Genomic DNA, 72,089 nt, shown 5'->3' with positions numbered 1-72,089 from the left:
AATTGGTTCATATGGCACTTAATGAGAAACCACGTTGCTGCACGCTAAGTGGGGCCCACACGTTGGAGTTTTATAAAGCACATATGAAGAGACATATGAGTAGTACATGAAAGGTTGAGCAAGTCCTAAGAAGGACCCATAAGCCAAATATAGGCATAAGCCTTCCAAAAGAGAGATTTAAGGAAACATTTTCAGATGATCTGACTTGGAGGGGCAGAAACGATATTATATGTTTGGAATTTTGAAAAACACAAAGAATGAAAGTTGTAGATAATTGAAAGATATTTCCAACCGTAGGTTGTGGGACCTCACACGATATCGGTATCAAGAGTTATGACCTTTTTACTGAACGAAGGTACAGTTAGAAAAATTAAGCACAGCGCGAACGCGCCAGCGGGGCGCGAACACGCGGGAAATAGGTCGGTCCAGGCAGAACACCGTTCTATAAAAGGGAGAGGCCCCTATTTTCGTCCCAAATCACCCCAACCACTCCCAAAAACTCCAGAAAAATTCCCCCGACCTTCCACCACCAACTTTTAGCCCAAAACCGAGGTATAATTCCCAAATTCCTATTCCACGTCAATAATAGTTGCAACTACAAAATTGTGTATTAATGCGTGGTGGCTTAAGTTTAAGGTAAAAGAGTGAAGATATAGCATTATTATCGCGGGAAAGGTATGAATCTCTTTCTATTTGTGTTAATATTGATTTATTTACGAAGAAGGAGCTGTAAAATTGTTATAAAATGGTTTTGTGATGGAATTATAGGGACAAACACCATATGGGGTGTTTATGAAGTATTTTAAAGTTGGAAAATATGATGTTTAATGTTGGCATTGTTGTGATTGCTGTTGGTTGTTGAATTGAGAATTCGGGCTAGGCATATAAACAGGGGAGATGCTGTCCGATTTTCGGCAGAATAAAGAATAGTATAATTTGAGACCTAGTACAAATGTGCGATGAAAAGGCTAACATTAAGTATAAATCCTCTTAAATGTAGACTTACGAGCTTGGACGCACGAGCGTAGCCAATAGGAGATTGAACAGGTATGTGAAGCTTACTCTTTCTTTCTTATGGCATGTCTTAGTCGTGAGTAGATTCTGATACGAGTCTCGGGGTGACTCCATTCTTAAGGTCCGAGCTTGTGTGCGACTTTTATTCATTTCTTAATGTTGGCTCTCTTAATGCAGTCGAACCATAATCCGTATGTTTTTATATGATTTGATTTCCAATATTTCATAAAGACTTTTATTTTAAAAAAATTCCGTAACTACGAACGATCGTAACTTTCAAAGACGAGCTCGGATCGCTTCGAAACGTTCGCGGGAGATTCTATAATGGATAAGGTCTCCAACTTTCATAAATGGACCCGGATTGGTTCGATACTCGTCCGTGGGCCTCGAGACTCTCCCTTGTGTAGTACTAATGACTTTCGAAAGGATTGAGTATAATTATTGTCTTAAACTTCGGACGTTGACTACTTACTTCTCTAACGACTTTTTAATGACGATTATGCCCATAATTTCCATAAGCTATTTCCTATGGTTTGATACGTGTCTACGAGTCCTAAAGTTCGATTTGGTATGTTCTCGAACGACGTAAGAAAGAAATTTGATTTGACTATCGTTTTGATTCTTAAATGATGACTCGTTTTGGATATTTTATTGAGTCGTTGAAAGTGTTTTAAACTGCATATAGTTGCTCACGACTCTCTGCTCGCATATGGTTGTTACATCATTCACCGAGTCCCGGGCCGATTATGTATCGTGCGCACTATGTTATTTTCCGGTGTGATGCTATGTTACGGTTCACCGAGCTCCTCGCTAGAGGGCCGGGTTCCGTTTATATTGGTGTTATGTTGTGTTATGGCGTTACGGTAGGCTATGATGTGTTATGGGGATATGTCGGGTTACGGAGATATGAAACCTTTAGGTGTGATGCCGCGTGGCGCCAACGACGTGAGGGCGACCACCGTTCTAAGAGTCCTATGCATGACTTGTATTTTTTATGAGTAAGCATTTTGATATTTTGAATATTGCATTTACTTTCCGTACTTCTGATTTGACTGTGATCTTGTTTACTATAATTCATGCTTTGCATACTCGGTACTATTCCGTCATCGACCCCTTTCTTCGGGGGTTTCATGTAGCGCGATACTTGTACTTATCTGGATGATCCACTAGCTTAGGATTCCTGTTCAGCTGACTTGGAGCGCTCCCTTGTTCTGGAGCCTACACTTGATTCAGATTCTGTTATTGCATATTTGTATATATGTTTGTTCACGGGTACGACGGGGCCCTGTCCCGTCATATGATTTTGTTATGACTCTGTGAGGTCCGTAGACATATACGTGTAGGTTATGGGTGCTCACTATTCGGTCGTGTCCGTGTGATTTGTGATTTGGACGTCCCCGTATGCTATGATGACCTTATCGGCTTATATGTGATACTATTTTAGTTATGACGGCGATATGTATATTTGTATATTTGTGACATTTCGGGCGACGTTCCACTTTTCTGTAAATATATGTTATTTGTACACGGTATAAGTTATTCGTATCCTATCTCTGATTTGGGATACTGGGTAGATACGGGTGCCCAGGTCGGGCACTAGTCGCGGCCTACGGGGTTGGGTCGTGATAGAATTCAGGGACGAATTCTTTCCAAGAGAGGGAGGATGATGTAGTCCACATAGCCAGCCGTGATGATAATGTTCCATCGAGCCATGTTGATGATGATCCATGTGTGCCATGATGCGGTCAAGGATGATGATGCATTGATTTCGAGGACGAAATCCTTCTAAGAAGGGGAGGATGATGCAAGCCAAACTGGCAATCATACATTCCAGCAGTCTAGCCAGGATGTTACATGACATCCGTCTATGCTTTGGAGATGGAGTCTTCATTTCAGGAGCCGTGGACACTTCCAAGCTCAGGAGAGGAGCCCACGATAAGTTTATGATAGCCATGGACCCACTTTGGAGTCCCATGCGTGTGGCTAATGATTTGGAGCCCTGTGAGGCCATATTTGAAAGGCCAACTTGTGGCTATTATTTTAAAGTCCAAGTGTAGACTTTACCTATATAAGCTACACTTAGAACTATTTCTCATTTGGAACCTATCTTGACATATATGAATATTGAACTTTTCTCTCTAGGTGAGACTTGTTGTGATTTGGTGGACTCCAAATTGTACAACCCCCATTTGATCATTCAATTTGCAAGAGATTGCTATTCTCTTAAGGATTGTTGCATAAGATAGGTGCCTTTGATCCTTTTGGAAGGTAACTAGGACTAGTTGTTCTAGTTATTGTCCAATTGTTTATCAATTGTGTCTTCTTTTCTATCTTGTCTTTATTTTCTTGCATCAACCGGGGGAGGTGCATTGGCTCCCCGTGAAGCCATCCAAACTGTATATACATGAACCACAATATCCCTCAATCTATAGGATGCTAACTCCACCGATTCAACGTCTGAAGCATGCATTAAACGAAGCGTCCTCAACATCCCATCAATAAAATTCTGAGGGTCCTCTTCCGGCTTTGACCCGAAAAATTCCGGAGGGTTCAAACTAATAAAATCACGGGCCCTTGCACTAACAGCCTTATCACCTTGGCCCGTACCTTGCCGCTGAGTCTGGGCGACAACCAACTGAGTAAGAAAATGAATGGCCTCTTTTACATCTCGGCCCGAAGCATCCGGTGGAGGAGCTAGAAGTGATGGAGGCGGGCTGAGGCTCCCCATGCTCCTCAGAAATAGGCACTGAATTGGAGGACTGAGATCGAGCCACATTCTGGGACTCTCCCTCCTCAATATCCGTTGGCGGTTCTCTTTCGGCCACAACGCATTCTTGCCCTTTTGGGCTACCGTAGCCTTTCTCTTTACGAGCATTTCGAAATACACAATGCACGATTAAGGAAAGAGAAATCCTTATATCATGGCTCTATCGCACGATCTTATGAAGAAAGAAAACATTCATCGCTAAAATGCCCGGTCCTCCCATTTATAAGCGTGGCGCGCAACACACCCATAAACAAGACTCTCTTGGACAAGGCTCGTAGACACACCCTAGACAGAATCCTATTCACTACCACTTTTGTCACGACCCGACCCGAGGGCCATGACGGGCACCCTGGTGCTAACCCACCCGGGTACCTCTTATCGTATATTCATATTCACACCTAGGTGGACCACATAGCTTATTCATGAATGCTATACATCAATAACGCTAAACTCATTGAGCAACAACACATTTATACCATCATTGACAACTATGCCCACATCAATATACATAAGCCGACGAGGGCATCAAAATGATATACAAAATATAAGCCGACAAGGCTTCAAGATATCTAACCATATACAACTGTCTATGAGCCTCTAAGAAGAATAGGTAACATCATATAGGTGGGACAGGACCCCGCCATGCCCATGTATGTACACAAAAGAATAATACCAAAAGTTGTAGCTCCGGATGAAATGGAGCTCCTCTAAGCAGTCCCTGAATAAGAAAGCAATGGATCAAGCCTGTCTCTCTGGCCACCTGCGGCCTTGACGCAGCGTCCATAAACAAAAGGACGTCAGTACGAATATCGTACTGAGTATGTAAAGCATAATCAACATCATAATAGGAGCATAAGAGACAACATAAGAAACAACATAAGATGGAAAAATCGGGAGATAGTAAAGCCATTATCATCATTACTTACTTACTTGTTTTTCATAGGGACCTTTCATTTCTAAAGCGTGCTCGTATACATACATACATATACATTCGTGTTCATATTCATATTCGTATCCATACCATACCCGACCATGAGGGTTTGGTGTTTCGCATACCCGGCCATGACAAGGCTCGGTGATTATACATACCTAGCCCTACTAAGGCTGAGTGGTATCCGTACCCAACTGCAGTGGTGTGCGCGCATTAGGTATCATACCCGACTATTTAAGCTCGGTGTCACGTAATAGTCATACATACTTAGACACGTATACATAAGGGTCTATAAGTATCATCAATATCATTACTATTATCGTTTTTTTTTACGTCTATCCTTGGAGGATCAACTATCGTATAAAGGATGCAATGGAATCATGAAAGTATCAAGGATCATGAGCTTTAGTAGCTTTGGAGATAGAATCATTTGGAGGACTTTATGGAACTCATAAAAGGATATATACATATAGCCAAGGAACCATCTCTTATTGAAAGAAGGGTTAGCCTTACATACCTCTTTGTCTTCTCAACTATCTAACGTTTACCGTTGAAGCTTGAATAATCTACATTTAGAAGGGTTTATACCATGGTTAAACCTTAATGATACTCTTAAATTCGAACTAGAATAATTCATAGTCTAATGAAAATTGGGCGGCGTTTGCCCTATTTCGTCAACTTCCACCATATCACAAAACAACTCCCAACAACCACAATAACATCCATAATACGCTCATAATATCCAATTCAAGTAATCACATTACACTAAGCCTCCAATATTCACCACCATGTTCAACTCATACTAGCGACTTCATACCCATTTTAGCACATTTTCATATAATGCTTCTTCATCACCATTATTACCTTCCATAACATGGTTATATTCATATCATACTAAGAATCATGACTACATATACATTACTACTCATAAACGTCATAAAAGCTACATTTAGACTTCATTTTCTACTTTCTTCTTCTACCCAAGTCTACCAACCTCTCCATAGTCCAAATAACATGAAATGATTATAAAACTTACCTTTTATTGAGTAGGAATAACCCTTGGATGGAAATACTTCACTTGAAGAAAAACCCTAGCTTCAATCCATAAAGTCTTCTTGACTCTTGACCCTAAGAGCTTCCTTATACTTGATTCCCGTAGATTAATGATATGAGCCTTGGATCTCCTTTGGATTCTTGTATGTGAAATGTATGAAATGTTCTAGAGACTTGGAGAGAAGTGGAGAAGTGTTAAAATGAAAATAATGAAGTGGGATCACATTTATAGACTTGAAAATAACTCAGCCCGTCGGGTGTTATACGGACACTTATACGGTCCGTATAACATTGAACGGTCCGTATAAGTGGTCGTGGTTCACCATCATGGAAATCATCTTCCTGCTGGGGGTTATACGGACCCCTTATACGGACCGTATAAAGTTATATGGACCGTATAAGTGGTCGTATAACTCCACTTCCCTGAAATGGTTTCCGTCGTTTCGTTCGATCTCCAATCCTTATGGAACCTTCTTGACACTTGTGTAACACTTCATTACCAATCTAAGGAGAGTTACAACTCTTTAAGAAATCATTAAGTCAACATTAGCTCGGTACTTTACAGAACTTTTCCAAAGCACCACATATACTTTGCCCTTCTTAAGGAACTTTCGCCTTTTTCTTCCAACATCTTGAAATCTTAGCTAGGATCGTTAAATAATCTTTCTTACTTATAGAAACGTCATATTCGTCTCACCCTGCATTAGTCTATCTATCATATGACGACACGAATTTTTTTTTAAGGGGTAACACTAATTCCGCATTCGAATATGGTAGACATTGATTATCTTGAGGCTCAAAGGAAAGGAAAGGCTAAGGTGTGATTGTTGGTGATATTGTTGTTCGACCTTCCAGGTAGGTTACAGTTTACCCGTGTGGTGAGACTTCGACTAGCGAAGCATATGTTTAGATGATATTGTCGGAGATTTCATGTAAAACCTTGGGGTATAAAGTTGGGTTGGATGTTGCCTTAGTGTTTGGTATTGCTTGTGACTTGTTTGATTGGGCTAGTGGCCTGTAGAGTCCATAGAACCCTATTTGGTACGTTGTGTATAATTGGTGGATTGTTTGTGAATTGGGAGTAAATCGGAAGGATGAAATTACTTGATATTAATACTGGTACTTGGTGTACACCTCATTATTAGTATAGCCATTTAGGGACATTGCACATATGAACTACACCGTTTTTTTTTTTTTTTTTTAACTAGCATTAACATAATTAGCACAATAATAAACATAGGCTAATAAGCTTTGCGATCATGCTATACAGCGACGGGGACCATCAGGAGTACCAAATAGCTACTGTACATATCGGTCTACGAGCCTCTAAACATAGTACACATATACATAGAAAGGGGCCGAGTACTGCCGTGCCCGAATATATACACAGAAGTAGTACCACGGAACTGGGGCTCCGAAACAACTGGAGCGCTGCAAAAATACTGCTGAGGGAAACTCCTAATGATCAGCTCCGGCTATCTGCTAACCTGCGCGGCATGAAACGCAGCGCCCACATGAAGGGGCGTCAGTACAAATAGTGTACCGAGTATGTAAGGCATGAATAATAACATAGTAAATGAATATAGAGTACAAGTCACAACAGAATAGATGTACGGAGCTTATCCCGGTACGAAGTAACTCCGTACATGTATGCCCCGTAGGCGATACCACGCCCCCTTAGCCCATTTTTTTTCGAACACGGGTGTCCCGTATCCCCGTATACGATAAACAAGACATTTCGGTAAACGGTTCATTTCGGTAAGAACAAGACATTTTAGTAGACAAGACATTTCGGGAACAAGACATTTTAGTAGTAAACAAGACATTTTTCTTACCTTTACGTACGCTGAGTACATCAGCTCTCCCACCCCCTCCCCAACAGTGTCCCAACACAACATATCATATATATCATATATCGCATATACAGACGCCGCGTACGGCTCTCCCATATCCCGCGTCCGGCATCCCGCGTCCGGATGATAAGCCACCGAATCGGTGGACACGGTTGTCTCTTCCCCCTCCCCCATATACATATACATTTACATACATATGTCATAGTAAAACATAGTCATATATATATTCATGGTAGGTACATGCTATTGATATACTCGTCGTAGACATTTACTCATGTTCGACATCGTCGTTGCCATTATAAATTTATATTCGTCGTTTTAGTCATCAAAAACTATCAAGAACGTAGAACTTGGATTTTGGAGAAAAATGAATATTTTTGAAAACATTTATAAACTTTTTAAGAAGAAAAGTCACGCTTTAAAATCATAATTTCTAACTTTTGGAAATAAGGGCGTTGTAGTCACTCTCTCATATACGGCATCTCTATTGCCATCATAGAAAATCCTTGTTAGCATAGTTACAGTACTTGTCTCTCGATAACGAATTAAGAATCAAAAGTTTCCATTGGATTCTACTTTATAATGAATCAACCGAATAACAAGGAAAAATCCGGAAACAAAGGGGCCCACCTCGGGTCAAATAAGGCGGCGCACACCATTTACGTGTAATACGTTTCATGACGTTACTTACGAAGGTCTTAGGGTAATCGGGTCTCATTCTTGCAAGTTCTAGGACGTTTAGACATTGCCTTCACAATTCACGCACTTTTGGTTCAATCTTACTGAATGAATAGTAACTATTTTCAATTACGGATTTCAGGAGTTAGGAAGGTCCCCGAGGCGCGAAATCAAGCCTATACATCTAAGACATGCCAAGAAAGGAAGGGAAAACCTTACATACCTCTTTTCGCTCCTTTAGCTATTCCAAATTCACGTTGCAATTTCGTCAAAATCTGCAAATTGGTCATGTTTACCAAAATTCTTATTAGGACACTTAGGGTTGAAATCTTAAGGTAATGCTTGGCTACCGAAATTTCGGCAGCATTTCCTCTGTAAATATACCATCCTCAACATTCAACTCAGCAAGTTTTCAATCAACAACAACCCGGGAATTCAAACCCGGCCAAACTATTAACACAACTCAACAACAATACTAACAATTCCATATTCAATCAATTTACTACTTCTTCCAAAAACTTTCCAACTTCAATGAAAACAATAACAACCTTATAATATATATTCCATCAACATCATACTAATATCATTACATGCTATCCATGCAAGAACATTATTTTTCGATATACGCAATCTTCCAATTGCCAATACTTCACCAAACTTATCAAGTCTTTATTTGCGATATAACATCTACTTCACAACAACTAAGATGTTAATTACAACTCGCTCATTATTCTTTCACAACTCACCAATATACATGACTATACATCAAGTATACACGGCCACATACACACCACACACTACACGGCCATATCATGCACACACACACAACCACGTTCTCTCCAAATTCATTCAATTTCCATTATCAATATAGTATTCACAACAATAATAACCAAACACTAAATAAATTAATTAGAACATGCTTTCTACACACACACACACATACATATATACACGGCCACACCACTTTTTTTTTCCTCTTCCATGAATTTCATCCATTTTCTTACACACTACACATGCAACATCATCCATAACATGCAAAAAGAGTCAAACCTCACCTTTTCTTCAATTCTTCACTTGAGTAGAGATTCCAACTTATAGAAATAGGTGTTCCTCTTGCTCCAAAAACCACTCCACCTTGCTAGGGACCCTTGAATTGGTAGGAAAAGATTTTTGTAAAAATTTTTGAAATTTTTCTCTTGAAATTTTTCCTTTGGCCGAATGGCCTTCAACTTTTCTCCTTCTCTTTCTTGTTCTTCTTTTCTTGAAAATTCTAGAGGTTGTTATGATAAAGATGACTTAGTCATCTTATTTAATACCAAGTATGAATTAGTCATGGGCCTAGCCCATGGCTTGGCCGGTTGGGCCTTTGATTTTTCTAAAAAAAATTCAAGCCCACTTTGTATTTTTGGCTAGTTCTTGTAATTTATGAAATATTTTTCCAACTTCCAAATTTGCCCTTCGTCTTTCTCCATATATCCACGAGTCATATTGCAAATTTCCCTTTATACCCTTGACCTTCCTCATTATTTTTACTTCTAAATTTTTCATAAGCAACTCACATGTCAAACAAAATAAAATATGACCTTGCTTGTCGTCTTCCCGCGATTGTCTCGAATTATCCGATTATACAAAATGCGGGATATAACATCCTCCCCCCCTTTAGAACATTCGTCCTCGAATGTTAAACTGACCTCATGGTGCATTATAATACTTCGGGGAGGTCTCCTTCGTAGATATTCTCACATATCGCTCAACATATCCACTTTAGGTCCAACATCTCTTCCCCTTCTGCTAATCTAGTCCGTCTCGGCCTACGCGACTTTTATGGGGTTTCTAACCACTCTACACGCTCTTCTTTACTCCAGGCTACCTGATTACACATTCGTCCCCAGTTCCCACAATTATGAAATTTTCAACATATTTCCCAGGGGGTCACCCATCGTGAAATTACCCTCGCCCTAGCACGCTTAACCTTGAAACTCTATTGCATTCCAGCGTCTTAGCGTTAGTATTTTCGTCTCCACTCCCTCACACTGCTTATATCACATGATATGGAACGAGTTGGGGTCTTAGCAGTTTTCAAAATACCCGCGTAACACATTTTTTTCTTTTATTTACAGTTCTACCCTCCGCAGTCTCTAGTATTCACTGTTACCTGTACGTATGGTCACTTTTCGTCCTAATTTCCGAATGTTCAACAATACAAGGGCGGCATGGAATAAGATAGAATCCGAATCAATTAACACGCATATCATAGAAGATGCCGGAAAAGTACCTGTGGCCGCATCTGCGGAAGGCTCAGGGTCCTGTCGTCCTGTCGATGCATATAAGCGGTGCATAGGACCGGCTGAACTAGGTGCCCCTCCTCTACCTCGGCCGCGGCCCGCTGGGGCCTGAGAAGTCTGTCCACGAGGGCGCACGGTCGACGATGAACCAATTGTCGATCCGGCCGGGCCGAGTTTGGCCTCTTCCATCCTTTAATGGGCGATCACGCACTAAATGGTCGGGTTCGACCGCAGGCAAAGCAACCACCTGTTTCCAGGTAACACTGCCCAGAATGTGGCTTGCCACATCGAGCGCATCGCGGTGGGGGCAGCCCCGTCCTACTAAAATCAGCTCTGTACTGGGATCCTGAAGCGTTAGCATTCTGATCTAGTCCCGAATAAATAGGATAATCAAACCTTCTATTCGCGGTTCGAGGAGGTGCACTGGCCACTGATTGGCCCGAATATCCAGGATACTGCTGTGTCTGTCCTTCTCTGTACTCGCTTCTCGCCCCGGAAGATCTGCCCCTTTTCCTGGAACCCCTATCCGGGTAGCGCTCCTCTCTCTGAAGCTGATGTTGCTCCTCCAGGTTTTGGGCATGGGCCTGTATGCGAGCAATAGTCATCCCATCCTGGAGTGAGGCCGTCAAGCACTCTTTAATTATATGCGGCCCCAACCCACTCACAAATCGATGTACATGATCCCCCACATCAGCGATCATGGCTGGGGCATACCTGGCCAGCGAGTTGAAGCGGAGGCTGTATTCCCTGACGCTCATATTTCCTTGCTTAAGATTTAAGAACATATCACCGAGCTCGTCGAACTTCCGGGCAGAAATGTCGCAAAATGCCTCGCAAACTCCCGCCAAACCGGGGGAGGGGCATTTGCTCCCCTCGAGGCTCTCCAACCGTCATACCACAAGACCTGCTACATCCCGCAACGTACGATGCCAATTCCACCGACTCGTATCTGAAGCATGTATAATCCTCAGTGTCCTTAGCATCTCATCTATAAAATTCTGCGGGTCTTCCTCTGGTTTTGACCCATAAAACTCCGGAGGTCTTAGGGCGATGAAATCACGGGCCCTAGCACTTACTGCCCTGTCTCCCGGGCCCGTATCTTGCCGCTGAGCCTGTGCGGCAACTAACTGAGTCAATAACTGGATGGCCTCTGCCATCGGCTGGCCCGGAGCTGCTGTCTCGCCCTCCTGGGCTGCCCTAGCTTTCTTCTTCGGCGGCATTACTGAAACATTAACATAGGATTAGGAAAGGAATATGGAATCCTGGTAGCATAGCTCTATCGCACGATTTTAGAATACAAAGAAGGTCATATTTCCTAAATGCCCTGTAGCTTCCTGTTTATAAGTGTGGCGCGCTACACACCCATAAACAAGACTCTACTGGACACGGCTCGTAGACAAACCCCTAGGACCGCCCGTTCGCTCGATACCACTTTGTCACACCCCGATCTTACTAGGGTGTGATGGGCACCCGACCCCATATTCGGAGCCGAGCGAACCCGCTGACTCTCATTGCACATATGAACTACACCGTTTTTTTTTTTTTTTTTTAACTAGCATTAACATAATTAGCACAATAATAAACATAGGCTAATAAGCTTTGCGATCATACTATACAGCGACGGGGACCATCTGGAGTACCAAATAGCTACTGTACATATCTGTCTACGAGCCTCTAAACATAGTACACATATACATAGAAAGGGGCCGAGTACTGCCGTGCCCGAATATATACACAGAAGTAGTACCACGGAACTGGGGCTCCGAAACAACTGGAGCGCTGCAAAAATACTGCCGAGGGAAACTCCTAATGATCGGCTCCGGCTATTCGCTAACCTCGCGCGCATGAAACGCAGCGCCCACATGAAGGGGCGTCAGTACAAATAGTGTACCGAGTATGTAAGGCATGAATAATAACATAGTAAATGAATATAGAGTACAAGTCACAACAGAATAGATGTACGGAGCTTATCCTGGTACGTAAGTAACCTGTACATGTGTATGCCCTGTAGGCAGATACCACGCAAGCTTAGCCCATTTTTTTCGAACACGAGTTGTCCCGTATCCCCGTACGGTAAATAACATTTCGAAACGGTTCATACATTTTAGTAGACAAGACATTTCTGTAAGACATTTCGTAAACGTCCCAACACAACATATCATATATATCATATATCGTTCATTTCGCGGGAAGAAACAAGACATTTTAGTAGACAAGACATTTCGTAAAAAAATATAATGACAAGGGTATAAAGGGAAATTTGCACATTTCGATATAAGAAAGACATTTTTCTTACCTTTACGAACGCCGTACAAAGTGAGTACAGAAAAATCAAAGGCGGCCATGGGCTCCCACCCCCTCCCCAAAGAAAAGAAGAACAAGAAAGAGAAGGAGAAAAGTCCCAACACAACATATCATATATATCCCGTGTATACTTGATGTATAGTCATGTATATTGGTGAGTTGTGAAAGAATAATGAGCGAGTTGTAATTAACATCTTAGTGGTTGTGAAGTAGATGTTATATCGCAAATAAAGACTTGATAAGTTTGGTGAAGTATTGGCAATTGGAAGATTGCGTATATCGAAAAATAATGTTCTTGCATGGATGGCATGTAATGATATTAGTATGATGTTGATGGAATATATATTATAAGGTTGTTATTGTTTTCATTGAAGTTGGAAAGTTTTTGGAAGAAGTAGTAAATTGATTGAATATGGAATTGTTAGTATTGTTGTTGAGTTGTGTTAATAGTTTGGCCGGGTTTGAATTCCCGGGTTGTTGTTGATTGAAAACTTGCTGAGTTGAATGTTGAGGATGGTATATTTACAGAGGAAATGTTTGCCGAAATTTCGGTAGCCAAGCATTACCTTAAGATTTCGACCCTAAGTGTCCTAATAAGAATTTTGGTAAACATGACCAATTTGCAGATTTTGACGAAATTGCAACGTGAATTTGGAATAGCTAAAGGAGCGAAAAGAGGTATGTAAGGTTTTCCCTTCCTTTCTTGGCATGTCTTAGGTGTATAGGCTTGATTTCGCGCCTCGGGGACCTTCCTAACTCCTGAAATCCGTAATTGAAAATAGTTACTATTCATTCAGTAAGATTGAACCAAAAGTGCGTGAATTGTGAAGGCAATGTCTAAACGCCCTAGAACTTGCAAGAATGAGACCCGATTACCCTAAGACCTTCGTAAGTAACGTCATGAAATGTATTACACGTAAATGGTGTGCGCCGCCTTATTTGACCCGAGGTGGGCCCCTTTGTTTCCGGATTTTTCCTTGTTATTCGGTTGATTCATTATAAAGTAGAATCCAATGGAAACTTTTGATTCTTAATTCGTTATCGAGAGACAAGTACTGTAACTATGCTAACAAGGATTTTCTATGATGGCAATAGAGATGCCAGATATGAGAGAGTGACTACAACGCCCTTATTTCCAAAAGTTAGAAATTATGATTTTAAAGCGTGACTTTTCTTCTTAAAAAGTTTATAAATGTTTTCAAAAATATTCATTTTTCTCCAAAATCCAAGTTCTACGTTCTTGATAGTTTTTGATGACTAAAACGACGAATATAAATTTATAATGGCAACGACGATGTCGAACATGAGTAAATGTCTACGACGAGTATATCAATAGCATGTACCTACCATGAATATATATATGACTATGTTTTACTATGACATATGTATGTAAATGTATATGTATATGGGGAAGGGGGAAGGGCAACTGTGTCCACCTGATTCAGCTGGCTTATCATCCCGGACGCGGGATGCCCGGACGCGGGATATGGGAGAGCCGTACGCGGCGTCTGTATATGCGATATATGATATATATGATATGTTGTGTTGGGACACTGTTGGGGAGGGGGGTGGGAGAGCTGATGTACTCAGCGTCTGTAAAGGTAAGAAAGATGTACTGTTTACTAAAATGTACTGTTCACTGAAATGTACTGTCTACTAAAATGTACTGTTTACTGAAATGAACCGTTTACTGAAATGTACTGTTTACTGTATACGGGGATACGGGACACTGTGTTCGGAAAAATGGGCTAAGCTTGCGTGGTATCTGCCTACAGGGCATACACATGTACAAAGTTACTTCGTACTGGGATAAGCTCCGTACATCTATTCTCGTTGTGACTTGTACTCTATATTCATTTACTATGTTATTATGCATGCCTTACATACTCGGTACACTATTTGTACCGACGCCCGCTTCATGTGGGCGCCGCGTTTCATGCCGCGCGGTGCGTACAGCCGTGAGTCGATCATTAGAGTTTCCCTCGGCAGCATTTTTGCGGCGCTCCGGTTGTTTCGAGCCCCGATTCCGTGGTACTACTGTATATATTCGGGCACGGCGGTACTCGGCCCCTTTCTATGTATATGTGTACTATGTCTAGAGGCTCGTAGACGGATATGTACAGTAGCTATTTGGTACTCCAGATGGTCCCCGTCGCTGTATAGTATGATCGCAAAGCTTATTAGCCTATGTTTATTATTGTGCTAATTATGTTAATGCTAGTTAAAAAAAAAAAAAACGGTGTAGTTCATATGTGCAATGAGAGTCAGCGGGTTCGCTCGGCTCCGAATATGGGGTCGGGTGCCCATCACACCCTAGTAAGATCGGGGTGTGACAGATCACCAACCTATATCTGCAGGCCTGCGGGCATGAAACACAACTCTCCAGGCAATAGGGGAGTCAGTACAAATAATGTACCGAGTACGTAAGGCAAGAAAATAGCATATACACAAGAATCATGAAAGGAATCTATGACATGAGAGCCAATCTGTATATCTAAATATATATGCATGACTGTATATCTGAAAGTGGCTGTATAATTCTGTATAACTGAAAGTGCCTCTGAGGGCATATGATATGCATGCTTTCTTTCAAAAATCATATACATATATAATAACTATTACTGCTGAGGAACGTACAGCCCGATCCATAAATGCCAGTGCTGCGGAACGTGCAGTCTGATCCATATATCATATCATCCCGCGTCTGGGGTATTATCATAATCTGTCCACTGCAGTGGTGTGCACATCTATGTGCCCGCCCGGCTGAATATAGCGCAGCGGGGTGTGAGAAAATAGCTGTATATATATAAATGCATGTAGGACTCGTAAAGATAACATCTGAATCTTTCGGAGTGACGTAGAGTCGGTAACCTCCGAATATCGCTATGGATCTTCTATCATCACATCTCTTACCTCTACTGGATCAATGGTCATAAGATCAATTCAAGAATCATAAGCATGAAACAATAACATCGTCAGGAATCCAAAGAAACATAAGCTTTCTAGCTTTCTAAGAATGGAATCATTATGGATAACGCTTGCTCGTTCGTTCGTTCGTTCTTTCTCATATGATTCATGCCAAAAATAATAAAAGGCCTTAACATACGTCGAAGTCTATCTAAATGTCCAACGCTTATTTCCCAAGATCGCAAGTCTACAACCAAGATAACATAGGTTACAATTAGACCATATACACCTCTTACTATCTATTTCAAGTACGTAGGAAACTTATCAAAATTTGGGCAGCATTTCCCCTATAATTCTTTTTCCAACCCGATTCCAAAACAGTCCACAACATACACAACATCATCAACAACAACAAGACCAATACATGGCAACATAAATAAGTGGAAATCCCTCCAAAACTTTAATCAAAAAGAGCCCTCAAGGCAGCCACATCAACAAACTAGTTCATGCCTTTCATAACATGTATTTCTTCACTTCAAACTAAGGAATTTCTCCACAAACAACTTAATCAACAAGAGTAGAATATAACACATACCTTAATGTCCAGAAAATCCAACCAAATCCCCAGCTTCAAGCTCAAACAAACAGCCACATACCAAGCAATATCATTACTATGATTTCCTTACTAGTTCCTTGATTCCAAGATAATTTCTTGCTAAACTTTGGTAGGATTTAGTTGGGAATTTTTTGGAGAGGATTTAGGGACATTCTCCAGATAGGAGATGTGAAAAAATGAAGGCCAAATCGATATATATGCATTTAAGTCGTTCTGGAAATTGCACCGCCTCACTTCGACGGTCGTCGATCATGTTGACGGTCCGTACAATTGCACCGTCAAATGGCACAGCTCATACGTTTCTCTGTAATACTCCAAATTGCAATCTGCCAATTGCATTGGAAAGAAGACCCTTTGAACTTACGTGTACATAGGTTATGGATTCCGTAACTCCTAGTATGCTAAGAGATATGACCCTCACAAGTGGACCCAAAAATCATGTCCAAAAATCTGCCAAGTTCTCCCAAAGTCTCGACAACTAAATTCCTTTGACTCGTTTGACCTCCGAATTTCCAATACTTTCTACATATGAACTTAAACCTTCATATATGAGGGATAACATATCTAATACCTCATAACCTCAAGGACTAACATTCGAGACCAAGACGACTAGTGTACCATATACATCAATGCAACAGATGAGCGTCGTAGCGTATTCTTTCTTGTTTCACTTAGCTCCCGACTCTCACATTCTCTATGATATAAGTTGATGATTATATCTTCCTTTAAGACACGCTTGTAAGCTACTTGTACAATTTCCCCAATAGATCCTCGACACAAGTCTAAATCACTAAGATCATTATGGAACCTCAAAGTGTGGGAAAGGAGTGACACGAAATCTTATCTTGTCTTCTTAACTCTGGAAATTTTTGAAACTTGTCCCACTCATACCAACTTGCTTACGTCGCAAGATAGCGAAATTTTCCAAGGTGTAACATTCTTTCCCCCTTCGGAACATTCGTCCTGTTATATCCCGTATTTCGTATGTCGGGAAAACGCGAGTCAATCTTGATTAGTCAAGGACAAGACTATCCCGAGAATGAAGCAGAGACTTTTGTTTGTCTTAAAGGCTTACGTTGTGTATGATTTTAATGGTATGGAAATGTTAAGGAAATACTTGGAGGAAATTTTCCATTTTTAGTAAGTATGCCATTGTTGGAAAGTTGAAAAATTCAAAAAAAAAAAGAAATAAAAACACCATGTGGCCGGCCACCTTGGGTGCGGGCCATGGCCACATGGATGGTGGAATATGGCTACTAAAAGATGACTTGGTCATCTTTATTTACACTACAAGACTTAGAAAATTCAAGAACAATCAAGAAAAAAAATTGGAGAAGCAAGAGAGAGGGGTATTCGGCCACCTCCCAAGAAATTCAAGATCAATTTCTAGCCATCAAAAAAAATTAATTCTTCAAGCAAAGTTGCTAATTCAAGGGTGCTCAATAACGTGGAAGTGTTGTTTGGAGCGTTGGCTTGCTTGTTTTCTCCATCTACCAACTTTGGTCAAGTTAAAGAAGTGAAGAAGAAAGGTGAGTTTTAATCTTGTTTCATGTGTTATGAATGGTTCATATGTGTTGTAGCATGATAAAAAGGAAGAAATTTATGATAGAAATTAAGTTGGAGTTAAGGTTGTATATATGGGTTTGGCCGTGTGTATGTATATTGTGTTAAAGGTGATGAATAAATTCTAATTAGCATGTCTTGATGGTTGTAGAGTGAAGAAAAGAATGGAAATAATTTTTGTGAGTGGAAGTGGTGTTGGCCGAATAGGTCCCCTTAGTGTAGTTGTGAATTAACAAATCGTCGTTAGCGTTTTAGTTGTTGTCGTCATGGATTTTATAATGAGAAATGCAAGTTTAACGACTTAGAATAATGTTATGTTGGTTAAGAGATGATTTGGAAGTTTATGCGAATTTTATGTAATTTTTGCATTTACTAATATTGCATTGTTAGTGTATGGCTTAATGGTATAAATCATGAATTTGGAAGATAAGAATGTGTTTGGTGTTGTTTTCGGGTTTGGAGACAAATTCGGGTGAGTTGGAGTATAGTTTGAGTTGTTGGAGAATTGTGCGAATTGTTGAAAATGTTCTTGAATATTGTTTGGATGGCTTTGGATTAGTAATCGAGTGTGTAAACATTGATATTAGTTTGATCGTAAGCAGTTAAAGAAAGTATATTATGAATGTTGTCGAAGTTATGTAGAAAGAACCATTAATGTTAGAATACACTTTTGAATTGATTGTTGATGTTGTAGTTTGGTTGTTGGTTTGGTTGTTGCTGAAATTAGCCGAGTTGAAATCTCGGGGTTGGTGTATTTACAGGGGAAGTGCTGCCGAAATTTCGGTAGAATTTAATGTCCGTTTGAAATGGAATGCCTAAAGGCTTATGGCTAATGTTAATATATTTGGCGTTATGTAGATCTTGGCATATCCGAGAGTCGAGGCTTGACTTAGCTTGCGAGCGGACAAGGTATGTAAGGCGTCGCTTTCTTTCCTTTGGCATGTCTTAGTGCTATTAGGCTATGATCCGCGTCTCGGGGATATTCCATTCTTAAATCCGAGCTTAGATACGTACTTGTTTGATCCTAAAGATATATTCTTTAATATGTTCAATGTAAGGTTATTAAGCTTTCTAATAAATGAGTTTTCAAAGACTTATGAAAATTTTGACTACAAAGAGGTCCCGAACTTCAAACGTCCGTAACTTTTGCGTACGAGCTCGGAACGCCCCAAAACATAATATGTAAGTTCATAAGGCCTAACTCTCCCCTAACCCTCGTAGTCGGGCTCGGATGGGGGTCGGCACCCGTCCGTGGGGCCCGCAGCTCTTTATGATTTCCCCTAATGACCTTTAAGAAAAATTTAGTATTATTTTCACCTTGATCTCCGAGCATGGATTCCCTACTTATTTAGTAAGTTTAGAATTATGATTTGTATGCATTTTAAATACGGATTGTTACGCATATGACTTTGATATGTAATTGTGATTTCCAAAGTTTGTTGATATGTCCCTGAAAGGCATTCAAAAGGAAGTTTGATTAGACTATGACCCTAATCTGTAAATAATAGTTTGCTTCGATTAATTTACCAAATTTTGGTAAATGTTTATGCTGCATATGATTTATGAGATTTGTACATTGTACATGATTCCTACGATTCTGCTCGTGCATATTATTGTTACCTCCTTTGCCGAGTCCCGGGTCGGTTATGTTCGTGCGCACAATTTGAAGTATGATGAGATTCCGAAGTATGATGAGCGCCTGAAATATGATCTGATTCGATATATACAATGATATGAGGTATGATGAGTTACGAAATAGGACATGGTTCTCCGAGATGCGATATGATTCGCATTATGATGCGATTTGGAGGAGACGTTCGGAGAATATACAAAACTTCCGAAGTATGATGAGTTGTGGCGCCCAAGGCGGGGAGGGAGACCACGTTCCGTCCGCCGGGTCCTATCATGGACCATATATGACATATGTTTTTGACATTCATGATTTATGTTTATAAAGTAAGCATGCTGACATTCTGATCATTATATTTATTTTCTGAATTTCATATATGACTTCCGGTAAGTGACATGCATATAATGTATGTGTGATGATACGGTTTGGCTTATTGACATATGTTTATGCGGGACAAACGGTTAAAAAGGTTAATTATGCTTTTCCAGTTTCTATGTTTATTTCCTTAACCCTTATTCCGGATTTGATTCTGTTTATGTATTTCCTGCCTTACATACTCAGTACATATTCCGTACTGACCCCCTTTCTTCGGGGGCTGCGTTTCATGCCGCGCAGGTACTCGTTTGAGTGAGCCGCCACCAAGGGTCCCTGTCGACTATCTTGAAGAGCACCCTTGTCCGGAGCCCCGTATTTTGGTACGGCCTTTTGTTACATTCATGTATATTTGTTCGGGGGTACGGCGGGGCCCCGTCCCGTCATATGACTTTGTTACTCGTGTGAGGTCCGTAGACATGTCTCGTGGTGTGGCTATATACGTACGTGCTATATGCACGTATTGTATGTCCGGGCGGTTTATTCACCGCGGGCCCCTTGTCGGCTCACCTATATATGTGCATATGGATATGTTGGCCCTGTGTGGCCTTTGTTGGTATTTTCTGTGTGCAGGAAAATTTTGGTTAGTAAGAAAAACAGAGGAAACTCTGCCCAATTTTTTTTAGTATTTGAGTTACTATTTTTGACTTTTGGTACGTACGGGTGCCCAGTTCGGGCGCTAGTCACGGCCTACGGGGTTGGGTCGTGACAAAAGTGGTATCAGAGCGGTTAGTCCTTGGAATGTCTACAGGCCGTGTCTAGTAGAGTCCTGTTTATCGGTGTGTTGTGCACCACATCTATAAACAGGAGGCTACCGGACATTTAGGATATTATCCCCTCCTTCTGATCTTAGATCGTGCGATAGAGCCGTATTATCAGGATGACTCCTCCCTAACGAATTGCTATATTTTCAGCGATGCCTCCGAGGAAGGCGACGGTTGCCCGTGGCGGCGCCCATCGGCAGGGGAGCCCGCCGGGCCCGCAGAGTTACTAGGGCCCGCGCCGCCCGAGCCGAGATTGCGCCCGTCGGCCGGCCGGCTCCGCTACCCCCCATCACCATCGAGGGGCATGTCGTGCCGGCCGGCGGTACCCAAGACGGGGGGCTCCACCGCCCGCCCGAGGTTCGAGTGCCCGACCTCCGGCTCTCGGTAGGGGCGGAGGGGCGGGGTAGAGGGACGTTGTTCGATTATTGACCCCGGTGGCAGCGTGGCAGTCCGCAGGCACGGAGCGGGGGATGACCGTGCGGATAGGCGTGACGGTGAGAGGGGCCGTTATTCTTGACACGTGTCCGCCGGAGTTTTCGGGTCAAAGCTTGGGGAGGATCCTCGGAGTTCATTAGAGAGATGCGGCGTACGCCGCGGCTTGTCGGGGCCTCCGAGACCGAGTCCGTTGAGTTCGCATCGTGTCGGTGGCCGCACGACATAGCGACCAAGCGGTATGAGTCATGGGAGAGTTTGTCCGGAGGTGAGGGAGGCTTCCCAGTGTATGGGATGAGTTTGTGGAGGCTTTCCTTGCCCATTTCCTACCTCACTGAGACCGTACGCGCCGGGTTCACGGGTTTATACATACGGCGAGGATGTGGTAGAAGTGTTCGGGAATACGGCACCCCGGAGTTTGATTCCCTAGCTAGATACGCACCTGCATGTGTGGGCGACATGACGGACGAGTGCACCAACAGTGATGGGGCTAGATGATTATACGATAGAGCAGTTGTATGGCGATGGCCTCCCCGGCCGGCATGGATATTGCACGGGTGCGGGCATATGCCCGGGCGTGGAGGACCACACCGAGAAGCGCCCGGCCGACAGGGGGGGGTGATGCGGGGGTCGGCCAGAGGCCAGGTCGGCCGAATGCAGGAGATTTTCGAGGCGGGCGGCCTCGGCGAGCGGCGCGACAGCGAGATATCTCCTCCCCCCGGCCGGAGCACGCCCCCCACGGTTCGCGGATAGGAGGCCGGCCGGTACGGGGTATTCGGGCCGGTCGTAGCTCGGAGCTTGGGGGGTCGCGGAGACGGAGGTTCCGGGGCCGAGGTGCCACCCATACCTCGGTGTTCTCCCACCGCGGGGGATACCACCCGGAGAGTGCTACCGTGCCACGGTTGTTTTGCTTGTGGCCGTCGTGGCCATGTCATAAGAGAGATTGTCCGTACGCAGGCGGCCCGGTGGTGTAGCTCGGGCCCGAGTCGGTTGCCGGTCCGTCTTTTCCTTCGTAGCGATGCGCCCTACGGGCGGTATGCGCATCGGGCGGGCCGCGGGCAGAGGTCGTGGCGAGCTCCCCTAGCGGTCCTTCGAACCGCATATATGCTCGACTAGCCTACAGACCGAGTGACGCAAAGCACCGCATATGGATACAGGTATATGAGCCTTTATTATAATATTTTTATGTATGTGCAATTACTGTGTGAATGTTATTAAATAGCAATAAGTGGGAATTTAGAAGCCGATAACTGAGTATGTATAAATAACGGCGGTTAAGGTGTGTCCGTCGCTATTGGCAACCCGGGAGACTAAGACGAAGAATGGTTTTACCCATAGGTGACAGTGAAATAGGTAGAATCGAGCGAAGGGCAAAATGGTAATTGTGTCATGAGGGCGTTCGGAGACCTGTCAAGACTTTTCTTTACTCTAAGTTACGCGACGAAGGTCATGCGTGAAGAGAACGCGATTATACCGCGTTAGAGCCTCGTATTTCATCGAAGGTCCGGTTGTTAAGCGTGCTAGAGCGGGGGAAATTCCGGTGACGGGGCGACCCCCCCGGGAAGTTTCGAAAGTCTTACGGCTTCGGCCAAAAGAAGCAAATGGGAAGCTAGGGTAGTCTAAAGGACTTAGAATGTACCGGGTAGACGAAAATTTTAGGAGGTCGCGTAAGCCGAGAGAGGACTAGACCGGGGAAAAGAAAGAAGAGGCGTCACAATTTTGGAACTAGGGTGGATTGGAGTAGTGTTTGAGGGATCTTTTGTAAGTGGCAATTGTATATATGTGTGTCGGAAAGTGTGTGATACTCTGTGCATGACTATGTTAGCGGGTGAATGTATTCCATCAATCAACGTGACGGCGTATGGAAGGTGTTAATCAGACAAGATAACGAAGTTCGATTGAAAAGAAAATAACTGGTACAAATGTTTTAAGCAAGCTGATTAAGTAATGATAAGTACACCCCAAAAGGGGGGAAGTGGGTACGAGAAATACAACTGTTGGATAGAGGCAATCGACACTACAAAATGTTGGATACGGATACTCGAGCCACAGGTAAAGTTCCTTGCCGAGACGAGTTCATAAGATGCAAAGCCAGTAAAGGAAGGGATAATAGAAGCGTTTGAATTAAAGACAAAGAAGTAACCCAAGGAAATGCAATTGAAGTGCGACAAGTTGGGTATAAAATGGTTTAAGCGAGATGGTCAGAGTAATAGGCTACCAAAATAGGGCAAAACTATGTGCTCTACGAAAGACATAATAAGAGTCGACAAGGAGGAGGAGTCTAACTTGAGACGTGTCATGGACCTTGTTACATTGTTATAAGGTAAGGATGTTACGCACTAAAGACGTGGCCTACTTAAAGTGTCGTGACGGAATAATAAGGGGAAGAAGATGACTTGAGAAGCTAAAGAAGAAATAAAGGCGAAGTATCATCGGTAAATGAGATTGTATACTATGGCAATAAAGAAAACCCCCGAGATACTTACCCGACTTTATAAGGCTAGTTGAACATTCGAGGACGAATGTTCTAAAGGGGAAGGATGTTATATCCCGTATTTCGTATGTCGGGAAAACACGAGTCAATCTTGATTAGTCAAGGACAAGACTATCCCGAGAATGAAGCAGAGACTTTTGTTTGTCTTAAAGGCTTACGTTGTGTGTATGATTTTAATGGTATGGAAATGTTAAGGAAATACTTGGAGGAAATTTTCCATTTTTAGTAAGTATGCCATTGTTGGAAAGTTGAAAAATTCAAAAAAAAAAAAGAAATAAAAACACCATGTGGCCAGCCACCTTGGGTGCGGGCCATGGCCACATGGATGGTGGAATATGGCTACTAAAAGATGACTTGGTCATCTTTATTTACACTACAAGACTTAGAAAATTCAAGAACAATCAAGAAAAAAAAATTGGAGAAGCAAGAGAGAGGGTATTCACCACCTCCCAAGAAATTCAAGATCAATTTCTAGCCATCAAAAAAAATTAATTCTTCAAGCAAAGTTGCTAATTCAAGGGTGCTCAATAACGTGGAAGTGTTGTTTGGAGCGTTGGCTTGCTTGTTTTCTCCATCTACCAACTTTGGTCAAGTTAAAGAAGTGAAGAAGAAAGGTGAGTTTTAATCTTGTTTCATGTGTTATGAATGGTTCATATGTGTTGTAGCATGATAAAAAGGAAGAAATTTATGATAGAAATTAAGTTGGAGTTAAGGTTGTATATATGGGTTTGGCCGTGTGTATGTATATTGTGTTAAAGGTGATGAATAAATTCTAATTAGCATGTCTTGATGGTTGTAGAGTGAAGAAAAGAATGGAAATAATTTTGTGAGTGGAAGTGGTGTTGGCCGAATAGGTCCCCTTAGTGTAGTTGTGAATTAACAAATCGTCGTTAGCGTTTTAGTTGTTGTCGTCATGGATTTTATAATGAGAAATGCAAGTTTAACGACATAGAATAATGTTATGTTGGTTAAGAGATGATTTGGAAGTTTATGTAATTTTTGCATTTACGAATATTGCATTGTTAGTGTATGGCTTAATGGTATAAATCATGAATTTGGAAGATAAGAATGTGTTTGGTGTTGTTTTCTGTTTGGAGACAAATTCGGGTGAGTTGAGTATAGTTTGAGTTGTTGGAGAATTGTGCGAATTGTTGAAAATGTTCTTGAATATTGTTTGGATGGCTTTGGATTAGTAATCGAGTGTGTAAACATTGATATTAGTTTGATCGTAAGCAGTTAAAGAAAGTATATTATGAATGTTGTCGAAGTTATGTAGAAAGAACCATTAATGTTAGAATACACTTTTGAATTAATTGTTGATGTTGTAGTTTGGTTGTTGGTTTGGTTGTTGTGAAATTAGCCGAGTTGAAATCTCGGGGGTGTATTTACGGGGAAGTGCCAAATTTCGGTAGAATTTAATGTCCGTTTGAAATGGAATGCCTAAAGGCTTATGGCTAATGTTAATATATTTGGCGTTATGTAGATCTTGGCGTATCCGAGAGTCGAGGCTTGACTTAGCTTGCGAGCGGACAAGGTATGTAAGGCGTCGCTTTCTTTCCTTTGGCATGTCTTAGTGCTATTAGGCTATGACCCGCGTCTCGGGGATATTCCATTCTTAAATCCGAGCTTAGATACGTACTTGTTTGATCCTAAAGATATATTCTTTAATATGTTCAATGTAAGGTTATTAAGCTTTCTAATAAATGAGTTTTCAAAGACTTATGAAAATTTTGACTACAAAGAGGTCCCGAACTTCAAACGTCCGTAACTTTTGCATACGAGCTCGGAACGCCCCAAAACATAATATGTAGGTTCATAAGGCCTAACTCTCCCTAACCCTCGTAGTCGGGCTCGGATGGGGGTCGGCACCCGTCCGTGGGGCCCGCAGCCTTTATGATTTCCTAATGACCTTTAAGAAAAATTTAGTATTATTTTCACCTTGATCTCCGAGCATGGATTCCCTACTTATTTAGTAAGTTTAGAATTATGATTTGTATGCATTTTAAATACGGATTGTTACGCATATGACTTTGATATGTAATTGTGATTTCCAAAGTTTGTTGATATGTCCCCGAAAGGCATTCAAAAGGAAGTTTGATTAGACTATGACCCTAATCAAATAATAGTTTGTTTCGATTAATTTACCAAATTTTGGTAAATGTTTATGCTGCATATGATTTATGAGATTTGTACATTGTACATGATTCCTACGATTCGCTCGTGCATATTATTGTTACCTCCTTCGCCGAGTCCCAGCGGTTATGTTCATGCGCACAATTTGAAGTATGATGAGATTCCGAAGTATGATGAGCGCCTGAAATATGATCTGATTCTGATATATACAATGATATGAGGTATGATGAGTTCTGAAATATGACATGGTTCTGAGATGCGATATGATTCTGCATTATGATGCGATTTGGAGGAGACGTTCGGAGAATATACAAAACTTCCGAAGTATGATGAGTCGTGGCGCCCAAGGCGCGTAGGGCGACCACGTTCCGTCCGCCGGTCCTATCATGGACCATATATGACATATGTTTTTGACATTCATGATTTATGTTTATAAAGTAAGCATGCTGACATTCTGATCATTATATTTATTTTCTGAATTTCATATATGACTTCCGGTAAGTGACATGCATATAATGTATGTGTGATGATACGGTTTGGCTTATTGACATATGTTTATGCGGGACAAACTTAAAAGGTTAATTATGCTTTTCCAGCTTTCTATGTTTATTTCCTTAACCCTTATTCGATTTGATTCTCGTTTATGTATTTCCCGCCCTTACATACTCGCACATATTCCGTACTGACCCCTTTCTTCGGGGTCGCTTTTCATGCGCCGCGTGTACTCGTTTGAGCGAGCGCCGCCACTTAGGGTCCCCGTTCAGCCCATCTTGAAGAGCTCCCTTGTCCGGAGCCCGCATTTTGGCCTTTTTGTTACATTCATGTATATTTGTTCGTGGTACGGCGGGGCCCCGTCCCGTCATATGACTTTGTTACTCTGTGTAGAGGTTTGTAGACATGTCTGTGGGTGTGGCTATATCTGTACAGCTATATGCACGTATTGTATGTCTGGGCGGTTTATTCACCGCGGCAGCCTTGTCGGCTCGCCTATATATGTGCATATGGATATGTTGGCCCTGTGTGGCCTTTGTTGGTATTTTTCTCTCGTGTGCAGAAAATTTTGGTTAGTAAGAAAAGCAGAGGAAACTCTGCCCAATTTTTTTTAGTATTTGAGTTACTATTTTTGACTTTTGGTACGTACGGGTGCCCAGTTCGGGCGCTAGTCACGGCCTACGGGGTTGGGTCGTGACACGTCCTCGAATGTTAAGGATATGCCACTATCATCTCCGACACTTGTGACCATTCATTCTTTGGGGAGTATCTTTTAGTCGACTGAGCTACTTTCCACGTTTCAAATTCATTTTCAAGGTTGAACATTCTTATTATAGGTGTCTGAATCTTCCTTGGTTATAGTCCCCTGTAGCTAGTCTTAACCCTCTCGCGGTTCTTTATCGTCGTATTCTCATAATGCTTCCTTCCTCTGGTATTATGACTTATATCGTTAGGTTGATCATTTCTTCCATTACTCGTGTTAACCTATTTCCCTTTTTTTCTTCCTCTATCATTATGCGGAATTCTCTGTGCCTTAGTCCTTCTGTTAATAACCGAAAATGGGTTCCTTTCTTATTAATGACACTCTATTGCTATCTTTGCTCTCATATCTTGCTTATATCATTGCTCATCTTGAGTACGTCCCATTTTCACGATCCCTGATTCTTATGAGTTACTCATTCATTGCTCACTTCCTTTCCTTTTTACTACCTGCGCTATATATCTTCTTTCCCTCTTCATAGAGCTTGTTCAGTAACGCATGTTTTTTGTGAGTCGTCAATCGAAATCCATCGTCGTTCCGAATTTGTTGAGGTATATAATACATTAACTATTTTTGTTGATTACTCCCTTGGCATCTCTTGAGTATTCTTCCAAGAAATATAAATGAATCACTCTCCTGGTATGATTCTCCTTGATACTTGAGCTCATTATCATTTATTTTTTCCCAAAATCTTAATCTTATAGTCATCGCATCTATACCTGTCACACCCTATATCTGGAGTGGCGTGACCGGTACTCGGTGCCAAACTAGGCCCGAGCGAACCACTCTAAATCTGAAGCTCTGGGATGTAACTCCCAACTTAAGCCGATAAGGCCTACCTACACACAGACAATACTAACAAGCCGGCGAGATTGAAATCTGGATATATATAAATACTGACTATATCGTCTGAACTGGGCACTACCACATCCAAAATACATATACATAACTGAGCAAGCCGACGAGGCTGCTATGATCGTACAAAGCCAACAGTATCCAAGCAGACATCTACAAGCCGACAAGGCTATCACACAGACACACTATTTACAGGACTCGTCTACAAGCCTCTAGCGAATGTGTGACTGTACCATACAATCTGTAATAAAAAAGGAGAGACTCCAAGGACCTGGCAACTTCGAAAAAAAAGGGAGCTCACCAATCAGTTGATATCATATCCTGCCTACTGGGGGGGTCTATCAATTTGTCGATCTGCACCAACAGGCATGAAGGCAGCGCCCCCAGCAAAATGGATGTTAGTACGAACAATGTACTGAGTATGTAAGGCAAGATAACAACTGAAATAAAATAACAAGCTGTACTTTGGATATCTCAAGAAAGCATCTGGAGGTACTCTACCTGGGTTGCCTCCCTTCTGAGGCAAGATAACATAATTCTATAGATATAACTCCGTGACTCGAAGGTCAGGCATAGATAACTCCATGACTCATAGGCCAGGTATAATCAACTCCATAACCCGTAGGTCAGGTATAATCAACTCCATGACCCGGTGTCGTGTAACAACCCATGGCTCATAGGCAGTAATCAACTCCATGGCTCATAAAGCCGTGCATATACAAACATATAATGATAACTTGAAGGCCACATAGCAGCCTGTAAACAACATGTACACTAGTTATTCCTTTTGTCATTCTAGCATCTTATATAACCCAACTATTCTTATACCCATCCTTAACTGGAGAGGATTATTACAATAGGGTTATGGTAACCCGAGTATAATCTTCATGAATAGCACATCTTGGTGCAAATAGTCAAAGGTGGCTCAATAGTGGAAATCATGCTAATGAAAAGAAGGGATAGCCTTAACATACCTGGATAATCTCCTTATGAATCCAAAACCAAACTTAACATAATCCTCTTGCGTCTACAATAAGTGAAGTGATCTCGTCATCAACATATAATGTCATGACTATCGTATTTCGCTAATCTTATAACCTACGAAAAAATGGGTAGCGTTTTCCCTGTTTCTACTACATCCCAAAAGACACCAAAGGTCATCAACAACCTAACAACAAAACCAACAACCAACAATAGCAACAACTACAATATAATCCAATATAAACCTCTTCGATGACTTTAAGGATCATATCGAGCGGCAAGCTCGTTTAACGAATAATAAAACGCAATTTGAACCCAATTTCTTCTTTCATAGTTCAGTCCACACCCTTCATAACATTATACTTATGTTTACCATATCCTTTTCCACCCAAAACATCATAAAGATAATCTCTAAATAGTCCATATCTTTTAATTCTTCAACTTTCACTTCCGAGTCCTAGTTTACATGTATTCCTTTTTCACTTCCTTCAATTCAAACATGAATAATCTTAGCAATAATATCCAAAATATAGTCGGGTTATATTCCATAATTTCCAGCAATTAGAAACCATATTTACATCTTCAAAATAGTCCAACAAACAACAACAACAAAACTACGATTTTCAGAAGAAAAAAAATTGGGCAGCACTTTTTGTATATCTTTCGCTTCACCTCCAATTTAAATCAACACCAAAACAACAAGAACAACATCAAAAATAGAATATACAAGTTATTCCATCAATTTCCAGCCATAAAATACCACACGAACACAACTCCAAAACAGTCCACAAGAAGACAACAACACCTCATGCTATTTCAACCACCAGCTTGTAGTTTTCATTCAAACAACTCAACCAACACTTGAATAAATTTAAACACAAGCACAGAGATAATATAATACCTTATACAGCTACTGCAACTCGAAATCCAAGCATCCCTTAGTTCACAACAACCTTTAATGTCACCACAACACCATAGAAGCTTTATCCCTCACCTAAGCTAATCTTTAATGTAAATCTTGGATGAAAACACTTGGATTTGCTCTTGGATCTTCATGAACTTGGTAGAGACGGTTTTGGGAGAGTTTAGAGAGAGTTTAGGGTGAGAGAGGGGTAAAAAAAAATGATTGAAGAAAATAGATTTCCCGTTATATATTTTCTGACTGTTTTACTCCACATCGTTCACTCACATGTCGTTCACCCGCCACATCGTTCATCCGCCTCACTGTTCACCGCGTTACCGTTCATCTAGTGGAATTATTTCAGTGGCTCAATTTTTCCATCATTTTTTTTTACGGATGGTCTCATTACCGAGCTTGCATTAACCAACTTATGATATGAACGACGCAAAAAAATTTCGAGGTGTAACATTCTCCCCCCTTAGGAACATTCGTCCTCAAAGGTTAAAGTAGTATCATAAGTTGTCTTTACATTGCTAGCGCTAACATTGCTCTCGTACACTCATTGGTTTCCATTCAGCCTATGGTGCTGATCTTGCTTAATCTTTGTACCCAAGTCATAATTAACCTAATTGCCTTACATCTGTTGTCACCTTCATTCCAATCTTTTACCTTTCATTATCTTATTTACTCACGATCACGATCTCGTCTTACAGGTTTCCGTCCTTGCCTATTATCCCTTTTCTCTAATAATCCTTCTCTTTCTTCCATCTCAGTCCGTAGTACTACATGTTGGCCGTAATGTCTCTCTTATTGGAGTTTCTTCTTCTTCTTCACAGACCCGATTAATTTATTCAATTCAAACTGTTCTTTTTATTTTTCTTTTCAGTTCTACCTTGTACGAATCCCTTTATTATGCTTACGTACGTACCTCTTATCTCGACGTACGCTTACCTCAGAGATTTCATCTATGCTGCACTTAACGAAGTTTCGCTTTCCATAATTCCACTGTAACTCTTGTCCTTCACATGTCATTTCCCATTGAGCTAAATCTTTATTCTTTGGAATTAAACTTCCCCTTGACTAAGGTTCCCGTTGCAGTTCTGCTTTTTTATTTGCCTCATTATCATTCGTTACTGAAAATTCATTATTATGTCCTTTGTAATGTCCCACTCTTAAGCCATTACTATACATATTTCATAGATTGGAGATATCATAGCCTTTAGTACCATCCATCGTTACGTAGGAGTTCCATTATATCCTGGCTTAACATTTGGTGATTATACCCCTCATATGGTATTTCTTCCTTACTTTTCATGTAACATAGTTGTTCCCCGATGCACTTATCTTTCTTGATAATCACTTAACATCAATACCCATACTCTTTTGTTTTAGTATCTTGTATCTTTCTACTTCCGAACACTTCCTTTCTTCTCTAGTAATGAATCAAGTTGCATTCGTATCCTTGTGGCTTATGGTTCCCTTAACTTATCATCCCAAAGTCTGTTTCATCGTCGCCCATTTCATATAACTTTGAATTCTTCATAGGCCATAATGCCATATATTCTATTACACCGATCATCCTTTACATATCAAGACGTTTAAAATGTTTCTTCCATTAGTTCCATTCTCCTCATCCTTTTTCCATAACTTGAATTTACAATCTTTTTGCCACATCTTTATTCTTACCGGTGTTTTCTTATATCCCATGTGATACCAATTGAATAGCTCCTGAGTATCCTCATAAGTAGTGTAAAGGGTGGAGTACTATCCGTTATCTTCCCCCCTTTATCATTACAATTATCATACGGGGACAGCCATCTTAACCCTCGAATTTACTTTGCGAACATTCTTCCCCTTAAAGTTTTGCTGATTATTCCTTTCAACTTTCTTTCCGATCTTATGTTGCCATTATCCCTTTGACTCATGACCCATATTATCCTTTTAAGTCCTTCATTTCTCGTTAGTAAGCACTTATGGACATATTTCGTATTGTATCGAATCTACACTGACGTAAGGTGGTAGCTCATCACACCACTTCTATTCTTGTGCCAATACCGTCATTCATCAAGCCCTTTCGTATTTCTCTCTCAATTCTTTCCTTAATACTCTTATCCTAGATCATCCTTGATCTTATCAGTACATTATCATCATTTAATCCATGACTCTTCACAAATTTTCTTATATTCACACGTAATGAAAATGTTTCTTACGATACAAACAAACATGCCTCTCGTTTTTTTTCAAACGTAACGCTCAAATAAAACATAGCATACACACGTAATGAAAATTTTCGAAAACAAACATGCCTCTCATTTTTTTTCAAACCAAATAAAATACTAATATAAGGCATAACAATACTTCGGCTTATATAGCCGCTTGCCAAACACATCGGTAACATAATACATACAAACACACCGGCTTACGTAGCCGCTCACAAACGGTACCGACATATCATACACTCGACTGCGTCTCGCAAAGTCTCTATCATAACTTCGAACACCATACAAAGTACTCGACTCGGCAAAAGACTCGAGGAAATGGAGCTCGCCAATCCAACCGGAGCATCTTCTCGCTAGCATCACCGACTCATCCGCGGGTACCGCGTGGCATGAAACGCAGCCCCCGAAGAAAGGGGGGTCGGTCACGAAATATGTACCGAGCATGTAAAGCATAGCATACATCAAACGAGGTCATAACTAAAGTAGGAAGTACGAAAGTGAAGTCGTAATAACACAACTATCTAAGTACTTACATCCGACACGCAAATCATGCATACTCATACCGAACGCATCGTAATCCGTCATATGGAATGACAAGAACCGATGTGGGATACCTCATCATCGGTGATCAAACTCATCATCGGAGAAAACAAACTCATCACACATCATCACATATCAAATGCGGTCCATAGGACCCGGCGGACGTAACGTGGTCGCCACCACATCCGGCGCCACAACACAAGATAACTCCGAAGATTTCAAATCTCCGTATCCCCGAACACAACACATCATCACAACACATCATAAGCCATATCACAAAGATAACTTCATAAACGGAACCCGCCCCTATGGCGAGGTCTCGGAACCGTAACACAAAGATAACTTCGAATATATCATAGTGCGCACGATCATATACCGGCCGGATCCGGTGAAAGAGGTAATACAAAACGCACGAACAGATCGTAAGTAACCACACGCATACCGTACATCATCACTCAACCGAATGATCAAAACGAACCCTTTTTTTTTTTTTTAATCAAAATCATAGTCAAATCAAGTTTTCTCCCGAATCTCGCCCGGGACATTTCAAACCGAACTTCGTAAAACCGTGGTTACGCATCAAAATCATGGGCATCAAACCCTTATTTCCAACTCGACGGATAAGTAAATAATCATAGTGAAGAAAATATTAATTTTTCCGAAAAATCCATAAAGGTAGCATAGAAGGGCCGCGGGCCCCACGGACGGGTGCCGACCCCCGTCCGAGCCCGACTACGAGGGGTAGGGGAGAGTGATGTCTTATGAACTTATATATTATGTTTTGGGGCGTTTCGAGGTCGTATGCAAAAGTTACGGACGTTTGAAGTTTCGGAGTCGTTTAAGAACAAGTCTCCTTTGAAAACAAAATTCTTTTGAAAATAGAACTCTTTTGAAACCTTAAAAGTTTAATCCTACAAAAGACATAAGGGTCATAACTCAACCGCGTTAAAGATACGAACATCAAGGAAATTATACGAATTGCTTACACAACATTCCAAACTCAACCTTATCGAAGACATACAAACCACGCTTAACTATACTAAGGATGCCAACAAAGACAAGCAAATACGATTCACAAATATATTCGAGATTTACGAATGGAATTTCCCGAGGCACAAATTATATCATACCTTAATTTCGTCTAAGACATGCCAAAAAGAAAAGAAGGGTAAGCTTCACATACCTGGTTTGCTTCCTAGGCTAATCCAAACTCAACCTCGGTCGCTCAAAATCTACAATAACATCGATAGGCATCGAACATTAGTCATACGCGCTAAAGAATCCAATTCCAAACCATTGCTTTTTCTACCAAAAATTGGGCAGCACTTCCCCTATATATTCACCAACCCCGAGATTTCGACTCGGCTAATATCAACAACAACCAAACCAACAACCATCCATACAAGATTTAAGAACATTCCGGACAATCCACAAAGTATTCAAGACAATTCAAACAACATACTATGAAACCCGAAACCTTCCAACTTAATGAATACGACAATAATACGTTTCTTTCTTTCAAATTCTCATACTACGTCAACAATTCCCTACATTACCAAATTACCTTCATAATTATAAGGAAACATAATAGAACCATGTTGACTTCCAAAACAACACTACAACTTCGACATAAGTCGTTATACCTTTATTTCTCGTCACATAATCCACAAGAAACAACAACTAAACATTACATAGAATTTGTTCATCACACTCCCTTCAAAACAGCCCCATTCGGCCACTACACCATTCACACACAACTTTATGAATTTCATCCATTTCAACACATCACAACATGTTCAAAACGTCCACAACAATATTAACCAAACACTAAATAAAAGTTGTTCAACATGCCTTCACCAACAACATATCCACGGCTTCACTACATATTCCATAACTTTATGAACTTCATTCATTTTTACACATCACAACAACATACAAACAAGCTATATACAATTAGTCCACTATCCCATACAACACACACAACACACGGCCTCAACACTATATATACGGCCAACATACCACACACCCTATTTTCACGAATTCCTTTCATTTCTACGCTCCACAACATGTACAAATCATTCACAACACATCAAAAATAAGATTGAATCTCACCTTTTCCATTGAGTTTCTTCACTTTCTCCCACGGCTAGCTTGTGGTTTGCATGAAAGAGTGCTCCTCTTGCTTCAACAACTACTCCATGGCGTAGAGGACCTCTTAATTAGTAGGAAGGCATGAAGAAAAGAATTTTTCTCTCTCAATTTCTCCATGGACTGATTTCACCATGTCATGGCCGAAAGTTCTCCATCTTTCTTTCTCCATGTTTCTTGATTTTTCCAAGTGATGAAAATGATGAATTATGAGAACCTTGTCATCTTTTAGCCACTTCTATAATTTGCACACATGGCCCATGGCCCACACACACTCACACATGGCCGGCCACCTAGGGCCATTTGCAAATAATGGCCAACTTTTCATAATTCATTTTTTGGTCCCAAATTTTTCCAACTTTCATTCTCTAATTTTTCCTTATTCCAATCTTACCCTTAACACTTCATACCAACAAAGGATGAATATGCACTTATGCATTGAGACAAAATCAACAAAATCGGAAATTAAAAGTCTTGTCCATACCTCGTCGCAACCAACTTAGAATATTCCAACGTACGAAATACGGGGTGTAACATCCTTTCCCCCTTTAGAACATTCGTCCTCGAATGTTCAACTAGTCTCGTAAAACATCATAAGGATTTCGGGTTAACCTTTTCCTTCTTACTTTTGTCTTAATCTCACTCTTACTACCGGTACGACCTTTCAAGTCGTATTACAAACACACATCTTATTTTCTTTCCATTTCTGGAAAATTTCGGCAGAGTTTCCTCTATACTTCTTACTACCTCAAAACACGCACGCAGGAAATACCAACAATGCCTCACGGGGCCAACATACATATATGCATATTATATCATATCACGGCCTCACGGGGCTCCCAACATCAACAACGTACAAAAATGATAAACTTACTTCGCATACCCAACTCAAACGGTACCTGATACACTTTCTTATTTGCTTTCCCCCTTTAGGCTCCAACTCGTATTTCAATCGTGAGTCCCATATCCTTGCCAACATACATCTTTCATACCTTTACTTACCTGCGTACTTTGTGACTTCCAACACCACCAATCATTTTCTTCTATCAGTGCCATTCTTCCCGCAATCACAAATCGGGGTAAGGAGTCCCATCTCCTATGACTTGGCTCTACGGCACGATCTCGGATGTGAAAGAAGAGTAACCATCCTAAATGCCCCGTAGCCTCCTCGTTTATAAATGTGGCGCGCAACACACCATAAACAAGACTCTGCGGACACGACTTTGCGAGACAACCCCTAGGACGGACCGCTCGATACCACTTTGTCACACCCCAATTTCCGTTAGGGCGTGACGGGCACCCGACCCTTACTTAGGGCCGAGCGAACCCGCCGACTAACGTAACACTCATACCCATACGGGCCCACAAAACATAGCATACACACGTAATGAAAATTTTCGTAAAACAAACATGCCTTCGTTTTTTTTTTCAAACCAAATAAAATACGCAATATAAGGCATAACAATATAACGATCGCTTATATAGCCGCTTGCCAAACACATCGGTAACATAATACATACAAACACACCGGCTTACGTAGCCGCTCACAAACGTACCCGACATATCATACACTCGACTCGTCCGCAAAGTCTCTATCATAACTTCGAACACCATACAAAGTACTCGACTCGGCAAAGACTCCGGAGGAAATGGAGCTCGCCAATCCAACCGGAGCATCTTCGCTAGCATCACCGACTCATCCGTGGGTACTGTGGCATGAAACGCACCCCGAAGAAAGGGGGTCGACGAAATATATGTACCGAGCATGTAAAGCATAGCATACATCAAACGAGGTCATAACTAAAGTAGGAAGTACGAAAGTGAAGTCGTAATAACACAACTATCTAAGTACTTACATCCGACACACAAATCATGCATACTCATACCGAACGCATCGTAATCGTCATATGGAATGACGGTAACCGATGTGGGATCCGCCTCATCATCGGTGATCAAACTCATCATCGGAGAACAAACTCATCACACATCATCACATATCAAATGCGGTCCATAGGACCGGCGGACGAACGTGGTCGCCACCCTATCTGGCGCCACAACACAAAGATAACTCCGAAGATTTCAAATCTCCGTATCCCGAACACAACACATCATCACAACACATCATAAGCCATATCACAAAGATAACTTCATAAACGGAACCCGGCCCTATGGCGAGGTCTCGGAACCGTAACACAAAGATAACTTCGAATATATCATAGTGCGCACGATCATATACCGGCCGGATCCGGTGAAAGAGGTAATACAAAACGCACGAACAGATCGTAAGTAACCACACGCATACCAGACATCATCACAGACTCAACCGAATGATCAAAACGAACCCTTTTTTTTTGAAAATCAAAATCATAGTCAAATCAAGTTTTCTCCCGAATCTCGCCCGGGACATTTCAAACCGAACTTCAGAAAACCGTGGTTACGCATCAAAATCATGGGCATAAAACCCTTATTTCCAACTCGACGGATAAGTAAATAATCATAGTGAAGAAAATATTAATTTTTCCGAAAAATCCATAAAGGTAGCATAGAAGGGCCGCGGGCCCCACGGACGGGTGCCGACCCCCGTCCGAGCCCGACTACGAGGGGTAGGGGAGAGTGATGTCTTATGAACTTATATATTATGTTTTGGGGCGTTTCGAGGTCGTATGCAAAAGTTACGGACGTTTGAAGTTTCGGAGTCGTTTAAGAACAAGTCTCCTTTGAAAACAAAATTCTTTTGAAAATAGAACTCTTTTGAAACCTTAAAAGTTTAATCCTACAAAAGACATAAGGGTCATAACTCAGCCGCGTTAAAGATACGAACATCAAGGAAATTATACGAATTGCTTACACAACATTCCAAACTCAACCTTATCGAAGACATACAAACCACGGCTTAACTATACTAAGGATGCCAACAAACACAAGCAAATACGATTCACAAATATATTCGAGATTTACGAATGGAATTTCCCCGAGGCACAAATTATATCATACCTTAATTTCGTCTAAGACATGCCAAAAAGAAAAGAAGGGTAAGCTTCACATACCTGGTTTGCTTCCTAGGCTAATCCAAACTCAACCTCGGTACGCTCAAAATCTACAATAACATCGATAGGCATCGAACATTAGTCATACGCGCTAAAGAATCCAATTCCAAACCATTGCTTTTTCTACCAAAAATTGGGCAGCACTTCCCCTATATATTCACCAACCCCGAGATTTCGACTCGGCTAATATCAACAACAACCAAACCAACAACCATCCATACAAGATTTAAGAACATTCCGGACAATCCACAAAGTATTCAAGACAATTCAAACAACATACTATGAAACCCGAAACCTTCCAACTTAATGAATACGACAATAATACGTTTCTTTCTTTCAAATTCTCATACTACGTCAACAATTCCCTACATTACCAAATTACCTTCATAATTATAAGGAAACATAATAGAACCATGTTGACTTCCAAAACAGCCCGCAACACTACAACTTCGACATAAGTCGTTATACCTTTATTTCTCGTCACATAATCCACAAGAAACAACAACTAAACATTACATAGAATTTGTTCATCACACTCCCTTCAAAACAGCCCCATTCGGCCACTACACCATTCACACACAACTTTATGAATTTCATCCATTTCAACACATCACAACATGTTCAAAACGTCCACAACAATATTAACCAAACACTAAATAAAAGTTGTTCAACATGCCTTCACCAACAACATATCCACGGCTTCACTACATATTCCATAACTTTATGAACTTCATTCATTTTTTTACACATCACAACAACATACAAACAAGCTATATACAATTAGTCCACTATCCCATACAACACACACAACACACGGCCACAACACTATATATACGGCCAACATACCACACACCCTATTTTCACGAATTCCTTTCATTTCTACGCTCCACAACATGTACAAATCATTCACAACACATCAAAAATAAGATTGAATCTCACCTTTTCCATTGAGTTTCTTCACTTTCTCCCACGGCTAGCTTGTGGTTTGCATGAAAGAGTGCTCCTCTTGCTTCAACAACTACTCCATGGCGTAGAGGACCTCTTAATTAGTAGGAAGGCATGAAGAAAAGAATTTTTCTCTCTCAATTTCTCCATGGACTGATTTCAGCCATGTCATGGCCGAAAGTTCTCCATCTTTCTTTCTCCATGTTTCTTGATTTTTCCAAGTGATGAAAATGATGAATTATGAGAACCTTGTCATCTTTTAGCCACTTCTATAATTTGCACACATGGCCCATGGCCCACACACACTCACACATGGCCGGCCACCTAGGGCCATTTGCAAATAATGGCCAACTTTTCATAATTCATTTTTTGGTCCCAAATTTTTCCAACTTTCATTCTCTAATTTTTCCTTATTCCAATCTTACCCTTAACACTTCATACCAACAAAGGATGAATATGCACTTATGCATTGAGACAAAATCAACAAAATCGGAAATTAAAAGTCTTGTCCATACCTCGTCGCAACCAACTTAGAATATTCCAACGTACGAAATACGGGGTGTAACAACAACCATTTCCTTGCATCTAGTTACCATGCCTTATAGGTTTGGATTACCCATTCCTAAATCTCTTCCTTTCCCTTTTTTTTCGTTTATCCAATATTTCTTTTCTTCCTCCCATTGAACGTCTTAATTGTTCACTCTTGATTATTTTCCTTATTTTGGGGTAGCTTGGGATGTTTGGAGGGCACTTTGGAGAGGTTGGGGAGAGCTTAGGGTTTAGTTTTGAAGACAAATGAAGCCCCAAGTCGAGCATCTCAATTTATAACATATCACAATTTCAACCGACACCATTTCCATGGACCGGGGAAACCAACTGTGGATTTGCCTCCTTCGGATTTTCCGACGAAACGTATTCTTTCCGATCCGATCGACTTCGAACTTTCACATCCTTTACTAAACATGTTTACAATCATATATTTACCCTTTCCTTTACTCCAATTAATTGTCCCTTCTTTTTCTTTACACTCTTTCCGTATCAATCATAGAAATCTTCCTTTGCATACCCATTTCTTATTAAATTCAGAATTCAAGGGGACATCTTTCCTAATCCATCATCTTAAAGCGTCGAAGGGATTTCAAGTTATTATATTCCTCGGTTCCTTATTCATAAACACACTCAAAACTCTTCCCTTCTTTCATCATGAAAAAAAACCACTCCTACTTCGTAGCAACTATGTGCCCTTCTTCTTATTTTCTCATTGTACCTCGTACTATTCACCCTTCCTCATTTAAGGTCGCTTCTTAACTTCTACGCTTAAGAAATCGTCATCAACTCCTTTTTTTTGGACTATTCATTATCAAGTCATATTCATCTTGCCATAACATTTTTCACCCTTTTAAAATGCACAAGAATCTCATGGCTTCTCTTAAATTCTAGAAAAATTTCGGCAGAGTTTCCCCTGTAATTCTCACTATCCGAAACCTGCACGCAGCCCAGAAATTACATCCAATGCCTCACAGGGCCAAATATATATATATATATATATATATATATATATATATATATATATATATATATATATATATATATATATATATAACCTAACACTTAGCCACACAGGTCTATCAATGTCGAGTAAAAGTGCCACGTAGTAAAACTTACCTCATGTAGCGCATCTGCACATCCTTCTTTACAGCTTTGAGCCATAGCATCTAACTTTTGTTAACCCATTCCCTTAGATTTTCCTCGTCGCAATTACAAGACACTTATTTCTTTACTAATTCTTTCAAATTCCTTTATCCGCAATCTTACAAGTCGAATTCATCCTTAGGGTAAACTTTATTCGATTCTCCCATCTTTCTTTACAATAGACATATCTCGATGAGTCATACCATCCCCTTTTTCAATATAACAGTCTCCATTACTTAATAGCTTTTACTTTTTCTTAACATCGAGTCCTTACTTCTTTCCTCGAACAAAGTAATAACTCTACCCATTATCGCCAACACATTTTACAAATATTTCAGAAGTATACTCATTGCATGGTAGCATTCCATCAAAACCATAATTTTGCCTCCCTTTATCTCCACAGAATACATAACCCAAAATGGATTCAACTCATACGAATACTTAGTCCCGTAGCCCCCGAATCACTAGTCATCTCTCCCGCAGAATCCATCTTTCAGCTATAAAACAATCAATGGTTAGTAGAATGAATCTTATTTCTTATGACTTGGTTCTATCGTACAATCTAAGAGATGAAAATAAAGTAACCATCCTAAATGCCTTGTAGCATCCCAATTATAAATGTGGCACGCAACACATTTATAAGTGAGACTCTACAAGACACGGCTTGTAGACAACCCTAGGACAGAACTGCTCTGATACCAAGTTTGTCACACCCCAAATCTGGAGTGACATGACCGGCACTCGGTGCCAAACTAGGCTCGAGCGAACCACTCTAAATCTGAAGCTCCGAGAACTAACTCCCAACTTAAGCCGATAAGGCCTACCTGCACACAGACAATACCAACAAGCCGGCGAGGCCGAAATCTGGATATATATAAATACTGACTATATCGTCTGAACTGGGCACTACTACATCCAAAATACATATACACAACTGAGCAAGCCGACGAGGCTGCTATGATCGTATAAAGCAAACAGTATCCAAGCAGACAAATACAAACCGACAAGGTTATCACACAGACACACTATTTACAGGACTCGTCTACAAGCCTCTAGGGAATGTGTGATTGTACCATACAATCTGTAATAAAAAAGGAGAGACTCTAAGGACCTGGCAACTCCGAGCAAAAAGGGAGCTCACCAATCAGCTGATATCAGATCCTGCCTACTGGGAGGTCTATCAATTTGTCGATTTGTACCTGTAGGCATGAATGCAGTGCCCCCAGCAAAAGGGACGTCAGTACGAACAATATACCGAGTATGTAAGGAAAAATAACAACTGAAATGAAATAACAAGCTGTACTCTGGATATATCAAGAAAGCATCTGGAGGTACTCTACCTGGGTTGCCTCACATCTGAGGCAAGATAACATAATTCTATAGATATAACTCCGTGACTCGAAGGTCAGGCATAGATAACTCCATGACTCATAGGCCAGGTATAATCCACTCCATAACCCGTAGGTCAGGTATAATCAACTCCATGGCTCATGGTCCAAGAACCAACTCCATGGCTCATAGGCCAGGCAACAACTCCATGGCTCATAGGCCAGGCAACAACTCCATGGCTCATAGGATAGGCATATACAAACATATAATGATAACTTGAAGGCAACATAGTAGCTTGTAAACTACATGTACACTAGTTATTCCTTTTGTCATTCTAGCATCCTATATAACCCAACTATTCTTATATCCGTCCTTAACTAGAGGCAATTATTACAATAGGTTTATGGTAACCCGAGTATAATCTTCACGAATAGCACATCTTGGTGCGAATAGTCCAAGGTGGCTCAATAGTAGAAATCATGCCAATGAAAAGAAGGGATAACTTTAACATACCTGGATAATCTCCTTCTGAATCCACAACCAAACTTAACATATTCCTCTTGCGACTACAATAAGTGAAATGATATCTTCATCAACATATAAGGTCATCCTATCGTATTTCGCTAATCTTAATAACCTATGGAAAAACGGGCAGCATTTTCCCTGTTTATACTACATCCCAAAAGACACTAAAGGTCATCAACAGCACAACAACAAAAACAACAACCAACAATAGCAACAATTACAATATAATCCAATATAAACCTCTTCGATTACTTTTAAGAATCATATCAAGCGGCAAGCTAGTTTAACGAATAACAAAACGAAATTCGAACCCAATTTCTTCTTTCATAGTTCAGTCCACACCCTTCATAACTTTATAATTATGTTTACCATATCATTTCCAACCCAAAACATCATAAAGATAATCTCTAAACAGTCCATATGTTTTAATTCTACAACTTTCACTTCCGAGTCCTAGTTTACTTGTTTTCCTTTTTCACTTCCTTCAATTAAAACATGAATAATCTTAGCAACAATAGCCATAATATATTCAGGTTATATTCCATAATTTTCAGCAATTAGAAACCATATTTACATCTTCAAAACAGCCCAACAAACAACAACAACAAAACTACAATTTTCGTAAAAAAAATTGGGCAGTACTTTTCCTATATCTTTTGCTTCCCCTCCAATTTAAATCAACACCAAACCAACAAGAACAACATCAAAAATAGAATATCCAAGTTATTCCATCAATTTCAAGCCATAAAATATCACAACAACACAACCCCCAAACAGTCCATAAGACAACAACAACACCTCATGCTATTTCAACCACTAGCTTGTAGTTTTCATTCAAAAAACTCAACCAACACTTGAATAAGCTTAAGCACAAGCAAAGAGATAATTACTTACCTTATACTGCTACTGCAACTCAAAATCCAAGCATCTTTTCGTTCACAACAACCTTTAATGTCACCACAACATCATAGAAGCTTTATCCCTCACCTAAGCTAATCTTTAATGTAAATCTTGGATGAAAACACTTGGATTTGCTCTTGGATCTTCATGAACTTGGTAGAGAGGGTTTTGGGAGAGTTTAGAGAGAGTTTAGGGTGAGAGAGGGGTAAAAAATGATTGAAAAAAATAGATTTCCCGTTATATATTTTATGATTTTTACTATTTACTCCGCGTCACTGTTCATCCGCGTTACTGTTCATCTAGTGGAATTATTTCAGGGGCTCGATTTTTTCATCATTTTGTTTTATGGATGGTCTCATTTCTGAGCTTACATTAACCAACTTACGATATGAATGACGCAAAAATTTTCTGAGGTGTAACAATACCCACATTACTAAATCAACTATGCAAATATTCTGTTACATATCGATATCGTTTCATCTCTTAGCCTCTCGAGGGTACGTAATAGTTAGGAAACCTTTTCTGTTCCTCAGAATTCTCTTCGGATGCCTATTTTCGCTTATCTTATGCCTGAACGAAACCCATAATACTCATATGAGGTATCATCTTAAGGGGTTTAAAATTCGATGTTAATCCTACCCCGTGATGAATCTCTTAAGAGTACCTCTTTATGGTAAATACTTGTATCCACATATCAAATCAACCCTTATATAGGCAATCTTCTTTGTGCCACATCTATAATCGTATGGAGGTTAATAGCGCTCTCTTATCATATGCCCATCCCTCAACTCTATTCCACAATCTACCTTATGTTTACAAACTACCATCTAGGGACTTTCCGCCCCTCTTTCGTCCTTCAGTCCATACCTTTTTATCATTTCATCCTTACGTCTACCTTGTCCCATTGCCCCGTAATGTCGAAGGTTAATTCTTTTATTATCATCTGATTTCCACAACCATTAAACCACAGGGTAGATGCCCTTATCATAATGTTTCTTACAATAGCTTCATTGAGACCCATACATCGACGCCTTAGTGACTTTCATCAATATAGCTTATATCAAATCCATGCTTCCTTTACCGCATTGTCCATAATTTGCCATCTCTTAATATGCTTTTTTCTTAATAATCTTTTCTTGGGTCACTGCCACATAGCTCATCTGGGATGTGATTCCATTTGTTACCGTCTTAATACATCTATAAGATTAGTCCACTGGTAATTCAAGATAGTACCTTATTCATTTCCTTGTCCCGCTTTTTTTTTTTTTTTTTTTTTTAACTCAAGTGATTCCATTAGTCGTGTAATAATCATAAGTATAATCAAAATTCCCTTGACTTTCCTTTGATAAAACTGTGGCCTGAAACTCAACGTTAATTATTCCATAATCTTCTCCGATCAGCTCACACTGTCATAAGCGCATTCTCCTCTCTTTTACTTTTAATTCTCTGCCTTTAACATATTCTTCCTTTTCCATCATACATATTGGACATTCGTTACCTATCGTTCCTTTTTGTTTTGTTGATCAATCTTATCTCATTCTTATTACCATAATATTATTGTCCTCCTTTCTGCGTCTTTCACTTCCCTTTATGTCAATAATGACAAACTCTTATCGCATAACCATTCTCATAAATAACCTAAGCTATCTAGTAGAATGTAGCTGTAGTCATAAGTTCAACAAACTAACAAGCAAGGAGCTTTAGTATACATGTTACTTTTCATCTATTGTTTCGAAGCATCGCTAAAGTCTGTAGGGCTGGCCCATAATAACTTAAAAGCTTCCCCCCTTAATCATCGGGTGAAATCTAACTTGTCAATCTATGTCGGTATCACATGCATATGCATATACATATCAAGTTCATCCCGTGGCTCATTCCATAACTTGTCAACTTTTTCCGATTTACAAACTTTTTCTAGGGTACTCATTCATTTAATTTTCTTCGATACATAAAATTTCCTTCAACTCTAAACTCATCATTTTCGCTTCACGTTCTCATACCCTATCCTCTCTCGTTTGCCATAGTATCATATTTTTCTCTGTTTCTTATCTAATGCTTATTTATTAAACCTATGTCGACACGGTCGATGGTGGCATCGACATGTTTGACTGTGGCGTCGACATATTGACGGACCGTCAACTCGCGGCTGTCGATATGCCACTGCCCCTGATTCTTAGGTTGGCTGGCGTCGAGTTGCTCTGAGCACGTAGACATGGTCGACGGCTCGTCAACCTGAGGCGTCAAGTTGCACCGCATCCTCTTCCGTCCGTTGTCGATTCGTCTAACCTCTAATCCTTTCAATACTTGCAATACTTAAACTTAGTCATTAATATACGAGGGTTAAACATATCCATCATCCTATACCTTGAAGACGAATCTCAATACTTGAGGCCAAAACAATTAACGTGCCATAAACCAAGGACGTATCGAAATGGACTATCAATTCAATCCCTAATTACTTCATTACTACACTCTTTCTTTCTTCTCGTAATTGTTACACCTTGAAAAATTCTCCGTTGATGCACAGTGAATAGACTAACGAAGGGCACGAAGTATACGATGTTTCAATAAGTAAGAAATAGCATTTGATGACCCTAATTGAGATTTCAAAGACATTTGAGGTAAGAGAAGAAAGGTTGCCAAGAAAGGCAAGGTATACGTTATATATCAAAAGCGATTTACGAGTACCAAATTAATGATGAATTAATGATGTTTTGGAGGAGAGTTATAACTTCCCTTAAATTGTTATAGAGGTGCTAAATAAGTGTTAAGAAGGTTCCATAAGGATTGGAGATCAAACGAGTCGACGAGAACGAGTTCGGAAAAGCTGGGCATTATACGGCCCAACAAGCTGGCCGTATAGAATATACTGGTTGTATGTTAGGCCGTATATTCTGCCAAGAATTGCAGCCTCTCTGGACCAAATCTATGGCCAGACATACGGTCCATGTAAATTATACGGACCGTATGTTGGTCCGTCGGACTGCGTCGGGACAGATTGGGAGTTATTAAAAAGGGGACCAAGTTCATTTCATTTCACTCCCCTTCTCTCAAGAACTCTATAGAATATTTCTCCACACCCTTTCCATAAGAACTCAAGAGAAATTGATGATCAACTTCATCAAACAAAGAGAATCAAGTGTAAGAAACTCATTAAGGTTCATCCAAGACAAGAAATCCAAGTGGAAGTGGGACTAGGGTTTTGCTCTAGTGAAGTGTTTCCACCCAAAGTCCATTCCTACACCATCTAAGATAAGTTTTATGGTCATTCCATATTGTTTAAGGTATTGAAAGGTTGAAAGACTTGGATTGTAAAAGGAGATAGAAAATGGGTCATGAATGTGAGAATAGTGGCATTTTGAGTAGTAGTTTGGAATGAGTCATGATTCTTGATATGTTGTGATTATAATTATGTTATAAATGATATTAAGAACATGGGATAGACATTGTATATGAGTGAATGTAATAGTGTGCCATGACCATGGATATGGATGATTTGAAGTGAATTGGGAAATATGGATAATGTATGTGAATAAAGACTATTGCTTATGATGTCGTGAATGTTAGTATAGATGTTTGGGAGTTGATATATGATATGGAGGAAGTTGTATAAACAAAGGAGATGCTGCCCAACTTTCTCTAGCTTTAGCCAAGTATGCTAAGTTATCGATTATCAAATGTTAGTATAAACTCTAATGAAGGTAGAAATGTGAGTATTGAAGGAGAACATTCAAGTGATAGAATAGCTAAATGAAAAGGTATGTAAGGCTAACCCTTCTTTCAATAAGGCATGGTTCCTTGGCTATATATCTATTCTCTCATAAGTCTATATTGACCTCCAAATGATTCTACCTTTAAAGCTACTAAAGCTCATGATTCTTGTTATGGTTATGATTCTACTAAATTCCTTATATGATGGGTGATCCTCTAAGGATAGATGTAATGAGACGACGATAGTAATGATGACGAAGATGCTTATGAGCTCTTATGTATATGCATTTAGGTATGACTATTATGTAACACTGAGCTCATATGACCAGGAATGATATGTATTGCGCGCACACCACTGCAGTTGGGTACGGATAACCCTGAGCCTTGGTAGGGCCAGGTATGTATAATCAACGAGCCTTGCCATGGCCGGGTATGTGAAACACCGATCCTTCATGGTCAGGTATGCTATGAATGTGATTATGAATATGAATATGGATATGGATATGAAAATGTATATAAATACGGATATGAATACGGATACGGATATATGTACATGTGTACGTACACAAACACACATTAGAAATGGAAGGTCCCTATGAAAGGGAAGTAAGTGTCTATGACGATGGTTCTACTACCTCCCATCTTATGCTATTTCTTATGTTGTCTCTTATGCTTCTATAATGATGTTGATTATGCTTTACATACTCAGTACATTCTTCGTACTGACGTCCTTTTTGTTTGTGGATCTTTGCGTCATGCCGCCAGTGGCAGGGGAGACGAGCTTGATCCATAGCTTTATTACTCGGGGACTACGTAGAGGAGCTCCATTTCATTCGGAGCTACAGCTTTTTTTGGTATCTATTCTTTTGTGTACATACTTATGGGCATGGCGGGGTCCTGTCCTGCCTATATGATGTGACATACTCTCCTTAGAGGCTCGTAGACATGTGTATATGGTTAGATGTATTTATCCTTATCAGCTTATATTGTGTTTATCATTTTGTTAGCCTCGTCGACTTATGTACATGGATATGGGCATAGTTATTGATGGTGATATAAATGTATTGTTGCCCAATGGGATTAGTATGAATGATGGATAGAAAGTATGATTTAGCTATGTGGCTCACCTAGATGTAAATGTGAATGTATGATAAGAGGTGCCCGGGTGGGTTAGCACCGGGTACCCGTCATGGCCCTGCGGTTGGGTCGTGACAAAAGTGGTGTTACATCCCGTATTTTCATGTATTGGAAAGCGTGCGAGTTAAATGATATTAGTAACGAAAACGAGGTTATCCTCCCAAGCCTATGGGTGGTTGTAGTGATGGTACAGATGTGTTATAAATATTTGAAGTTAAACAATCTAAGAAAATAAGTTTTGTCGAGGTTCGAAATTTATTTGATGAAATATGGTCCAAGCTATAATATCCCGTATTTTTGGACTAGAAAATTTAATCGTCCAATATGAGCAAAATTACCCGAGCCCGGAGAATTCGATCATATTCAAGGATGAAAATCAAGAACTTGGTGTATAAAAAGAATGAAATCCTGAAATTATTTAAGACGGAAAAGTGTGACGACGATGGTTGCAAATAATATTTTATGTGTGGCAAAAGAGGCTATGGACTAGAGTTTTACCACATGATTATGATAATAAGTATATGAAGTGTGTTAAAAGTGGCCAATTCAAGTGAAATAGATCAAGAAATTAATTATGCCAATAATTAGTTAAATTCAAGGGTTTAATTAATGGATCAGTGGAAGATAATAAGTGATATAATAGTGGACAATTATGGAGTCCACGTGGGACCACCAAAAATCAGCCCTTTATGACTCATGTTATTGTATAAGTACGTGTTGGTGGCTGCTTAATAGCCAAGCTTTCTTGTCCTTATTAAATAAAGAGTATGTAGGCCCCATAACCATTTAAGTATTAGGAAACCTCAGAATTCATAGCATATCATTCATTTTAGAGTAGGTGCTAGCAAAGAATAGTCACCTAAACTAGAGGCACAAAAACGTGAAAAGTTAAGAAGCAATTCTGGGATTTCATTTAAGAAATTTTTCTATCATTGAAGGGGGAGGCCCACGGTCAAACATTCCTTTTAGGAATCCAATTTATCAAAATGAGCTATATCCATAAAGGATTATGAAGGGGGGCCACGTCTCAGTGAATGGAAAAAAAAGAGGCATTTTGATGTGGCCACGTTTCAGTGAATGAAAAAAAAAAAGAGGCATTTTGATGTGGATGGACCCCACGGTCACTAAAGAGGTTATAAAATGTGGAGACCATTCTTTAGTTAAATTGCTTTCATTAGAAAAGATATGCAGCAATAGTACGGGTTCTTGGTAACATGAAAAAAAAAAATGATTCTGCATATAAAATACTCCATTTTCTTGTTTATACGTGGGTTTCTATTTTACAGAAGCAAGCAATATTATTCAATTTTGTTATGGGTTTCATCCACCGTTTTGATCTCGTTATTCCGTTTTGTCGTGTTATTGGACCCGGATTTTCCTCAAAGTGAAGTAAGGTGGAAAAAGAATACTTCTTGGCATATAAGGTAAGAAATCCTCTCTCCTAGATATATTTAATTTCGTCCAAGTCATAGCTAAATTGTGGGATGAGAACTACGAAAATTATGCCGCAAATCGTATAAGTTGTTGTGGTTGTTGTCGTGTAAGTTGTTGGTGGTTGTTTGAGTTGTTTATGGGCTGGAATTTAAAGATTTGATGTGATTATTTCTGTTATCGTTGTTGTTGGTATTGTTGTGATAATTGGAGATTAATTGGAAGTTCGGGTTAGGCGAGTATATAGAGGAAATGCTGCCCGATTTCCGTTAAGTTCTTAACTAATCAAAATACTAATCAAGAAGTATGAACTAAGAAGTGATTCACGTAAGTAATTGGTTGTAGATTTACAAGTTTAGGAAGTCGTAAGTTTATCAACAATAGTGTTACTCTCATATTAAATAGGCTAAAAGCCGACGAAGCAAGCTTGGTTAAGGTTGATCTACGACAGGTATGTAATGCCTGTCCCTTCTTTCTTTTGGCATGTCCTAGATGTAAGTATGAAACTATATGAGCTTCGGGGTAATTCTATTCATAAGTTCCGAGTATGTGTTATGATTCTTATTCACCTCTTGATGTTAGAATTCATAAAATAGTCAGGCTGCTGCCCTCGAGCTTTCTATGTGATCGGATAGTAAATGATTCATGAAAGTTTCTATTCCTGAAAAACTCTATATTGACTAATGACCATAACTTTTATAAGCTGTCTCGGATTGACTTGATACATGTTTATGATCCCTGAGGCCTTATTTTGATATAGTTCATAGTGATATTCAAAGAGTACTGAGTATGACTATCGTCCTGATACTCGAGCGTTGATTAGTCTACTTATCTATTGAGTCTCAAAAGATGATTTATATGCATATGGTTACTCACTACTCTGCTCGTGCATACTGTTACATCTTTCACTGAGTCCCGGGCCAGGACATGTTCTCGTGCACAGCTCCACTGCATTATTCACCGAGTCCCTCACTAGAGGGCCGGACACGTTATATGTATATGTATATGATGATATGATGACATGATAATATGATGATATGGGGATGGCGGCCAGGATAGCATATGATGACTTTATTCACCGAGTCCCTCACTAGAGGGCCGGGACACGTTATATGTACATGTATATGATGATTTCATTTACCGAGTCCCTCATTAGAGGGCCGGGACACGTTATATATATGCATATGTACAGGATGATTATCTAATTATGCCACTAAGTCCCATAACGGGTTGGGTATGATATTGACACGTATGATTTATGTTCAAAGGTAAGCCTTGTGGTTTTCTGGTTATTGTACTAGTTTTCTACACTCCTTATTTCAGTATGATCCTGTTCACTATATTTCATGCTTTACGTGCTCGGTACATATTCCGTCGACCCCGCTTTCTTCGGGGGGCCGCGTTTCATTCCCGCGGTACGGATGCTCGTTTTGGTGATCCGCCGGCTTAGATTTCTATTCGACTATCTTGGAGTGCTCCATTGTCCGGAGCCTCTCTCTTTTGGTGTGTCCTTTTGATGTATATATATGTTTATCCGTGGGTACGGCGGGGCCTGTCCCGTCATATGTTACCGTTGATACTCTTAGAGGTCGTAGACATATGTGTGGGTTGTATATAGATGTTGCCCGACCGTGTTAGCATGACTTATGTTTTGGGACGTTCCCGTTCGTAGTGGCGCCTTTCGGCTTGCGTATATATAGTTGGGACGTTCCCGTACGCTATAACCGGCCTTATCGGCTTACGTCGTTTATCGATGATGGTTCGACTCCTCGAGACGAGGTTGCGTTAATATATATATATATATATATATATATATATATATATATATATATATATATATATATATATATATATATATATATATATATATGTAACGCCCGAGATGACATTCTGTTTCTTTAAGTCCCATATTATGTTTAGTTATGGATTGATTATAGCTAACAGGTGTGTATACGAGTGTCCAACTCGGGCACTAGTCGCGGCCTACTGAGTTGTGTCGTGATGAGTGGTATCAGAGCAGTTCTGTCCTAGGGTGTATCTACGAACCGTGTTTAGTAGAGTCTTATTTATGGGTGTGTTGCGCGCCACGCTTATAAGCAAGAGGCTGCAGGCATTTTAGGAATGAATGACCTTCTTTCTTCATATGATCGTGCGATAGAGCCATAATATTAGGATCACTCTTTTGCTTAACTGTGTATTGTGTATTTCAGAGATGCCTGTGAAGAAAAAGGCTACGAGCGACAAAAGGGCAAGACGGTGGCGAGGAAGCGGGGCGAAAGAGCACGCCAACGGTTGTAGAGGAAAGTGAGTCCCAAAATGCGGCTCAATCTCAGTCCTCTCATTCAGTGCCTATTTCGAGAAACACGAGGGAGCCTCGGCCCCGGCTCCGCACCTCCGGCTCTCCTGCCGGATGCCGAGTGCCAAGATGTAAAAGAGGCCATTCATTCGCTTACTCAGTTGGTTGCCGCCCAGACTCAGCGGTAAGGTATAGGGCAAGGTGATAGGGCTGTTAGTGCAAGGGCCCGTGATTTTATTAGCTTGAACCCTCCGGAATTCTTCAGATCAAAGCCGGATAAGGACCCTCAGAATTTTATTGATGGTATGTTGAGGATACTTCGGTTGATACATGCTTCGGACATCGAATCGGTGGAGTTAGCATCCTATAGATTGAGGGATGTTGGGGTTCATTGGTACACAGTTTGGATGGCTTCATGGGAATGCACCTCCCCGGGTATGGCAGGAATTTGTAGATGCCTTCCTCCGACATTACTTGCCTCCAGAAGTTCGGCGGGCTAGAGCCGATAAAATCCTGAATCTTAGGCACGGGAGTATGAGCGCTCTAGAGTATAGTCTCCCCTTCAATTCTTTGGCTAAGTATGCTTCGGCCATGGTAGCGGATATGGGTGATCGAGTGCACAGATTTGTGCGAGGCCTAGGGCCACATTTGATGGATAGGTGCTTGACTGCGTCCCTTCAGGACAACATGGATATTTCACGCATTCAGGCCCATGCCCAAAATTTAGAGGAAAGCCGACAACAACCAAGAAGTGAGCGTGAGCATGATAGAGGGTATAACAAGAGGGCTAGATCTTTGGGTCCGATGAGTGAGTTTAGAGGCGGGCACAGACAGCAGTTTTCTAGGCATTCAGGCCATTGTATGACTAGTGCACCTCCACGGTTTATAGGCCAGAGATTTGATAGATCTACTCATTTCGGGCCGAGTCAGAGTTTTTTCGGTTCTCAGTTTAGGGGTGATTCAGGTCAGGCGAGGCCACCCGTGCCATGATGTTCCCAATGTGGGAAGTTACATTAGGGCCAGTCTTGGATTAGGTTCAGAGGTTTGCTATGCATATGGTCGGCCAGGCCATATTATGCGTGATTGCCCCTCGGCTGGTGGTAGAGGTAGGACCCAGCCTTCAGGGTAGGTAGCCGGATCTTCGTCATCTATACACCCTATGGGGCTAGGTTCATATGTGCCAGTCTTCCATGGTAGAGGTAGAGGGACAGTCCCTAGTTCTAGCGGTCCTCAGCACCGTATTTATGCTTTGGCTGGATGCCAAGATCTTGAGTTTTCTCCTGATGTTATCACAGGTATATTATCGGTATTTTCTCATGATGTATATGCTTTGATAGATCCGGGCTCCACATTGACATATGTTACTCCATATATTGCGGGTCTGTTTGGAGTCAAGCCAGAGTCGATCAAACCTTTTAAGGTGTCTACACCCGTTAGCGAATTGGTAATAGCTAGCCGTGTATATAGAAATTGTGTAATTGTGATTTGTGACCATCGTACTATGGTTGACTTACATGAGTTAAAAATGGTGGATTTTGATGTTATTATGGGCATGGATTGGTTGGCTTCTTGCTATGCCAATGTTAATTGTAGGATGAAAATGGTTCGCTTCCAATTTCCGGGAGAACTAGTTTTAGAATGGAAAGTAAATACTGCGTCACCAAAAGGTAGGTTTATTTCCTATCTAAAGGCAAGGAAAATGATCACAAAGGGTTGTATTTATCATCTAGCTAGGGTTCAAGATGTAGAAGCTGAACCGCCAACTCTTCGATGTTCTCGTGGTGAATGAATTTCTGGATTTATTTCCAGATGAACTTCCAAGTCTCCCTCCAGAGCGGGAGATTGATTTGCTATAGATGTGCTACCGGACACCAAGCCTATATCTGTTCCACCTTATAGAATAGCTCCCGCAGAGTTGAAAGAATTGAAGGAGCAGTTGAAGGACTTGCTTGAGAAAAGCTTTAGTAGGCCTAGTTCATCCCCGTGGGGAGCACCCATGTTGTTTGTCCGAAAGAACGATGGCTCCTTACGAATGTGCATTGACTATCGGTAACTGAATAAGGTGACGACTACGAATAAATATCCTCTTTCGAGGATTGATGACTTATTTGACCAATTACGAGGCGCTAAATGGTTTTCAAAGATAGATTTGAGATCCGGGTATCATCAAGTGAGAGTTAGGGAGAAAGATATCTCTAAGACAACCTTCAGAGCAAGATATGGCCATTTTGAGTTTCGGATAATGACATTTGGGCTAACTAATGCACCGGCAGTATTTATGGATTTGATAAACAATATGTTTAGGCCCTTCCTAGATTTATTTGTGATTGTATTCATCGATGATATCTTGGTGTATTCTAGATTCGAGGCAGAGCATGCGGATCATTTGCGTACTATCCTTAGAATTCTTCAAACTCGAGAGTTATTTGCCAAATTTTCTAAGTGTGAGTTTTGGTTGAACTCAGTGACATTTTTGGGGCACATTGTTTCAGCCGATGTTATTCGGTTAGATAGCCAAAAGATTGAGGCCGTGAAGACTTGGACAAGGCCCACGACTCCTACGGAGGTTCGTAGTTTTTTGGGCTTAGCAGGTTATTACAGGAGATTTGTAGAAGGCTTTCCTTCTATTTCTGCACCACTCACAAAGCTGACTCAGAAATCAGCAAAGTTTCAATGGACAGATGCTTGCGAACGTGGTTTCCAAGAGCTAAAGGATAGGTTAACTTCTCCCCCAGTCCTGACACTCCCAGAGGGATTGGAGGGTTATGTTTTTTATTGCGATGCTTCAGGCATTGGGCTAGGCTGTGTATTGATGCAACATGGTAAGGTGATTGCGTATGCTTCAAGGCAATTACGGAAACATGAGAAAAATTATCCAACCCATGACCTTGAATTGGCTGCAGTGATTCATGCATTAAAGATGTGGAGACATTATTTGTATGGTGTCCATGTGGATATTTATACGATCATAAGAGCCTTCGAGATATCTTCAAGCAGAAAGAGTTGAATTTGCGGCAACGACGATGCTTGGAATTGCTAAAAGATTATGATGTTGATATCCTATATCACCCCGGAAAGGCGAATGTTGTGGCTGATGCTCTTAGCCGTAGATCTATGGGAAGTTTATGTGACATTTGGCCAGAGAAAAGAGAAATGGCTCGTGAGCTCCAGCAGTTAGCTAGCCTAGGAGTTCGAGTAGTAGACTCAGGTAGTATGGGAGCTACCATTCAGAATTTAGCAGTCTCATCGCTAGTAATAGAAGTGAAGAAGCGACAATATGAAGATCCCATGCTAATTCATTACAGAGATGCACTCCCTCAGAAGGAGAAGTCACCATTTGAGATCTCAGGAGATGAATTTCTCCGATGCCGAGGTAGATTATGTGTTCCTGATGTGGCAGGATTACGCCACCAAATATTTGAGAGAAGCCCATTGCTCCCGTTATTCTGTCCGCCCCGGAGCAACAAAAATGTATCATGATCTTAAATCTATATATTGGTGGAATGGGATAAAGAAAGATATAGCGGAATTCGTAGCCCAATGTCCCAACTGTCAACAAGTGAAAATCGAGCACCAAAAGTCGAGTGGATTGTTGCAAGCTATAGAAATTTCAACTTGGAAGTGGGAAGTAATTAACATGGACTTCATTATAGGCTTAGCCCGTTCTCGACTTAAGTATGATTCTATATGGGTGATTGTGGATAGACTCAAGAAGTCAGCTCATTTCTTACCGAATCGAACTACATATGTGGCAAAGATTATGCAAAGCTTTATGTTAAAGAGATAGTGCGACTTCGCGGTGTTCCTGTATCTATTATCTCGATAGAGGAACTCGCATTTACAATTTTTGGAAATCCTTCCAAGAGGGTTTGGGGACTCGGGTGAGTCTTAGCACAGCATTTCACCCATAGACCGATGGACAAGCTGAGCGTACCATTCAGACCCTTGAGGATATGCTACGGGCATGTATACTGGATTTTGGGGGTAGTTGGGATAATCATTTACCACTTATTGAATTTGCTTATAACAATAGTTATCATTCTAGCATCCAAATGGCACCGTATGAGGCTTTATATGGGCGAAAGTATAGATCCCCAATTGGGTGGTTTGAAGTAGGAGTGAGTAAATTGATAGGGCCAGACTTGGTCCAGCAAGCCATAGAGAAAGTTAAGCTCATGCAAGATCGGTTATTAGCAGCTCAAAGTCGTCAAAAGTCCTATTCGGATAATCGTCGAAGGGGCTTAGAGTTCCAAGTGAAAGATTGGGTATTCTTAAAGGTGTCGCCAATAAAGGGCGTTATCAGATTTGGCAAGAAGGGGAAGCTTAGTCCCCGGTACATTGGGCCTTATGAGATTGTACGCAAGGTAGGCGAGGTGGCTTACAAATTAGATCTACCTCCTGATTTGGAGTCAGTCCATCCGGTTTTCCATGTCTCAATGCTCCGTAAGTGTGTCGGAGATCCTACTAGGATCGTGCTAGTAGATGATGTTCAAGTGACAGAAAATTTGACTTATCAAGAGGTACCCATTGCCATATTAGATAGGCAAGTATGGAGGCTTAGAAACAAAGAAGTGGCCACAGTTAAGGTTTTGTGGAGAAACAACAACCTAGAAGAAATGACTTGGGAAGCGGAAGAAAATATGGAGTCCAAGTACCCGCACTTATTTCAACCCCCGGAAGCGATCCAAGATGAGACATCAAGATCATGAGGCATGTATGTTTTCCTTTTTATGCGTTTGGGTTGTGTGTGGCCAAAATCTATTGCTATTATGTTGTGGCCCTGTGAGGCATTGTTATTATGGGCTATTGTGATAGGATGGTAGTGCCATATTACAGGGAAAACTCTGGCGAAATTTTTATAGAATCCCCGAGAAAATTTGAGGATGATGTTCTTAAGGGGGGAAGAATGTTACACCTCGAAAAATTCTCCGTTGATACACAGCGAATAGACTGACAAAGGGCACGAAGTATACGATATTTCAATAAGTAAGAAATAGCATTTGATGACCCTAATTGAGATTTCAAAGACATTTGAGGTAAGAGAGAAAGGTTGCCAAGAAAGGCAAGGTATACGTTATGTATCGGAAGAGATTTATGAGTACCAAATTAATGATGACTTAATGATGTTTTGGAGGAGAGTTATAACATCCCTTAGATTATTAATGAGATGCTAAATAAGTGTTAAGAAGGTTCCATAAGGATTGGAGATCAAACGAGTCGACGAGAACGAGTTCGGAAAAGCTGGGCATTATACGGCCCAACATACTGGCCGTATAGAATATACTGGCCGTATGTTAGGCCGTATATTCTGCCTAGAATGGCAACCTCTCTGGACCAAATCTATGGCTAGACATATGGTCTATGTAAATTATACGGACTGTATGTTGGTCGGTAGAACTGCGTCGGGATAGATTGGGAGTTATTAAAAAGGGGACCAAGTTCATTTCATTTTCACTCCCCTTCTCTCAAGAACTCTCTAGAATATTTCTCCACACCCTTTCCATAAGAACTCAAGAGAAATTGATGATCAACTTCATCAAACCAAGAGAATCAAGTGTAAGAAACTCATTAAGGTTCATCCAAGACAAGAAATCCAAGTGGAAGTGGAACTAGGGTTTTGCTCAAGTGAAGTGTTTCAACCCAAAGTTCATTGCTACACTATTCCTACACAATATAAGGTAAGTTTTATGGTCATTCCACGTTGTTTAAGGTATTGAGAGGTTGAAAGACATGGATTGTAAAAGGAGATAGAAAATGGGTCATGAATGTGAGAATAGTGGCATTTTGAGTAGTAGTTTGGAATGAGTCATGATTATTGATATGTTGTGATTATAATTATGTTATAAATGATATTAAGAACATAGGATAGACATTTTATATGAGTGAATGTAATAGTGTGCTATGACTATGGATATGGATGATTTGAAGTGAATTGGGAAATATGGATAATGTAGGTGAATAAAGACTATTGCTTATGATATCGTGAATGTTAGTATAGATGTTTGGGAGTTGATATATGATATGGAGGAAGTTGTTGTCACACCCTAATTTCTGTTAGGGCGTGATGGGCACCCGACCCTTATTTAGGGCCGAGCGAACCCGCTGACTCACATAATACTCACAATTACGCTGGCTCTCAAATCGTGACACAAGTACATAGTGAAAGTTTTTGGAAGAATAATATGCTTTTTATCTTTCTCGAATCAAGGAAAATCTGTAACATATAGCAATATATAGAATTTATAATACAACGCATAATAACACATCGGCTTACATAGCCGCTTACATAACCGACATCTTATACCCACGACGCTGTCTACAAAGTCTCTAACATAGGCCAAACTGTCGTAACATAATGCTTTGACTCGGCAGCACTCCGAAGGAACTGGAGCTCGCCAACCCCGCTGGAACATCTTCTAATAATATCCTCGGCTATCCGGGTGTACAACGCGCGCATGAAACGCATCCCCACGAAGAAAGGGGGCGATCGGGAACATGTACCGAGTATGTAAAGCATAGAATACGGAAGACGAATCATAACCGAAATAAGAACTACAGAAACAAGTATAATGGCCAGAAAATCACAAGACTTGTCCTTTTGAAACATTTGTCATGCATATACATATATCGGTAAATAAATTCATATCATAATCGTATCATCATATCATCGTACATATATACCGTACCCGGCCCTCTAGTGAGGGACTCGGTGAATAAAATCATATCATAGTCATGTATGCATGCGGATATACATATTAGTGAGGGACTCGGTGAATAGCGTGTCCCTACCGTTGGACTCGGTATGCCATCTAGCTGCCATCCCCATCTCATCACGTCATCATATCATTATATCATCATATATATATATATATATATATATATATATAGCGTGCCCTACAGTGAGGGACTCGGTGAACAATGCGAGAGAAGTTGCACGAATGCGTGCACAGCCGGGACTCGGTGAAGGACATATTGAGCTTGCACGAGCAGAGTAGTGAGAAACCATATGCACATAAAATCATACTCACAGACTCAATGAAGTAGTCTAAACGGAATATCATTTGAAAATCGGACAATGGTTATATCAAATATCTTTCGGACGTTATTCGGAAACATAGCATATACCATAAACGTATTAACAATTCCATAGGGGTCATAGTCATATTCCAAACCAATCCGAGTCCGCCTCGGAAAGTTACGAACATTATTCACTTTAGAACTTTCTACGAACAAATCGAAACGATCCGAGCCTTTCTGCGAAAGTTACGGACGTTCGTAGTTCGGAATCATTTATGAAACAAACTCTTTTTGAAAACAAACTTTTATGCAATCTTTGAAATCCATTCATGCGAAAAACATAAAGACCATAATTTGACTACATTAAGAGTATGAATATCAAGAAACAAATAAGGATCATAAACATGCTCGGATCGCAAGAGTAGAATTACCTCGGGATACGTGTCATAACTTACTTTTCACTAAGACATGCAAAAGAAAGAAAGGTTGAGCTTTACATACCTTAGCCGCTTCCTAAGTTATTCCGAACTCAAGTCTCGACTCTCCAAGGTCTACACAACGTTAATAGATATCAAATGTTAGTCATAAACATCGAAGAATCCAATTCCAAGCCATTACTTTTTCTGCAAAAATTTGGGCAGCACTTCCTATATATTCACAACCCCAGAGAATTCAACTCGGCCAAATCAACAACAACCAAACCAACAACCATACTAACAATGTCCATAAGTGATTCAAAACGCATTCTAACGTTAATAATTCCTTTCTACACAATTCGACAACATTTCAATTATATTCAAATAAACTACATACGATCAATTCAACACCAACGCTCACATATTCGATTACCAATCCGCAACCTTTCAAACAAGATTTAAGAACATTCCAAACAATATGCCATGGAACCCGTAATCACCAATTTCCATAGGGACGACGACAATACGTTTCTTTCTTCCAAATTCATCAATGACACCAATAATCCATACATTCACAACATTATTTTCATAAATTCACGAAAGCATACTAGAACCACATTACGTTCTAAATCAGCCCACAACAATTACGACTTCTATTTAAGTGATCAAACCTTCATTTTCATCGTAATCCACAACAACAACCAAAACACTACATAAAATTAGTTCTACACTTTTACACCACACTACATGTATTCGGCCACAACATATCACACCATAATCACATGAATTTCATTCATTTCCACACTCCACAACATACACAACAATCAAATTACACTAAATAGAATTTGTTCATCATGCTTACTCCAACAACATAGACTCATGGCCACAACTTGCAACACACACCCTTCATGATTTTTTTTTCCATTTCCATGCACTACAACATGCACATATCATATATAACACATGTAAAATAAGATTGAACCTTACCTACCTCACTTGTTCTTCACTCGGCTAGAACTATATTCCGCAAAAATGAGCGCTTTGCTTGCTCTACCAACTACTCCATGTTAACGAGGGCCTTTCAATTAGTAGGAAAGCTTGAAGAAAAGAATTTTCCATGATCAAAATTGAGGGGCTGGTTTCGGCCCCGACTTGGCCGTTTTTCTCCTTCTTTTTTTTTCTCCATTTTTCTTGAACTTTCTAGGCAACAAATGCAATGATGAAGATGATTAAGTTGATCATCTTATACATACATATATAATTAATACACATGGACATGGCCCACACTTCCATGTGGCCGGCCACCTCCCTCTCTTTTCTCTTTTTTTTTTTTTTTTTTTTTTTGATTTTCAAGTTTCCAAAACTTCACTTTAGGCCCCATATTTCATGAAAGATTAGTTTCCATAATTTCACTCTTACCCCAAATTTTCCTTAATATCTCCATCCAATGAAATCATAAGCAACTTATGCCTTACAACAAAGTCGGAAGATAGCCTTGTCCATAACTCGTCGCTACCAACTTAAAAATATTCCGACGTACAAAATGCAAGATATAACAGTTGTATAAACAAAGGAGATGCTGCCCAAATTTCTCTAGCTTTAGTCAAGTATGCTAAGTTATCGATTATCTAATGTTAGTATAAAATCTAATGAAGGTAGAAACATGAGCATTGAAGGAGAACGTTCAAGTGATAGAATAGCTAAACGAAAAGGTATGTAAGGCTAACCCTTCTTTCAATAAGGCATGGTTCCTTGGCTATATACCTATTCTCTCATAAGTCTATATTGACCTCCAAATGATTCTACCTTTAAAGCTACTAAAGCTCATGATTCTTGTTATGGTTATGATTCTACTAAATTCCTTATGTGATGGGTGATCCTCTAAGGATAGATGTAATGAGACGACGATAGTAATGATGACGAAGATGCTTATGAGCTCTTATGTATATGCATTTAGGTATGACCATTATGTAACACTGAGCTCATATGACTGGGTATGATATGTATTGCGCGCACACCACTGCAGTTGGGTACGGATAACCCTAATCCTTGGTAGGACTAGGTATGTATAATCACCGAGCCTTGCCATGGCTGGGTATGTGAAACACCGATCCTTCATGGTCGGGTATGCTATGAATGCGATTATGAATATGAATATGGATATGAAAATATATATAAATACGGATATGAATACGGATATAGATATATGTACATATGTACGTACACAAACACACATTAGAAATGGAAGGTCCCTATGAAAGGGAAGTAAGTGTCTATGACGATGGTTCTACTACCTCCCAACTTATGCTATTTCTTATGTTGTCTCTTATGCTTCTATAATGATGTTGATTATGCTTTACATACTGAGTACATTCTTCATACTGACGTCCTTTTTATTTGTGGACGCGGCGTCATACCCGCAAGTGGCCAGGGAGATAGGCTTGATTCATAGCTTTATTACTCAGAGACTACGTAGAGGAGCTCCATTTCATTCGGAGCTACAACTTTTGGTATCTATTCTTTTGTGTACATACTTATGGGCATGGCGGGGTCCTGTCCCTCCTATATGATGTGACATACTCTCCTTAGATGCTCATAGACATGTGTATATGGTTAGATGTATTTGGCCTTGTCGGCTTATATTGTGTATATCAGTTTGTTATCCTCGTCGGCTTATGTACATTGATATGGGCATAGTTGTTGATGGTGATATAAATGCATTGTTGCCCAATGGGATTAGTATGAATGATGGATAGAAAGTATGATTTAGCTATATGGCTCACCTAGATATAAATGTGAATGTATGATAAGATGTGCCTGGGTGGGTTAGCACCAGTGCCGTCACGGCCCTCCGGTTGGGTCGTGACAGTAATAATTCCACTTAAAGGTTTCCACGATTCCCCTTAAGTCCTCGGGAAAATTCGGCAACGTTGCCTCTATAATTGTAACGATCCTAAACTTGCACACAGCCCAAAAAATACATCTCATGCCTTACAAGGCCATATATAGAAACACATATGATACACAACTCAACCACACAGGGCTGATTACTATAAGAGAATGCAAAATAATAAAGCTCATCTCATAAATCGTATCTGAACACCCTTTCTTAAAATTTCCGTCTTTCCCTTCTAATTCTCTTTATTAATCGACTCCCTTCAAAGAGGTTTACGTACTCGTAAATCATAGATTCCCCTTATCTTCCTTTTTTTTGACACTTGATAAGTAAATCTTTATTTACAACCACAATTAATACTCACATTACCTGAGTTACCTGTAGCATTCCAAAATTATCTAACGATAAACTTTACTTCCTTATATAATTACATTCTGAAGTTGCACAACATAAACTCTTACCTTGGCCCTACTCGGGAACTCTGATCCGCTACAAATCGGTCCAACGGTAGTTGGGCAAGTTTTTCTTCTGGTTGTTCTTCCATAGGTTTTTCTGTGGCACCCACACCTTCTAGAAATGTACCGATTATACTGACTCTCCCGGACTTACCACTGTCCTCGTTTGACCCCCGTTCTGCGGATACCTTCAATCTGGGATTGCACAAATGGTCATCTCCTAATACTTGTCTATCCCTTACCTGCTCAGTGGGTTCCTCCTGGATTTCAGACGGATCTGCCTCTATGGAGGACATAACTTCCGATGGATCTACCTCAATAGAGGGCACATTCTCTGATGGGTCTGTATCATAAGAATGGCTGACTCTAAACGCTTCTGGACCATCAGCCTTCTTTTCTATAGAAGCTATCTCACGGCTACAAAAACAATCAAGGCTAGGTTTCAAAATATTACATCCTGTAACTAAGCTCTATCGCACGATCTAGAATAGAAAGGAAGGTAACCATCCTAAATGCCCTGCAGCCTCCTGTTTATAAGTGTGGCGTGAAACACACCCATAAACAAGACTCTACTAGACACGGCTTACCACTTCTGTCATGACCCAAACTGAAGGGCCATGGCGGGTACCCGACTGTACTAGTCAAGTACCATCTGACATACATATGTGACAACAACATAAACATAGGTGGGCCGATAGGTCCATCATATGACTCTCAATAGGCTCATAAGAAACCTGCATATATGAACTGTTCTAAAAGACTCATTTGTGAAAATACTGACCAACTGTATAAGCCGGTAAGGGTATCATAACCCACTGTGATGACATATGAAATCTCAAGCCTGGACATCAGCTGACTGTAAATAATTGTCTACAAGCCTCCACTGAAAAAACAGAACACAACATGGCCGGGACAGGGCCCCGCCATACCCATACATATGTATGTACATATCCATATATATATAAGACCATGTTGACTCCTGGCATCTTCGGAACAAATAGAGTGCTTCTGCTTCATCCGCTGAGCTGACATCCTAATAGATGGATCACCAACCTGTATCTGCAGACCTGCGGGCATGAAACGCAGCCCCCCTAGGGAATAGGAGAGCCAGTAAAAATAATGTACCGAGCACGTAAGGCAAGAAAATTGCATATATACAAGAATCATGAAAGCAATCTATGACATGAGAGTCAATCTGTATAGCTAATTGTATCTATATGACTGTATATATGAAAGTGGTTGTATAACTGAAAGTGCCTCTGAGGGCGTATGATATGCATGATTTCTTTCAAAAATCATATACATATATCATAACCGTTAGTTCTGAGGAACGTACAGCCCGATCCATAAATATCACTGCTGCAGAACGTGCAGTCCGATCCATATATCATATCATCTCGCGTTTGGGGTATTATCATAATCTGCCCACTGCAGTGGTGTGAACATCTATATTCCTGCCCGGCCAACTATAGCGTGGCAGGGTGTGAGAAAATAGCTATATATATATATATATATATATATATATATGCATGTAGGACTCATAAAGATAATATCTGAATCTTTCGGAGTGACGTAGAGTCGGTAACCTCCGAATATCGCTATGGATCTGATATGATCACATCTCTTACCTCTACCGGATCAATGGTCATGAGATCAATTCAAGAATCATAAGCATGAAACAATAACATTGTCAGGAATCCAAAGAAACATAAGCTTTCTAGCTTTCTAAGAATGGAATCGTTATGGATAACGCTTGCTCGTTCGTTTGTTCGTTCTTTCTCATATGATTCATGCCAAAAAGAATAAAAGGCCTTAACATACGTCGAAGTCTATCTAAATGTCAAACTCTTATTTCCCAAGCTCGCAAGTCTACAACCAAGATAACATAGGTTACAATTAGACCATATACATCTCTTACTATCTATTTCAAGTATGTAGGAAACTTATCGAAATTTGGGCAGCATTTCACCTATAATTCTTATTCCAACCCGATTCCAAAACAGCCCACAACATACACAACATCGTCAACAACAACAAGAGCAATACATGGCAACATAAAGAAGTGGAAATCCCTCCAAAATTTTAATTAAAAATAGCCCTTAAGGCAGCCACATCAACAAACTAGTTCATGCCTTTCATAACATGTTTTTCTTCACTTCAAACTAAGGAATTTCTCCACAAACAACTTAATCAACAAGAGTAGAATATAACACATACCTTAATGTCCAGAAAATCCAACCAAATCCCCAGCTCATAGCTCAAACAAACAGCCACGTACCAAGCAATATTATTACTATGATTTCCTTACTAGTTCCTTGATTCTAAGATAATTTCTTGCTAAACTTTGGTAGGATTTAGTTGGGAATTATTTGGAGAGGATTTAGGGATATTCTCCTAATCGGAGATGTGAAACAATGAAGGCCAAATCGATATATATATGCATTTAAGTCATTCTGGAAATTGGACCGCCTCACTTCGACGGTCGTCGATCATGTCGACGGTCCTTACAATTGCACCGTCGAATTGCAAGCTCAAAATTTTCTCTCTAATACTTCGAATTACGATCTGCCAATTGCATTGGAAAGAAGACTCTCTGAACTTACGTTTACATAGGTTATGGATTCCGTAACTCCTTGTATGCTAGTAGATATGACCCTCACCATTGGACCCAAAAATCTTTTCGAAAATCTGCCAAGTTCTCCCAAAGTCTCGACAACTAAATTCCTTTGACTCGTTTGACCTCCAAACTTCCAATACTTGCTACATATGAACTTAAACCTTCATATATGAGGGATAACATATCCAATACCTCGTAACCTCGAAGACTAACATTCGAGACCAAGACGACTAGTGTACCATATACATCAATGCAACAAATGAGCGGTGTAGCGCATTCTTTCTTGTTTCACTTAGCTCCCGACTCTCGCATTCTCTACGATATAAGTTGATGATTATATCTTCCTTTAAGACATGCTCGTAAGCTACTTGTACAATTTCCTCAATAGATTCTCGACACGAGTCTAAATCACTAGGATCATTATGGAACCTCAAAGTGTGGGAAAGGAGTGACACGAAATCTTATCTTGTCTTCTTAACTCTTGAAATTTTTGAAACTTGTCCCACTCATACCAACTTGCTTACATCGCAAGATAGCAAAATTTTCCAAGGTGTGTAACATTGATATTCTTCATTGTTTGTACTTGCATTGTTCCATATTAATTTAATATCATTTTATTATGCTGTGTGACTGGCACTATTAAGGAAAATGAGAAGAGACATTGATGATTACAAAACATGGTAAGTCACCTCTGAGCTGTGTGCGGAGGGGCTTATTATGGGACATGGTAATTCACCTCTGAGCTGTGTACGGAAGGGCTGATTTGGAATACCGATATTGCGATACTGACTGATAATTGAGTCCTCTGAGCTGTGTGCGGAGTGATGGTCTTTGGACTTCGCGGGTCCCCCATGGGTTGTGCTACCAAGGCGTGGAGATATTCCGCTGTCGGAGTACAAGAGTACAGGCATTGCATTGCATTCATATCTCATATTGCGTTGTTTTTTTTATCCTTCTTGGTTGCATATGATTGGATACTATGTTGGTCATATTCTTAAACAGTATTGATATGGGCTACGTGCTAATTTGACTTGGATTTCTGTATACTTGGATATTTGTTTCACTTGGAGTTAGTTGTTACATCAAGACTTGATTATATGAGTCGATTTCTTGGGAGCATGACTTTTACTCTATGGTTTACTTGTTTTGTCTTACCGTATTATCTTTATATATGCCAACTAGTCTTTGTCGGCCTATGATACCTACCAAGATCGTTGTTGTTTGTCGACTTGCGCTTCGCATTCTTTTATGAATGCAGAATTCCAGGTGGGATTGACCTCTGTTTCTCGTGGCTGATAGTCGTTCCGAGAGTTGCTGTTTAGAGTCTACAGGGTGAGCACGAGGACGTCCGCCGCCTTGAAGATTCTTCTTTCATTTATGTCTTATTTGCTATTCCGAGACATATTCAGACTTTTTAATGTATTATTGATAATACCAGACTTATAGATTCTAGTTAGATGCTCTTGTATGGTTAGGCCAGACTCTGGGGTGTATCTTCCTACTTATGCATATTTCTATATCATTATCGTTAGACTTATGTGATTTTTGTCTCTTCCGCTTATTTACTTATTCATTCATGTTTATACTATTGTTTGGTTTAAGGGTTCGCCTACTGAGGTGGGAAAGGTAAGTGCTCGCGCGACTTAGTTAAATTGGGTCGTGATAGCATAATAGCCTCATCTCTTCATGTCTCTCCTACCTTTCTATTTTTTACTGCTGCGTCTCATGTTAGGAGGCTGATTTATGAATCATCTTAGTAGTAATAGAGAGAAATTTGTCCTATGTCTGTCCTTGTCTAACTGGGAATCAAGAATTTGTGCATCTATAACTGGGAATAGAGAATTTGTGCATCTATGTGTTAAATGTTGACATAAGCATGTTAGGCCTCAACAGGGATAAAAAATGCACAAAACGTGTGTCGTATATAGCTTGATATATGTTCGGCCTACACTGTTTCATAGTCGTTTGTCATATTTAGACTTGCTATGTGTTGATATTCACATATATACATGAGATATACAAGATATACATAGTCGGTATACACTTAGGTGTATATAGGATGGTTTACTTCGTATATCATCAAGAGAAACTCACGAATGTGCCTTAGTATGTCTTGTAAAAATATTTGGGCCTGTTTGGATTTCTTTTATTGCTGTGATATAAAATTTGGGCCTGTTCTGGTTCCTTTTTATTGCTTCGCCATTTAACTGGGCCTATTTGAATTTACTTCTCAACTGTTTGGGCTTTGCCCTTTTAGTTTTTCTTTGTCATTCTTTGATCAATATAGCCTTTATGTAATTGTATATGTGATTCTTATGTGTTTCATACTTAAGTCTCATTTTAATTAGTGAATAAGTATAGATGCCTTCTAACCACGATTTTCCTTTCCCCCTCCCCCTTTGCATGGAACCCGACGTAGGCTATTTCACAACCGAACCTGTTGGGCCAGAGACCCAACTTCCTTTATTTCATCGAGTCCGCTTTGAAGATAAAAACAATGAAGGCCCAACCATGGGTGAAAATGGTCAACTGGGGGGCTTAGGTAGGCCCACCAGCCTAACTCTTCCTCCTTTCATTTTATATGTATATATTTATGTGCTATGCATAATTGTTGTATATGTAAACAACATAGATGGTATTATTGAAACCCAAATGCGTTAGAATTTAGGGAATTCGCGTAGGAGTTAACATGTTTCTCAAAGATATTTCAAGAAAAAACAAACAATGTCATGGTCCATCATGATATTTGCATGTAATTGGTAACTTTGGATTTTACAAAATATTTCAAGTTCTAAACCGGTAAAAACATGGATGAATGGATGACCATGAATAAAAAAAATGAATCAGCTTGTGCCGTATGCCCTTTTTTGAAAAAGTACACGACTGTTTTTTTAAGAGATCATAAAATTGGACTTAAGTGATTTTTCTTGAAATTTCATTTATGAGATTGTAACTTGGGTTAATTTGTGATTAATCTAAACCAAAACAGATTTTGGAAAGATACAAATGTAGATATGGACTTGCAACTCTTTTAAACTTAAGGTATTTTCACAACCTCTTTGGGCCAAGGCCCAAATCTTAAGGCATAAAAACCAGAGAAAATACACTCAAACCAACGTTTGAAGTAAGATGGCTTTGGACTAGAATATTGGTCGACCAAATGAGCTTAAAATGGGCCAAAACAATAAATAAAACTTTTTTTCTTTACTTATACTTATACAAAGGAGATATACTCCGTTTATTTTATTCATACATATATAAACTTAAGGACAAAATCATGACATTAGGACAAAATTAGTAGGAACTCTACTTAAGAAAAAAATCTTAAGTGTGTTTTGGTCCGAAGATGAAGTGATTTCCGCCCTTATAACATTTTTTCGAAGAAACTAACTTTTTTTCTTTAATATATATATATATATATATATATATATATATATATATATTCACAATTAAGCACGAAAGATAGAGTTATGATATGGAAATGATAATTTTCGCAAGAAATAAAATATTTTGGCACATAATCACAATTAAGCACACATTGAAGCTCGTAGGTCAACCGTATTCTACGGATGCTTAATAAGCTCCATGTTGGTGCTTAAAAAGATCCTTCCTGGGGATTACTTTAGTAACCCTTACCTCTAACTCTGATTTTAAAAGGATTTACCTCTTGTTTGACTAAACGCTTTTAACTCGGTTTTTCTAATTTCCTTTATAAAATTAGGTGGCGACTCTAAAAATATAAAATCCAAATAGAGTGCACAACCTCTTAGTAGCTTTTTATGCACCCGCGTAAAAGTGAACCATAATAATGTGCACTTGATCTTCTTCATCAATCTTCATAAGCTCTTGATCAACTTCTTCCCCCTTTAGCATAGCATAGCTCCTATATTGACAATTTTCATCTAAGAATAAGCTCCATGTTGTTCAACACTACAGCTTCATGTTGATGCAACTCCACTAGCGTTAGATGTTAAGATCACTCCAGTCATAGCAAACTTTAAGCAAGGTTTGTATGCTTACTTTAGTTTATTAGATTGGCAAGATGCGTTAAGCTTTTTTTTTTTTAATTGAAACCACTAACCATCGTACCAATGGTATTTTATTCAAAATAAAATATAGAAATAATTACACAAATAAAAGGATAAGATAGAAAACTATTCTAGAAAGCAAAGAAACCAAAATCTAAGCTAAAAGAGACCAAAAGTGTCCCATCCTTGTAAAACATAGATATTTCATTGCAGAAAGAACTCGTTGGAAATCTGATCTTGAGCGGCTAAGTCTTAGAACCTTATATTTCCATCCCATGTAGTTGTAACCATTAGCCTTAGCTTGATGTCATGTCAAGTCACCTTCAAGCTCTCATCAGGTGCTATGAGATCAAAACTATTAGAAGTATCCTTCAGATCCAATGGATGATACATGTTACCGAAATCTACTGCAGACTATTTCCTCAAGGTAATCCTTAATCTGTTTTGAGCAATCGGGTGTACAAAATGAATCTAGTTGAACATTGTCTAATTGTCCTCTTCTAGCAGAATAAAGTCATAAAATTAATACCATACACTAGATAGATGACCCTTAGGCTATGTAACAACCGAGGACTCCAACAAATGCTGAGATTGTTGATATTCTTGATGTCTGCATAACCTGTAGTTGTTTGTCAAAATTAGTTAATCTTTAGTCTGGTGTTCTTCTTCTCACTATTTTGAATCTCAGGTGTGGAATCTGAGATTTCTCCAGATTGATTATCCTTTTTGCTTCTATGGAAAGTTCATAGAATGAGTGAAACTATTTTGTACCAGCAAAATCAAAAACTATGTTAGTGAAAAAATCAGCTAGGGAATTGCCCTCTCTAAAAATGTGAACAATCTGGATCTGCCCCTTATTTCTCCAACTGTTTATCCCCTTCACTATCATGCTTATACACCATGGCACTTCCCATATTCCATCCATTATTTTCTTCATGATCAAAGAATCAGTTTTCATATCTAAAGGAAGAAGCTAATTATTAATACAATATTCAATCCCTTGCATAAGTGCTCTAGCTTCAGAACATAAACTAGTGGTATATGCTTTCCTAGTTGCTTCGACATATACAAAACCTCCCCTTTCAACTCTGATGAAATACATTGCTGAGCTTGGCCCTGGATTACCCCTGGAAGCTCCATCTTTATTACATTTAAACCATCCTAATGGAGGAGATGTCCACAAGACTATTATGCTAGTGATATGTGGTCTATATCCCTCCATAAATTGAACCATATTAGGCCATGTACTTGTCAAGTTTAACAGCCATGGATACCTTATTCTAGCTAGCTTGAATATGTTTGATGCGATCTCATATATAACTCTCACTTTTGACATTGAACCCCCATGAATGGCAGTGTTCCTCCACTTCCACAATTTACGAAAAATCAAAGCCGGAATAGCTTGAAATAATGGCTTCGCTTTGTAGACAAGTCGTGTTCGCCACCGAACAATTTCTTGTTGAACCTACGTACAAATGGACCTTGCACACACTCTCGTAAATGTAAAATACCTTCATATACTAGCTAAAAACTCCTTATAAGAAAGATGTGATCAACTATCTCCCCGTCGAGGTTGCATGCAACGTCCGCATCTTGAAACAATAGAAATCCCATCCTTTGTAAAACTTTATAAACTAATTCGAACCTTGTATTTCCATATTCTCCACGATGAATGAAAATCAAGACATGTTTCTTACGGAGTTTGCGATAGCTAGTAAAACGGAGGTTGCACGCAACATCCGGATCTTGAAACAATAGAAAACCCAATCCTTTGTAAGACTTTATCAACTAGAACCTTATATTTCCATAATCTCCATAAGAAGAAGGAGATTTTGGACCCACTGTGACACCTTGTGCCCACATTATTTTATAATGCCAAGAATAGTGTTGTTTCCGTCTCATTACGATGTCCCATACACTACTTACCGTAAGCTTTCCGGTATGCTTGTTGGCATACACCAAGCTTTGTCCCCCTTGATCGTGTCGATTGATCATTATCTACAATTCAGTTGATATATGATCACTACATCCTCGGCAATGACCGTTCCGTAATGTCACGACCCCACAACGAAATCCATGGAGGCCATGCACCCGTGACGGAACCCGTGCTAACCCACCCGGGCACCTCTTATGGTACTCTCATATTCACGTCTAGGTGAGCCATATGGCTTACTCATAATTTCTATACATCAATAGTACTAATCTCATTGGGCAACAACACATTTATATCATCATCAGCAACTATGCCCATTTCCATATACACAAGCCGATGAGGCTGACAAAAATAACATACAAAATGTGAGCTAACAAGGTTACAAGACATCCGACCATACACGGATAGTTTCTTTCATGATTCCGCAATCGTCTACGAGCCTCTAAGAAGAGTATGTAACTTCATATAGGTGGGACAGACCCCGCCATGCCCATATGTATGTGCACCAAAGAATAATACCAACAAAACTACGTAGCTCCGAATGAAATGAGCTCCTTCTAACTCACACTTCGTTTAAACGCCTCCGAACAAATAATCTATGGATCAAGTCCGTCTCCTATCCACCTCGCGGGTACGACGCAACGTCCATAAACAAAAGGATGTCAATACAATTGATGTACCGAGTATGTAAAGCATAATCAACATCATAGTAAGAGCATAAGAAATAGCATAAGATAGAAGAATTAGGGGGTAATAAAGCCATTTGTACCTCTAGTGGCCATCATCATATTTACTTACTTGTCTATCAGCTATCAACTTATGTAAAGACCCTAGCTTCAATACCCAAGAATTCCTTGTAGCCTACTAACCCTAGCAAGCATTTAACACATGGGTACCTTGATTCTTGCCTCTTGATCTTTGTTTTCTCTTGGGTTTGAGTGGAATATGCTTGGAGAAGGGTTTGGAGCTCTCAAGACATGTGGAAATATGAAAAATGAAATAAAAGAACAAGGCCATCTATT

This window comes from Lycium ferocissimum, chromosome 8 (genome assembly GCF_029784015.1).
Source record: "Lycium ferocissimum isolate CSIRO_LF1 chromosome 8, AGI_CSIRO_Lferr_CH_V1, whole genome shotgun sequence".
Lineage (NCBI taxonomy): Eukaryota > Viridiplantae > Streptophyta > Magnoliopsida > Solanales > Solanaceae > Lycium > Lycium ferocissimum.
The sequence above is the reverse complement of the archived record's forward strand: the minus strand, read 5'-3'. Positions refer to the sequence as shown.